This window comes from Dioscorea cayenensis, chromosome 20, assembly GCF_009730915.1.
Source record: "Dioscorea cayenensis subsp. rotundata cultivar TDr96_F1 chromosome 20, TDr96_F1_v2_PseudoChromosome.rev07_lg8_w22 25.fasta, whole genome shotgun sequence".
Lineage (NCBI taxonomy): Eukaryota > Viridiplantae > Streptophyta > Magnoliopsida > Dioscoreales > Dioscoreaceae > Dioscorea > Dioscorea cayenensis.
This window is the reverse complement of record NC_052490.1, coordinates 29208214-29280302: the sequence shown is the minus strand read 5'-3', so window position 1 is coordinate 29280302 and position 72089 is coordinate 29208214. Positions and strand designations below refer to the sequence as shown.

The 72089-nt window shown below is 33.5% G+C and overlaps 3 protein-coding genes and 1 long non-coding RNA gene across 19 annotated transcripts; 2 read left to right on the top strand and 2 right to left on the bottom strand.

Annotated features, from left to right (window-relative positions):
- Window positions 1-5965: 5965 nt before the first annotated feature.
- On the bottom strand, window positions 5966-6966 carry LOC120251261. Of its 2 annotated transcripts, XR_005533418.1 has the most exons (4): window positions 6904-6966; window positions 6509-6611; window positions 6348-6430; window positions 5966-6259 (listed from the first exon to the last, which is right to left on the bottom strand). It is a non-coding gene; the product is annotated as an uncharacterized LOC120251261 (long non-coding RNA). The 2 variants fall into 2 exon arrangements; XR_005533417.1 differs by having other exon boundaries at window positions 6348-6611.
- A 5933-nt stretch (window positions 6967-12899) lies between these two features.
- LOC120251404 (NAC domain-containing protein 90-like) lies at window positions 12900-13739 on the top strand. The gene is made up of 3 exons (XM_039259931.1): window positions 12900-13050; window positions 13126-13394; window positions 13482-13739. Exons 1-3 carry the CDS (start codon window positions 12900-12902, stop codon window positions 13737-13739), a joined length of 678 nt encoding a protein of 225 aa, XP_039115865.1.
- Window positions 13740-34490: 20751 nt separating this feature from the next.
- Window positions 34491-55401, top strand: LOC120251530 (U11/U12 small nuclear ribonucleoprotein 25 kDa protein). 7 transcript variants are annotated; one of them, XM_039260077.1, is made up of 6 exons: window positions 34491-34658; window positions 38310-38544; window positions 39939-40044; window positions 40385-40484; window positions 45498-45645; window positions 54954-55401. In XM_039260077.1, exons 1-6 carry the CDS (start codon window positions 34629-34631, stop codon window positions 54956-54958), a joined length of 624 nt encoding a protein of 207 aa, XP_039116011.1. In that variant the 5' UTR covers window positions 34491-34628; the 3' UTR covers window positions 54959-55401. The 7 variants fall into 7 exon arrangements, 6 of the variants coding, with proteins under 6 accessions (XP_039116011.1, XP_039116012.1, XP_039116013.1 ...); XM_039260078.1 differs by lacking the exon at window positions 54954-55401 and adding an exon at window positions 45749-45768; XR_005533439.1 differs by lacking the exon at window positions 54954-55401 and adding an exon at window positions 45186-45411 and having other exon boundaries at window positions 34492-34658; window positions 45498-45565.
- A 2563-nt stretch (window positions 55402-57964) lies between these two features.
- Window positions 57965-71279, bottom strand: LOC120251629. Of its 9 annotated transcripts, none has more exons than XR_005533464.1 (15): window positions 71151-71279; window positions 70410-70507; window positions 69599-69828; window positions 69222-69389; window positions 68708-69071; window positions 68473-68616; window positions 67183-67335; window positions 66990-67106; window positions 65990-66067; window positions 62069-62218; window positions 59989-61590; window positions 58992-59066; window positions 58597-58690; window positions 58440-58518; window positions 57965-58350 (listed from the first exon to the last, which is right to left on the bottom strand). XR_005533464.1 is itself a non-coding variant. In XM_039260219.1 (14 exons), the coding sequence occupies exons 1-13, from the start codon at window positions 71221-71223 to the stop codon at window positions 58607-58609; spliced, it is 3345 nt and encodes a 1114-aa protein (XP_039116153.1). In that variant the 5' UTR covers window positions 71224-71279; the 3' UTR covers window positions 57966-58366; window positions 58597-58606. The 9 variants fall into 9 exon arrangements, 3 of the variants coding, with proteins under 3 accessions (XP_039116153.1, XP_039116151.1, XP_039116154.1); XR_005533462.1 differs by having other exon boundaries at window positions 57966-58366; window positions 58597-58699; XR_005533459.1 differs by having other exon boundaries at window positions 57966-58350; window positions 58597-58699.
- Between the last annotated feature and the right edge of the window lie 810 nt (window positions 71280-72089).

Sequence of the window (72089 nt, the reverse complement as noted above, 5' to 3'; positions counted from 1 at the left end):
GAATAATATAAGAATCTCATGTGAATAGTGCATGAACAGTACGGGTAACAGTACTGTCGAGGGAGGGGTTTGAACCCATAACTTTCCTTTTTACACTTTGGTATCATACCATTGGACTATCCATGGTCTCTCCTTTTACAATTTGGTACAGTAGAAGAATAATATAAGAATTCTGGGTGAATAGTACATGAACAGTACGGGTTACAATACTGTCGAGGGAGGGATTTGAACCCATGACCGCCCCTTTCATGGGTATAATTAAATATAAAAAATATAATTCATGATATTATAAGTAAATCATGATATTATAAAAAATAAATGGAAATACATTAATTTTTAATGATGATATCATAATATCCTAAATCTAATACATAAGGGATTTTATAGAAATAAAAAGTACGAAACTAAACTAAATTAAACCCAAGTTAAAAGTTAAAACATCAAAAATTATTTCATAATTAAAAAAATAATAATGTTTGAGAAGACTAATGAAGCTTATTTTATAATTAATTAAATATCTCAATTTTTTTAAGGCCACATTACCAGCGAGAATTCAATCCCCTATCACACATAAGGCAGGACCCTGGCATTATCTCTATTCATTAATTTGAATTAATAATTGGATATTTATGATAGAATTTATTCTTTATTTATTTTATTATTTAAATTTTACAATTTAATCCTATGGGAAAAAAAATAAACACAGGAAGTCATTTTAATGGTTCGTGCCTTTGTACCCACCCACCATTCTTCAACTATATTGATATTACTCCCTATGTTCATTTTTACTTGTCATATTTTGAAGTTCTTCTATATTTCTTTTTACTTGTCATATTAGAAATTTTGTGCAGCATTAAATAATTTTTTTTCAAATTTACACTTTAATTTAATATATTTGTATAATTTTGTATTTTCAATAAATCACAATCTAATTAAACAATAAATTATATACTCCACTAGTTGAGTTTTAAATAGGGGTAGTTTTGGAAAGTAATGAATTTTTTTATAAAATACTCCCTTCGTTCCTAAATACATGTGGTTTTTAAGAAAAAAAAATTGTTCCAAAATAGTTGTCGTTTTACAATATCAAGGCAATATTTATTTATTTTTTTTCAAGTTTACCCATCTTCAATTTTCTAAGTAATATAAATAAAGAGAGTAATATTTATAGTCCCAAGAAAAATACATGGTTTCAAGAAAGAGATAATTTAGTAATTTGGTTGTTTTTAATGTTAAAATTTAAATTATTTAATACTATCCTTACTTTTTGTGTAACATCTTTAAACGACAAATATTTAGGAACGAAGGGAGTATAGGTAACCAATTAACTTTAATTAATTTTTTTTAATCGGTGTGAATTAGATAAATGTGATAACTAAAAAGAAACGAAAGAAATAAGTAATAAAGATAGAAAGATACTTACAAACACATACACATATGGAAGCATAGCAAAGGTGGAGACAATTTATCGGTTGTTAGTTATGTTTGTTGGTGGTACAGCTAGAAAATACCATAAATGTTATTTAATCTGTTTTGAGATGGTAGATAAATATTGAATGTATGGATCATGCTTTGTTTCATTATTATTTTAAGATTATTTGTATGTAGTTGTTTCTTGTTTTACTTTGAAAGCTATTTTAAAAGTCTTTGAATCTCATCAAAATGAATAAATAATGAATTATGTGAATTTTGGTGTGATCATATGTATTGTTTTAGGTTTTTATTTCTTCTAGAGATATAAAAATAAAATAAAAATTTGATGCCTCTTCACAAAATAAGTTCAAGTTTAATATTAGAATATTAAAAAAAATTGAATTCAAAACCCCTACATGGAAACTTAAATTTTAATTTTTGTGATCACTATTAAAAGCAACCTTAATTCTTTTTGCATTTCTTAAGAGTCAGTGAGAGCTTCCAAAGTCGAAGACTTATTGAAAATTTTTTATAATCTACATTGACAAAATTTTCATAAATGGATGATCATATTATTTTTAGAAGTCTTGTCATGTTTCACTACCTCTGTTTTTGTCATTGTAGATTTATTTAACCATCTTTGGAAGTTTTGCATGGCCTCAACTCTATTGTACCGCATATATATATATATATATATTTGTCTATAGTTTTTAGTTCTTTATATATGTGTACTGCATGTCATTCTTTCGCCCTATTATTATAATTTTTTTATAAATATATTTTAGATTAATTTATTCATTAAAAAAAAATTGAGCACAAAATGTTTTGTAAATATAGGGCAAAAAATCTGTCTTATCCAATGTCTTCCTTTCCTCATAGTCTTATTCATCTTTCTTATTGTTTATTATATTAAATTTTGCTGAGATATTAAGATTTAGGACATATTAATAGATTTTTTTTACTAATAGGCGACAAGTGCCCCAATTTAAAGAATTGTCAAAAGGACAGACATATATAGAGGTGCATCAATTACGGTGGCTTATAAACCTTCTAAAAAAATCTCCCTGTCCTACAATTTTGGAGTGGTGAAATCACTCTTTCTCCCACAATTAACCTACACCCAGACCGTGGACAGTGCATGAAGAGTACTCGGCCTAGGTGTATAATGTATGAATAATATAAGAACAGTACTACTGGGGGAGGAATTTAAACCAGTGTTATCAAACCCGGACCGGCCCGGCGGTTCGACCGGTCGACCCGGTGACCCGGTGACTAAACCGGTCCGGGTCTCTAATTAGACCGGACATGTAATCAACGCGGTGTGACCCGGCCAAACCCGGTGACCCGGCCGGGTTTCAATGACCCGGGCGGGTTAATGCTTGTTTATAAAATGACATTTTCATCCTTTAATTTTTGTAACTTTTGTTATGTATTGGATTGAGTTGGTTTGATTAAATTTGAAATTTCACTATGGATTCATATGATATTGTGTTGTGTTTTGTTATGTATGGAATATTTGAATGAGTTTGATATTAGGTTGAGTCTCATTATGTCATGTAGAGCTTGAATTTTGAAATTTTATTATGTATCGGTTTTAACTTTTATGCTTGTCATGTATTTTTTTACAATTTATTTTTTTGTCCCTTCAAATTATTTATTTGATAACAAATAATAAATAAATGTTATATATTATTATAGAATTAAAAAAACTAATTTATAATTTTTAAAAAAATAATATTTAAAATAATTTTATTAACCCGGCATTGACCCGAATGACCCGGCGGTTGAACCAGTTGACCCGAGACCCGAAGCCTAGACCGGGTCGATGTCCAGGCCGGTTTTGATAACATTGATTTAAACCCTTGCCCTCCCCCTTGCACCCAAGTGTATTACCATTGTGCTATCCAATGGTTAACCATATTAATAGATTGGTAATTAAATTATAAATAAAATATAAAATGAAATAAAATAAATATTTGAATTTTCTCTTTAAGACCAAAATTATTAGTTAAATAAATTAATGTATATGAAAAGCTTATTACCAAAAAAAGATTCCATATTTAATGATAGGCATTTGATTTTCATTTATACATGTAATTACAAACTTAGAAGAATATATATTAATTAAGATGGACCTATGTATTAATGGAATGAATTTTTGTTTTCAAAAGTGGAAAGAATTAATTGTTTCTTATATGTCTTCATTGATGCATGGGGCTAATCAAATTAATGTTTGATTTTAGCCAATATTAATTAGTTAAGATGAACTTTCTTATTAATGGAATGAATTTATATTCTCAAAAGTGGAACGAATTAATTAATTTTGTCTTACCTGTCTTGATTGATGTATGGCGCTAATAAAAGCAATGTTTGAATTTTGCATATCATTTATGAGTATGACATTAATATATAAAAAATTAGAAACTAATAAGTTCATTTATTAATAATCACCATCAAATTTCTATTATGAAGTAAACTTTTCAGTTTCATTCATTGTATAAATCTAAATATATCCAGTTGTCAATTGTTTTTTTCTTTCTTTTCATTTATTTATTTATTTATTTCTATTACTATTGTTTTCATAATTATATGTTATATATATATATATATAATATTTATTAATTATTTACTTACAAAAATGACCACTTATATAGACATTTACCCAAATTAGCAACTTATGTGTATATACTCTTCTATCCAAAAAAAAACAATTAATTTTTTTTGAAATAATGGCATTATTATTTTTCATTATATTACATTTCATCCTCAAATAAAAAAATGATTTTATTAAAATATAAATGCAATTATAATATTGATGACTAGAAAAATATAATTTTATTAGTAAAACATTTATTTTACTTAAGAAAAAATTCAGTAACCTATAAAAACAAATTCAACCAATCAAAACCTTAGTCCAACATATATATATATATATATACACACACAAATATGTCCTTGTCAAAAGGTTTATAGCCCAATAAATATTGACTTCGATGCAAAAATCATTGGTGAGCTCATTTAAGAGTTTTAAGTTGAGGTACTATTATATCAATGAATAAATTCTCGATTGTAAATGCGAGCTTGAAGCCTGAATCTTTTGCCACCGGTTGAGAATGCACTTACTGGATAATCAATTTCTGACCTGTACGCACACCCTAGCTATATACGCTCATCGCATTTGTAATAAAAAAAAAAAATCCCTTTGTAACCATTAATAAATTAAGATAGATTAGAATATCATATAACCAAATAAAACAGAGACTGCAAATAGCGAATTTCTCGAATTTATTTACCTCATTAAACTTTGTGGTCCATAGTGAGGTTAATGGAAATGTATAATTGAAGATCATGGTCCATTAAAGTAGATGGGTGGAATTGATGAAGAAACAGCCATGGCTGCCAGAGCTTTCAATTCTGAAAAGATCTCTTTCCCTCCATGGAATGGCTCTGAAGGAGGAGAAGAAGAAGAATAGAAACACTTGCACAAAGGACCAGAAAAGAAGGCTACTTTGTCTTATCAATATACATAACAACAACTCAAGATTCATTACACACACACACATAATGTCATTTGGGATTCTTTTTGCTGAAATTTCTTATTTATTTATTTATTTTTGGTTCTTAATGTTTTTTTGGTTTTTTATGTGAAGTGGAATATTATATTTCTTGCATTTATGGTGATGAAATTGGGTTGGTGTTTAATTTATTCAGATGGGTGAATTATTTATTTATTTATTTATTTATTTTGGTGGGTGATTTAAAAAAAATTAAGTTCTATTTATATCTATAGAAAGTTTACTCAGTCTCACTAAAGAAAACCAAAGATTTTATCATGTCTTGTTTATAAAAAACCCTAAAGTTTGGAAAAAAAAATATTATTTTCAAATTTATTTTTTAAGAATTTTTTTTTTCGTCTTTGACAAAAATAAATTTTATAAAATACAAAATATAAATAAAGAATAAACTTATAATATATATATATATATATATTACGCTATATATGTTAATTTAAGTACTTTAGTAAATATGGAAAGCTGTGGATAGTAGTCTTTTTCTGACCTTATACCATAGAGTAAAAGTCACTTTCAATATTTAATTGACAGGTCTTCTACTCTGGCATTCAAATAAGAAAAGTTATATTTGTCTAACTGTACCTACACATTAGATATGGAAATACACCTTACAATGACATAAAAATTTAATTGCAAAAGGAACAATAAATTATATCCTTACATATGTCAATTCATTTTTTTTTTTAATGTAAATTTTTTATTTAATAAATGATCTGATAAAACCCTAATTTTTTCATTGTTATCCCTAAATACTGCTGGAAATATTGTTGAAAGGCATACTAACTCCGTATAATAATCTATTAAAAAAAATAGAGACAAGACAACACTTGCATGGCATTAAGAAAAGCAACACAACATTTCAGATGAAAAAACCTTTCCTTGCAGGTCATTCTTACATTTGCAAATGAAACACAACAGAGAATCACTGCAAGTTTGATTGAGGACAGTGGTTAATTATACCAAAAGAACAACAACATTTTCATGTACATTTTCAAATAATAAAAATTATTGGCATAATAACATGAGCAAGTATGTCTTCACAGTAAACATCCTCAACGTACACCTACAAAAACCCAAGAGATATTTTGCAAACATGACACCAAAAAGAAATTTATACTCTGGGGATCAAAATGTTATGAAGATAGATTGATAAACACTTGCATGATACATGGACCAGTAAGAAACTGCTTCAGACTCTTGCATGATAATGGAGCAGAAGATGCACATTAAGTCTGAGCCCACTGATGTAACTACTTAATCTTCATGTCGAATAACTGAAAATCAAGATTCCTGATCAGCAAGGAAGGCAGAACTTAGGCAAGTTTTGGAACAATTATGGCTTGGCAGTGTTCTACAGTATACCTGTGATATATATGCAGGTTGATGTACCATTTGGATGAATTTTGATCCTAATGGAAAGTTGTCAGTTGGTTTCTGGCTTTTTCCTTCAGTCAAATTGGAAAGAAATAAGATCGAATGAATTAAAGAAACTAATTGAGTTAGATTTTCCATAATATGCAGACCCGGATAGGCTCATTGAGTCGATGGAGTCTGCTGAAGTCTCGAGTCGGAAGGAGAAGCAGATTGCTCAGCATTTGGAGATTTTGAACCTTCACCCTGTGAAGACTGATTAAGAGTTTCATTAGGAAACTAATCTCAAACAAAGTCGACAAAGCAAAAAGAATAGGGAAAAAAAAACTAAGAAGAACTATACATGGATCCTAAGCTTGCAGATATGAATAGTGTTTGCTATGATATTTATTCATCAATATCTATGAATATGAACAAGGACTGCTCCCAACAAAATCCATAAATATTGACAAAAGTCCTCATTAATATCATTGTCCATGAACCATGATCGTTCTGATTAACGTCAATCAATGCTGTAATTCTAGCTGTACTGGAGTAATGAGGTTACCTGGGATGTAACAGCTTGCTGGCCATAGTGCTGCGCAAGTTGATTGGCTGAATAATGCAGTATATATGTGAACAGCATGCTGCTCATGAAATAAACATGAGATCAGAAAATCAATCATTTTCATTAGTAACCAAACATTTGATTAACAATTGCTCCGTGAGTCACCCGAAGCAAGCCATTTAAATGAAAATCAGAACAAATAAATCACTAAAAGACTTTTGCATATAAAGATAATCTGATAATTGAGCAGAATTCACAGTTGGCACATCTCTAAATATAGAATATACAGCTCCTTGCAGCTTTGAATGGAATTCAGAACAAATCATTTTTCACAAAAGAAAAGAAGGGGGGCTGCCAAAGCTCATGGGTATATATTGTCACCAATACACCAATGTAAAAAGAGTTTTGGGAGGAGCTCCAATTGGTGACATCCCAGTTATTACAATAATGCCATCCGTTCCTAAACACTTTAGATTTAGTGCTAAGAATTTTTTCTTGAAGTATATATCCTCATTGTTCTCTTTCCAAAGAAGAAACCCTGGGTCAGTTACTTGCGATTACACTGCTGAGTAATAAGAAATTCGTAAGGGTTGCGAGAGAGCTACACGATAATGGGAATCCACATATGCTAGAGGGCAAGGCACAGATAACAAATCAGAGATTGTTTGACCTCCATCATCCTGCATCCGCTCGAAGCTTTCATCCTAACATTCAGAGTACCAAATCATCTTCCAACATTAAGGCATACATTAAGAAGGAGGGTGATTTCATAGATTGGAGTGAGTTTCAGATAGATGGTAGATCTTCAAGAGGTGGCCTACATAATTTATCAGAGGTTTATGCGGAAGCCCTGAATGCTACGTCCGTGGAAGATTCATTAATGATAATAAAAGAGAAGGATCCTTGGTCATTTTATCTGTAGTATCACAATCTCAAAGCTAATGCTGAACGTATTTTTGAAAGTCCGGTGTCTGTTTTCCAATCTAAATGGGATTACTCAAGGTTCTTTGTTACTACTGGTATTACGCAATGGTTGGCTACTAATTTTGTTGAGAATTGCGCTGCGCGGCCTCTTAAAGATAATAGATTTATTACAAAAGATAATATAGATTAACCAATGAGTCTTATCTTAAAAGGACCAAGTCGAATGGGGAAAATGGCATGGGCTAAGTCTTTGGGACCACATAATTATATTTGTGGTCACATGCATTTCAATACGAAGACAATCTGAAATGATGTAATGTATAATGTCATTGATGACGTCACACCACGATATCTTAGGTTAAAACATTAGAAAGAATTAATTGGTGCCCAGAGAGACTGGCAATCGAACTGTAAATACGGTAAACCGGTTATGATTAAAGGCAGTAAACCTACTATTATTTTATATAATCCTTTTACATTGGTGTATTGGTGACAATATATACCCAGGATGGCCGCCCCTTGGCCCACCGCCACGTGGCCCAATCAGGAGTAAGTATTTAAAATAAAGCATCTCGCCCCACTGTCACATATATGGCCCAATCAGGAGCGAGTATTTGAAATAAATTAAGTATTCCACCCATTGTGGTGTGGTGCGTCGTGGTCCACACCTATCCTCCGGTTACCTGGACACATCCGCCGTCTATCACCGTCCATGTGGCGCCATTTGCATCTCCGTCCTGCTCCCTTGGATGGGTGACCAGTTCTCGCTCCTATGGCCATAGAAATTGTTGGGGGTGACCACATTGTACCCGACGTGAGACGTACCCTTGGAATAAAATAGTAGGAAGGTGTATTATCGCTGCCAACAATTAAATGTCTGGGGTTCTAGGCATGATTCTTATGCGCGTATAGCTGTTCTGATCTACCGTCCTTTGTACGCCCGATTGTACATAAATGATTATTGCGATTGGAAAAATATAAAGAATAATTGAAGAACTAGTAAGTATGAAATTGATAATATAAAAATCTATAGCTTCCGATGTACAACTAATATACAACACTTTTTTCCGATAGTTGCTACGTCAACCACCATTTTCGAATAGTTGCTAAGTCAAACATATCATGTTGGTTGGCTTTAGAATATACACTTAATATTTAGATATATTTTGTGGATTTATGTTTAATATATTATTGTTTACATTAATTTTTTATTTAGGTGTTTTTATTGTTTAGAATGTTTTGTATATAAAATAATATTGTTATTAAAATAATATTCTATGTTGTTTATATTGTTATATTTATATCGTTGTATGAGCGTGAAGGAATATTGTACTTTTTTGGTTTATTTAACATAATATTATATTCTATTTTTTTTTATACGGATGACTCTATATTTTAATTGTAATATGATTATTTATCGTTATTTTATTTCTTAATATGGTATTAAAGTTACAAAAATACTCCTGTAAACAAGCCAAATGTCCCCCACTCGATGGCGCTCATGTAATCTGAGCTCTCCCATTCGAAGTGGTAGCCCTCCTTCGGACCACTACCGTCCTTTCTTCTTGTTCTGTTTTTCTTTTGTTCATGTGGTTTGTTTCTGAAACATTTCACGCCTAATGATCTGTCTTCTTTTCAGTTCTTTTCTGTTGCTATCACTTTGTACTTTGTTCTTCATTTTTTTACAACACATTTATGGTTTATCCATTTAAAAAAGACTACAAAAATACTTGAGTGCTTATTATACTCTTTCTAAATTCCTCTTTTTATAAAATATGTAGTTAGAGATTAATCTATGAAGATGTTGGACAATGAGGTGCAAAAGAAGGTGATGCCAACCTCACAAGGAATTGTGAAACTTGAGAATCAAAGTTGAACCAAATCCTAGATTAACAAAGTTAGGTTTAAACAAAGAGGGTCATTGCCTTGTTGCTTATTAGATAACAAGAATCAATAATATCAAACAAAACAAAAGGATTAGTTCTTTATGAGGAACAATAATTGATAATATCTGGTTGTGTTTTGAGCTGCATTAGATATTACACTTATCATTAAAAAAAAACCAAAAAAGAGTTCAATGAAAAACAATCGGAAAAAATTCTCACAAGAGAATATCATTAAAATTTATAATTGTCTTACAATGTGGGTTTGATTGCCTTTATATAAGCCTAGCTAGGGTTTCAACTTTAATGACTAAACAGCTTATCACTTAATAATAAACAAAGAGCCACTAAAAAGGACATAAGACATTGAAAAATTACTTAAAAAGGTTAAAAGAAAAAGGCAGGCCAATAAACTTGAAAGCCAAACTAATCTTAGTTTTCCATAGCTAAAAAGCATACAAGGAAGAAATTGAATGACAAATGAAGATAATGCTATAAAATGGAAAAGTTCCATAATTTTACTCTTCAAGTAAATTGTTGTCAAAGGTAAATCTTCTTGGACTTGTGCCAACTCTCTCTCTTGAGATGCTCTTTTATGCATCAAGTTTAGCCAAGGCCTTCTAGAAGTTGCTTACACATTGACAAAAGAATGACTTTATTTAGAAGATATTTCTCTAAATGGAATCATGTGATGATCAACTATCTTTGGAAAGTGCATCAAGTCTAAAGGATCTATTCAAGAAAGGCAAGTTTTATTTTAGGTATGATTGTCTATCCTTGGTAAGATCCGGGATGACAATTCATATCTTTAATAGAACTCTTTTTTAGAAAGATCTATTTGGAGGAAGAGAAATATTCTATCATTGGCAAGAATTCAAGATCATAAAGACTGTATGAAGCTATTATAAGACACAAGGTTTAGTTTGGTGTGAAGCTATTTGAAGACACAAAAGGTAAAGACATGCCAAGGAGATTATCATGACCATATTTAGCATCACAAATTGAAGAAAGATCCAAGAGCTATCTATGGGCGGAACTATTCATGGAGACTGATCATGTGTGGAGATTGATTGAAGATTGCAAGAGATATGATTAGAGATTTGGAGATCTAAGCATGGATGATTGAAGATCATGCTTGAAGATATTGAAGGCTAAACTTGGATGAAGATGAGATCAAGTTTAGTAACAATATTTCCATGAGTCAAATGAAGATCATTTGGAAGACCAAACTTGGGCCAAGTTTGGAAAGAAGATCGGGAGATCTTCAGTGGCTATCTTTGGTGAGATGGTAGCGTGTGCCTTGGTGGGCACGTCCCTCGGGAGAGGGAGACCTTCTGAAGTGACTAGAGGAAGGAAGCAGCTGTAGGCAGGAGGAGCTCGGGTCGAGTCAACTGCTACGAGGCAGACTGAAGGAACCGGGAGGTTGACAAAGGTCACAGATTCGGATGCATCTGGCTAGAATTCAGTCATGTTTAGTAAGGTGGGCCATGTTGCAGCTGGGTGTTGCAACATCTAACTTTGGAAGGTGTTCAAGTTAGGAAGCCGCGGAGAATTCTAAAAGAGATAACTGTATTAGACGTCGGTGCGTCTATATAAGAGATCCAGCTCGAAGATTTAGGATGAGCCAACTAGGGAGAGACTCTTCGGTGACAGTTTAGTGAGTGGCCATTGATCAATCTAGATAGGATATTCTTTGTATAGAGAGAGTGAGAGAGTGGTGTACTCCTTGTTCCTATACCTCTTTTAGTGGATTGTTTCTCGGGGCCTGACCCCTCAGAGGTAGGCAAAGTTGTGTCGAATTGGGTTACCAATTTGCTTGTCTTCTTTCTCTTGATGCTTGATTGTGTGTGTGTGTTCAAACCTTGAGTGAGTTTTTTGAGTAACTTAACCACATCACATCCCCACCGGAACCATCACTTCATAATAGTTATATTTAGTTTTGTTGTTAGTGAAAAATAATTTATATTACCAGTTACCTTTTGATCTATCCTTTGTAGAGTGTTCATACTCAGTTAAAAAATAAGTTCAGACATCAAATAAATACAAAGTATGGACATAGGTATGTTGAAGTATCAACTCCCCACCTATGTAGTCTCTGACTCACCGCTTATGCACATTTCGTCAATATATATAATATTCAACAATATTTCAATATATTAAAGATGCAATTTCACTTAAAAGTATTATAACGATATAGGTATATATGAATAGAGTATTATATGGCATGAAAATCCATTATAATATCTTTATCTATTTTTTTATTTTTTTATCTTGGAAAAGTAGCCAAAAGATTAAAAAAAGAGAAAAACAGATGACATTAAAAAAGAGACGCTCATTTTAGAGCAGACGTCATAGAGCCAAAATGGGGGATTTTTATCTATTTAATATAACAAATCAACCCTCTAAAAGAAATTTAGACACATATGCACTTCAATGGAGTCCCTTTCAAAATGGAATAAAACCAAGTAACCAAGCACTCATTATTCTATGTGTTTACAAATTCTTACATTTCATATATAATTCTATATATCTCCAATTAATTACTTTGAACAAATCAAAGAGAAAATTAATTAAGCTGCAAAATTCTATAAAAACGGCCTTGTCATACACGGCATTTGAGAGTGTTAACTCTTGAAACTTCAATCAATCATTTTCCACTTTTTTGAAGTCTTTCTTTCCATCTCTGCTCGTTGACTCCATGACAACACTCATACAAGTTGTAATTAAAATAACCAAGCTTTAGAATATCAAATATTATATTCTGATATCATATTGGAACCTCGTGAGGATCTTGAAAACTTTTTATAATTGCTTAAACTTCAATGCTCAAACGCGTACAAGACTAATACATATAATCATCTTTGCATTAATTAATTGTGTTTTAGTAACTTTCCTTAAAACTTCCAGTCTTTCTATATTAACCCGCCCTTTATAAGGCATAGACTTGATCAAAAACACATTATTTACTTAATTAATCATACTTAATTCTTAAACAGCTTTTATTCTTGCATGCAAGAATAAAAGAAAAGAAGCTAGCTTGACTCATTCTCAATCTCTCTTCTATCTCTATAGCATTCATAAACTCAAACACCTACTCTCTCTCTATATATATATCTATAATCTATGGATAAATATATAATGATCACCAAACTTAGAATTTGAAAAACTAGTAACAAGCTCTAGAAGAAGATGGAGAGACCAGTAGGCTTTCGTTTCTCTCCAACAGAAGAAGAGCTTGTGAGCTTCTATCTTAGAAACATGTTGGACAACAAAAGACAAGACATTCAAAGTGTCATTCCCATCCTTGATGTTTATAGTTTTGATCCTTGGCAACTCCCTAGTAAGTAATTAATGTTAATATTTAAAATAGTTTTATATGCATTAATATTCATGTTTGTTGTTATTTCATGCGCAGAGATGGCAGGAGAACCATGCAATAAAGATGGTGAGCAATGGTTTTTCTTCTCCCCCATGCAAGAGAGGGAAGCCCATGGAGGAAGGAGAACTCGAATGACTCAGGCTGGCTTTTGGAAGGCTACCGGCTCTCCTAGTTTCGTTCATTCAACTGATCGGGCTATCGCCGTGAAAAAGACAATGGTTTTCTACTCAGGAAGAACTCCTTTTGGTAGCAAAACTAAATGGAAAATGAATGAATACAAAGCTCTTGAGGGAACTACTTCGAAGGTAGTAGCTAGCTAGTATTGTTCTTCATTCTCTAGCTCTGATATCATGATAAAATTAATGACACTCATTGTTTAATAATCAATGCAGTTGAGAAATGAATTTAGTCTTTGTCGAATTTACATTAAATCGGGATGTTTGCGAGCTTTTGATCGTCGCCCTGTCGGACCTGGCATTGAGAATCAGAGAATGGGAATAGACGCATCATCGACTTCTTCTTCTCCTCCTTCAATTATCACACCATTGGCAGTTGAAGGAACAAGCTCTCACAAGAGTTCTTCATCTGCTGAACTTGGCATTACAGATAACATGCAAATGCTTGGTGATATTGATTGGAATTGGTTTTGATACCAGAGATTTAAATTTGTCAATTATTTATCATGTGCTTTTGCTTGTTTGTTTCACTGTTGTTGTTATTAAAGATTATGTTTTACTTTTTATTTGTTTGAAATTTATAAATGCTCGTCTTCCATGTATAGTCTACATTGAATGATTTGGAGTCTGGATTTGCATTTACTCTGGTATATATCTTGTTGAGTTAATACGCTGAGCTCTTCATCTATCTATATATTTATAAACTTGATCACAGTTTTGTTATGGTTTCAAATGATTTTATAATCCTTAGAATTGGAACCAAACTGTAGTCTTAAAATTTCGATTATGGTTCTAGTCCAATTTTAAGATGGTCTCAATTTCAAATAATCTAAATATATTTAAAAAAAAATGATATTATATGTTATATAATTTTTCATTTTAAAATAAAAAAAGGTACTGGAACCTATGGTTCGATTAAGGTTTGGTTTCTAATTTGAAGAGATTTTAATGAAACCATAAAGTTATTTTTCAAGTTTCTAGTTTGGAACCATAAAAGTAAAAAAAAAGTTTTAGTTTGAACTGAATTGGGTAAAATTATATTTTTTATATATATACTATTAAAGTGGATGTATAATCTACTCCGAGAGCGTTTCAACGAATAATTTTAATTTTTTTAATAATATTTAAGTTTTTATTTATATTACTTATAATATTAATAATTGAAAAAACATTAATTACACATAAATAATAAATGTCCATAAAACTTTTGAAATTTAAGATATAAAATAGTTTCTATAGTGGAAGTTAATTAATTATATTATTTTATATGTGATATTATTTTATATATGATATTGTTTCAAAATTTCTCACAATTTTAAAAACTTCGATCCGAAACCAGAAAAAATGCCTAGTGTGTTTTATACACACATTATTTCAGGTTTTTTTTTTTCATTTAATTTTAGAAATATCACAAGCCATTGGACCTTTGAGTGGGGAGAGACATAAAAAAACCCTAAGTTTATTTTCCAATATCCTTTATAACCTCAAAATCTTTGTTACACGAGAGAGTTTTCAATGTTAAATATTTTTAAATATTTGCCTCAAGGTGGGACTTGGTGTTAAACTTTTCCATCACTAGTCATTCTCATTTTTTTTATTATCATTTTTTTACTGTAACCATTTAATTACATCTCTTGTGAAGTAGAACTAAAAATGAAATACATAAAAACAAAATTTTTAGATTGTACAAAACATTACACTTTTGCTATGCTCCATTGAATGTCAAAGTCAATTTACTCACTGATTTTTATTTTTTATTTTAGTTTCTTCACTTTATATATATATATATATATATATATGTTACGCAATTATAGAAAAAAGGTAACAAAAGCTAAATCTAGCAATGAAGTAACACTAGCATATATCTTATATAGATTTGGACTTCCTCTATTTTTGGGAAAATGGATCTTGGTATCATTCCTTGGTGATGATTCTATATTAATAAACAAATAATTAGATATAGTACCAGAATAATAATTAGAGTTTTTTGGGCCTACTATCATTGAGATTGCACCCTCAACTAGAAAAAAATAAGCCTCTGTTTGGGTACCACTAAATTCCGTAGAAATAGTGATGATTCCTATAGAATTTAATATTAAGTAGGAAACTATAATAATAGCTGTTTAGACACCAATTTTGCAATATTAGATTACCATGGAATGACATAAATTCCATAGGTATTTGTAAAAGAGAGGAACCCAGATTTTTTTTTTCCTTTGTTTTTCGGACCTTCCCTTCTTCTTCTCCAAACACTCATGTTTTCCCTTTTTCCTCTCCAAACCAAACCTTGGCCCCTCCCTAGCCCTCTTCCCTTCACCAAATCTTTTCCTCCTTCTTCAACGGCTCCGAACCCAACACCTTAGCGCTAAACCCAAGTTCGCTCCCTCCCCTGGCGCACTGCCAGCATCGCCCCTCTCTCTGCCCTGTTGAGCATCACCGGACCCCAGTCTTCGCCGCGCGTTAGGGTTTGCACAGCCGCCACCGTTTAGCGATTGCTAGTGAGATGATGAGTCAATGAAGTGTTAAGTTATGATGAGTTTGGTAGTAATGTCTTGGATTTGGTTGTAGATCTTCTCTACAAGGACTACCAGACTGATCAGAAGTTCACTCTCACAACCTGCACCCTAAATAGAGTTGTAAGCTTCTCTTTTCTAATTTTTCTATTCACTTTTACGGTTTGTTGGTTTATTTTTTTGGCTGTTGACATGCTTTTTTTTCTTGATTTTTGTTTTTGGGGATGAGAGTGGTTTTGTACATTTTGACATGAAAATGGTTTTTATTTTGCATGATTTGAACTAATTTCTTGACGATTATGTTTGTGAAATGGTGTTGTGTTGCATTGTGTGTTCATGGTTGTGATTATGGGGTGTGATTATTATCCAGTTGTCTCAGTATTGTTGTGAAATTAAAGCCACAAATGGTAGCTTGGTGTTTCATCTGAATACATTCTGGGAAGAGTGAAAAGTTTGATGAGTTTTTCGATATTGCTCTGGTTTAATTCAGGTGGAAATATTTGGATGTTGATGATGATTTGGGAATTTAATTGCATGATAAAACTAAAGAAAGATTATGCATGGATTTAGTTAAAGATTGCGTGAAATAAATTTGGGCCCAATAAAACTTTGGAGGTATTTAAGATGATAATTTGATGAAGATTTGGGAATTTAATTGCATTCTGCAGTTGAAGAAAGAGTATGCATGAATTAAGTATTATTGACTTTTGTTGGATATAGATTATTGATTGGTAGACATGAGTTGTTGCGCATCCTCTACCAAGCTCGATGACAACTCTCTTGATAAACATAACAGACCTGAACATGATTGAATGAATGTATGTTTATATATATATATATATACATTATTTATCCTGGTTTCACAATCATTCAGTACAATGCTTCTCCTAATTCCATGTGTGATTTATTTGCCATATCTATTTTTCTTATGTTTTCTATTCATAATGATAAGCTTCTGTATCTATTTTTCTTATGTTTTCTATTCATAATGATAAGCTTCTGTGTTTGTTTAGCTTGCCAGCAACAACCCATTGATCTGCTATTAATTGTGAAATTTTTATAGTTGTATTAAGATGCAATTTTCCCTTCATTTATTTGGATTAGGTTTACTGCAGACCTTGAATATTGTACTTCAAAATGTTTACAAAAAAATGTTGCTGCATTGTTTTCTGCAGTTCTAAAATGTTGTATTCTTACAAATTGTTGCAGAATCAAAAACCTTTTGAACTAGTGCGTTAATTAACAGCTGTTGTTCACTGCAAATCAGTTAATACTAATAGTCGTAGTACTAATCCAAATGTTAGCCAGTGTTGCATTATTTTTATTTTTATTTTTATCTATATTTTTTTTTATTTTTCTATGATTAATCTCAACAATATTTGTGTTTAATCTTATCCTAATTATTACTTTGTATAGATGGCAAATCAAGAGAAGACCGACACAAGGGCCAAATGGAATGAAAATCATAGGGCTGATATAATGAAATTGTTAGGTGATTATGACGTTCCCGCGTATCGCTCATAAAATGGATGGACTAAAGAGACATGGAATAGAATATTGCGTGACATGGTAACGAAATTCCCTACTTTAAAATGCACTGTTATACAAGTTAAAGCATTAGAGCAAGAGATAAAAAAAATTCACAAGCTTTTGAAAGGGTTTACCGAATTAAGTGGCTTTGGATGGGATTATGGGAAAAAAAAATATGGTAGAAGCCACTGAAGAAGTTTGGGCACCACTACTTGAGGTATATATTTTTATTACATAATTTCACAAACTTTATGCAATAATTTCTTCTAAACATTTTGTTCACAATATGCAGAGAAATAAAGAAGCAAGAAGATGGCATCAAAAACCCTTTCCATATTTCACAGCATTGCAGGAGATTTATGTGGGTAAGAAAGTGTTGTTTACTAATGTTTTCTTTAAAGATTTGTAATAAATTTTCCAATCATTTGTACAATTATTTCATAGGGAGATATGCAGAAGGAAGACGCTCTCGTGATGCAGATTATTATGCAAACGTGCCAATGGACACTCCATCTCCAAGCATTCCGGCTCCAAATAATCCTATCTAATCATTGTCTACACCCGAAATAGAGACAGAGGATTGTGATTTTGCACAAACGGAACCTCCATGCAGTCAACCATATATTTCACAGCCACAAAGTTCATGTAGTGCAAGACGACAAAGCTTAGGTGATGATAGGCAAACAAGGAAAAATGACCGAAAGTGAAAAAATATTCAAGAGGCATTCTTCGAACAATATATAGATATGCGTCGAGCTGAGACTGATAGATTTATTGATGCTATGAAAATGAACCAGGTCGAGGAGAAGTACACCATAGGAGAATGCATGACGACATTTAATATGGTGTGTGATCAATTTCCAGATGATGAATTTGTTAAAGCTACAACATTGTTTAAAGATAAGAATAATCGTGAAATCTTCTTGAGTCTCAAGGAAGATCGGAAAAGTGTTGTGGCTTAGACAAATGATTAATTAAAAACAATGTTATGTTATATGTTTTTTATATTTACTTACATGCAATTTATGTTTGAGGATGTTTAATATTGTCACAATGACTTGACTCTTTTGTATTAAGACATTATGTTTATGAGATCTATTTGTTTAAATTTAGATGATGATTTTAGTAAAGCTACAACAAAAAATGAGTTTTACAAATAATAATTGTAGCCCCATTGATATTCTTACATAGCATTGATAATCTTAACACAGGGCGACATTTTAATAAAAAAAAACAAGGCAACATTGATAATCTTACACATCATTTATATTACATTTCTACGATAGTTATGGTAATCACTCCACATTTGCATTGTTATTTCATCTCTTTTGCGAGCACCTGCAGTACGTTCAGAATTCATTACATTAACATCATTTTCATATGTGTCATCTCCATCTGGGACGTTAACTTCATCAACTCCATTACTGATTTCCTCAATTTCATCCGTGCCATTGTGTATCCGTATGAAATTATACAAGACACATGCAGCAACTATTATATCAGTTTGAGAATCTATTGGATGAAAGGTTGCAACTTTAAATATAGGAAATCTCATTTTCAAGACACCAATGATGCGTTCAATATGATTCCTCAATAAAGCATGTCTCAAATTAAATTGTTTTTTGTAATTACTTGGTCTACATCCTGCTCGTCCTTCCTCCTGTAAGTGATAACGCACACCCCGGTATGGAGCAATAAAATTTGGAGTATTTGCATATCCTACATCCACTAGGTAATATTTACTAGGCGGGACATGGAAGCCTTAGTCGATTGAATGCTGAAGTACTCTAGCATCATAAGCAGAACCTTCCCAACTAGCTCGAACATATACAAAACGTAGGTTAAAATCGCATACGATCATAACATTCTAAGATAATGTTTGTTTTCTATTTCTATACGGATCTTGAAAAATAAAAGAAATAGTGATTGGAATATGTGTTCCATCAATAGCACCAATACAATCCTAAAATAAGAAACCAATAATATTTGTTAAGAAAAAAATTAAAAAAACATAAGTAATAAATAAAAATACTGTATAAAGATTTCTAACCTTGAAATATGGGGAAAAAAAGTCTACTATTCTAGATAATGGGTGATGTTGTTGTTGGTGGCAATTTTATATATATACTAGCAAGAGTAGTAATAGCTTTAAACACTTTACCAAAATAACGGCTAACAATTTTTATCGAATATTGAAAGCGTTCTTGCACGTCACGATTAATAGTGTTGTGCGTAATAGTGTACACAAACATTGCTAGTTGTTCCTCGATTGTAATTCTTTTCGAGTTGCGAAGAAAAGATCTTGCCCTCAAACAATTAGCAAGTGCTTCAAATATACAAGGCTCCATACGAAATTCACTCTTACAACATGCCTCATGACATTGAAGAATTTCTTGTACATATGCAGCACCTGTTAATATTGATGTATGATAAGGCCTAGTTTCTGAACTTAAGGGAAATAAACTTGGTAAAATGGTGAACATGAATTCGTCATCATCTTCATTAATCTTTCTCCATTGATCCAGATCCATATTAAAACAAAAGACTTTGAGACGTAAAAATTTAAGCTGAAGAGAGATAAGTTTACAAATGACATAAAAGTGTTGACTTTAAATAGAGAGAAATTGTTAACGGCTAGTTTTTTAAAAACTCCAATGGCTAGTTTTTTTAAAAAAAATCTAACGGCTAGTTTCATTTTCAAAATTAAAAATTCCTATGGAAAAATTCTTGAGCACATCCAAACACTGATTCTGTAGGAAGTTTTCCTGTAGTAAATTCCATAGGAATCATTTATAAATCCTATGGAATAAAATTCCTATAGAGAAATTTACTATGCATCCAACAGGCCCTAAATATATAAAAAGAAAAAAGTGAAAGAAACAATTCAGTCCAATACCAAAATATCATGCTCAAGAATTACAAATCATGAATAAAAAATAGTGTTTTTATTAAAATAGGTGACAAGAGCACCTATTTAGATGATTGCCAATGGATAGACAAGTAAAAAGGTGAAAATCCCTTACCATGTAATCGTAGGTGGTGTTTGGTTTTAAAAACGCAGCGGATTTCATATTATAATGTATTTATAAATCCTGTATTTGAGAATACAGTAAATGTCAAATCCAGTATTTGGTTAGATGTATTTAGAATGCTACATTATAAAATTTTATGTTTGGTTGGAAGGATTTGTAAATTTGGATTTGGTATATAGTTACAAATTTTATTAATTATAAAATACACCATCATATTTTATTAACTATAAAATAAAACAATATAATTAGTTAATTTAATAAATTATAATTTTTTTTTTTGCATTAATTCATTTTATATGTTTAATATTTATATTATACTAGAGCGCGATAACTAGTGCTCCACCGTTCACGGTGACCCGCCGATGTCCCACTCAGTTGGGTGCACTAGGGCCTGCATACGACATTCCCCATCGTTCGGGACATGGCATGTCTGGATGGCTGTGGGCGAGCCATTCGAACCCTGGGCGATGCAACCGCGCTCACGATTAGTGGTGGGCACGGCCGGTTAACCTGGCCCGCCGGGCTTGACCCGGCGGGTCCAGGTTGGTTTTTGACCGACCCATAACCGGTCCGTGCAATAGTATTAACCCTTCGGGCCGGGTTGACCCAGTCGACCCGGCAGGTCACAGGTCGGTCGAAAGCGACCGGACCCGGCCCGGTAGTTACTCAAACCCGCCAGGTTCGGGCCCAACCCGCCAGGCCCGACGGTTTTTCTATTTTTTGATTTTTTAATTATTGTATTAAACTATTATTATATTAAAACTCAAAAGTCATTGAGATGAGAATCGAACCTGGGTCACTTCTAAAAGCTTTTCACCTCCTAGTTATCCTTTCCTTAATTTTTTTAATCATTATTGTTAAAAAAAAAAAAATAAAGCTATATTTCATATTAAGTTTCTTTTTAATAATTTTTAAAAATAAAAAATTAATTCCAATGAATTAGATAAAGTTGAGACAACTTAAAAAGTTTGAAAATAATTTTGGAAAAAAGAAAGTATTGCACTAAATTCATTTATCTATCTGATTAAACGACATGTACAATTTTTTTTATGTGATAAATATTAGTTCTTTAATTTTTTTTATTAGAGCTATCACCCACTTATTTATTTATATCTATTTAGATCTATCTAAGCTTTACTTTTGGTCTTGAATTCTAAGGTGTTATTTTTTATGCTTGTTATGTTTGTCGATGAAGAAAAAAAATAAGTCTTTTGTGTGATGTGCGGAGTGGTGAGGGTTCTAATCCTTGTTGAAGGAAATAATTCACAAGTGATGTTGCAACCCACATTCACGCGCCATAAAGACAGATGCTTGTCGCCCTTTTTTTTTAAAAAATAATACTGAAGCACACTTTTAATTATTTATATAAATTTATATTTCAATAAATACAATTAAGAATTTGTTAAGTCCAACATGTATTTACTTGTATTAAATGTATGTTTATACTTTATTGCAGGCACAAAATACAAATAAGTATGTTTTACAATTAATGATATCTAACAATTATATAGATATACAAATATACAGGGACGGAACCAAGAGGGGGCTAGCAGGGGATGAAGCCCCCCTCGGCGCCGGGGAGACTATCTTTCATGCTACATAAGGTTTATTGATTTCGATTTTTCTATACTTAAATTAATGAAAAGAAGAATATTTGGGCATCTAGAATCAAGGAACATACATGTGCTTGAGTGGTTAGTGGGTTATTTATAAAGTTTGTAATTTTGAAACACCAGGGTTCAAATCCTCTTTAATGCATGTGTTATATTATACATCCCATTTTTTTATTTTAAAAAATATTATGATTTCCAAATTTATATAAAAATTTTAGTAAGTTTAAAAGTCGTGTATATATATAGTGAGCCGGATAGATTTTTTTTTTTTTTACCATATTTTTAAAAAATACAAACTTGAAATATATTCTTATTAGTTGAATTATTGAAAAACTCATATATTTGCTATAGATAACACAATTTTAAATTATACTTTATGTTTTTTTAATATATGTATGTAATTGTTTGTTATATGAGCATATTATTCTTCATTTAAAATAATCATTATGTTGGATTATTTTATTTTTTTTTTATTTTTTTTTGTTTTGCCTTTAGGCTTCAGCCCCCCTACCATCGAGTTCTGGTTCCGTCCCTGCATATATATATATATATATTGGTGGAGTTGGTTAGAATGCTATTTCATTCTTAAATTTTTTTGAAAAAGCATGGCAACCCGCCGGGTTGACTCGACGTGCGAACCGGCGGGTTGACCCGCCGGTTCGCTAGGTTGAGAAAACTGAACCCGTAATCGGACCCGCTACAGTGGGGCCGGTTATGGGTTTGCGGCCCGGCTGGTTGGGCCGGGCTAAATGACCGCCCATGCCCGCCTCTACTCACGATTGCAACACCTGTTCCCCAGCCATTGGTTTTGCTAGACTTGACGAAACTTGACCCAAGGGAATTTTATGTGGTGCTAAATGTCCCATTATAATAATAATATTGTACTAATAATATTAAAAATAATTTTAAATAATTAATACTTCATTAATTGCAACTCTAATAATAATCAAAATATTAATAAAATTTTTTAAATAATTTCTATTTTAATAAATCTCATGTTAATAATAATAATAATTCTAATTTCAAATAATGTTTTCTATTTTAATAACAATTTTAAAAAATAGGTTAAAAAGGCTATAAATAAACTATTTAAATAATTATAAAAGAGATGAGGAGTTACAATGTAAAAAAGCATAATTTTTTTTTTAAAAAATGCCAATCAGTAGCCCAGGTAGCACATGGGTGCTCACTGGGCATTGATGTGATGGTCCTAGGCTATTTTGACAAATAAAATGGCCTTAAGGCCATTTCTACAATATTATTTAAAAAGGGGGTCAGTTTGGGAAAAACCCCCCCAAAAAAAAAAACTTATTTGCAAATCTAGACTATTAACTTTTTTTTTATTTTGCTAACTAAAAAAGTTTAGAAGTTTTCAATTATTTAGAGAATCCCAGTTAATTAATTATTAATCTTCTTAAACAATACTTTTTGTTTTCAAAATACTTTAAATGATACAATCAAAGACGCATATCAAATTTCAAAATTTTAAACTTTGGCTCTTCTCAAAAAATTTTCATTTATTTGTGTACCCCCAAAGAATGTTATTATGTTGGTGTAAAACTAAAATTATTTATAAAATTTTAATAAAAGATAAAAAATAAAATATTTTCTGAGACATGTACATTATGAAGTGTTATTATCAAAAAGTAATTTTTGGGACATTTTTATAAAAAAAGTAATTTGATTTTTTTTAAATTGACAAATTTTAAAAAATTAGGTGAATAACATATTTGATAAATTTTAAAAATATTTCAATCAATTAAATCATATTAAAAAATGATAAGATATTATAATGATTACGCTGCATTGCAGGTTCAAGTTTTCAGGGATACAAAAGCTTCAATGTTCTAAAATAGATATTCTGTTATACATATATTCAAATTTTAGGTGAAGAAAATATTTGATAAATGTTAAAAATATTTCAATCAATCAAATCACATTAAAAAATGATAAGATATTATAATGATTATGCTGCATTGTTGTAGGCTCAAGTTTCCAGGGACACAAAAACTTCAAGCTTCCAAAACATATGTTCTATTATACATATGTGTGTGTTTGTATAGCTCACCCAATGTAGTAAAAAACATTAAAGTGTAAGTGAAATAACATGTAAGTGAAAATGTTGTATTTCAAATTACATCAATGTTGTTTGGTTTGATGTAACTAGAAATGTTGCATTTACTTTTCTATTGTTTGGTTTGATGTAAATTGAGAGATGTGGTTACCATGTATGTGGAATGATAAGATTACCCCTTATATATTATTAGAATTTATAATTTTCATGTATATATTAATTTAAATAAAAACAACTTATTAAGTTGATGGATTATTTATTAAATTTAAATTTAATTAATATTTTCTAAGACATGTACGTTATGAAGTGTTATTATCAAAAAGTAATTTCTAAAAAATTTATATAAAAAAATAATTTGAAATTCTTTTTCTTAATTGGCAAAATTTCAAAATTTAGGTGAAGAACATATTTTATAAATGTTAAAAATATTTTAATCAATCAAATCATATTAAAAAATGATAAGATATTATGATGATTACGCTGCATTGTATGCTCAAGTTTTCAGTGATACAAAAGCTTCAATGTTCCAAAATAGATGTTCTGTTATACAAATATTCAAATTTTAGGTGAAGAAAATCTATGATGAATGTTAAAAATATTTCAATCAATCAAATCATATTAAAAAATGATCGGATATTATAATGATTATGCTGCATTATTGTAGGCTCAAGTTTCCAGGCATACAAAAGCTTCAAGCTTCCAAAATAGATGTTCTATTATACATATGTGTGTGTTTGTATAGCTCACCCAATGTAGTAAAAAACATTAAAGTGTAAGTGAAATAACATGTAAATGAAAATGTTGTATTTCAAATTACATCAATATTGTTTGGTTTGATGTAACTAGAAATATTGCATTTACTTTTCTATTGGTTGGTTTGATGTAAATTGAGAGATGTGGTTACCATGTAAATGGGATGGTGAGATTGCCCCTTATTTATTATTAGAATTTATAATTTTCATATATATTAATTTAAATAAAAACAACTCATTAAGTTGATGGATTATTTATTAAATTTTAATTTAATTAATATTTTCTGAGACATGTATATTATGAAGTGTTATTATCGAAAAGTAAGTTTTGAGACATTTATATAAAAAAGTAATTTGAAGATTTTTTTAATTGACAAAATTTCAAAATTTATGTGAAGAACATATTTGATAAATGTTAAAAATATTTTAATCAATCAAATTATATTAAAAAATGATAAGATATTATAATGATTACGCTGCATTGTAGGCTCAAGTTTTTAGGGATACAAAAGCTTCAAACTTTCAAAATAGATGTTCTATTATACATATATGTGTTTGTATAGCTCACCCAATGTAGTAAAAAACATTAAAGTGTAAGTGAAATAACATGTAAATGAAAATGTTGTATTTCAAATTACATCAATATTGTTTGGTTTGATGTAACTAGAAATATTGCATTTACTTTTCTATTGTTTGGTTTGATGTAAATTGAGAGATGTGGTTACCATGTAAATGGGACGGTGAGATTGCCCCTTATTTATTATTAGAATTTATAATTTTCATATATATTAATTCAAATAAAAACAACTCATTAAGTTGATGGATCATTTATTAAATTTTATTTTAATTAATATTTTCTGAGACATGTACGTTATGAAGTGTTATTATCAAAAAGTAATTTCTGAGACATTTATATAAAAAAAGTAATTTGAAATTCTTTTTTAATTGGCAAATTTTCAATATTTATGTGAAGAACATATTTGATAAATGTTAGAAATATCTCAATCAATCAAATCATATTAAAAAATGATAAGATATTATAATGATTACGCTGTATTGCAAGCTCAAGTTTTAGGGATACAAAAGCTTCAAACTTCCAAAATAGATGTTCTTTTTTACATATATTCAAAATTTAGGTTTAAGAAAATATTTGATAAATGTTAAAAATATTTTAATCAATCAAATCATATTAAATAATGATAAGATATTGAACATACTAAAGCTTTACAACAACATGAACATTTTAAGAACAATTCAACATTAGGGACTACATCAACATACACATTATTTGAACACTCTTATAATTTGCAAACATTAGAGTAAATTGTCGAAGTTTTTAACTACTATTTCCCATAGAAAATGCATTTGCTTCTTGTGCTTTGGAAATTTTCCATCGGAGTTTCTTACTGGTCATGTCTTCAAAGTTTTTTATTCAATCTTCTACTTTCCCTGTGTAATAATTTGCATTAGTTTTGCCATCATTTATGACAAAGTTTAGTATTTTTTTTAATGTTCTCAGACTCTTACCTCCTTTGTTTCTGAGCTGGAGATTCTACTAAAGCTAGATCTGGTGAAAGCCAACTTGTATAAAAGATTCAAGTGTGTCATTTGTGTCATTTTTGGAGCTTGTTTTTGTATTCTCTGATTTATCTTCCATAGGAGATTCTCTAAATGCTAACTGTAGTTTTCACGTTTGGGTAGAACTTTGTCCTTGTAGTTGAATTGCCTTTGTTCTGTAAATTCTATAAGTCAAGATATCATCTTTAATCTCTTTTGGTGGCAATCCAACAGTAAAAGTAAATTTTTTTACTATAGCAGTAATTTTTTTAGGAATTATTGTCTGTGATATTTCTTCGATAGCTTGCATAAAATCTACATTAATATTTGTCATCAATTCAACTTGTTTGTCAAAAGCTGTAATTTCCATGTCGGCAGTTTCATCTTTAATTATCATTCATAATCTCAACTTGTATAAGGAGGGGGAAATATATATGTTAATTAATAAGATAAGAATTGTATATATTAGTGTTTGCAACACTCACGCCAACTTTGGAACTCCTTGGCCATGTTCATAGCAAGCAAAATCACCATAATCTGTTTCATTCATGACTTTTTTTGCATATATTACAAGAATAAAAGAATCAACCATTTGAAGTATTGATTTTCTCTACCCAAGCATCACATGTAAATAGTGTGTTCTATGTGGAAAATAGGTATATTGATAGTTTTATTTCAATTGTATTAATGTCCTATTATGTCTTTTGTTTTGTTTTGTTTTGTTTTGTTTTTTTGTAAATTTGATAAAATTTTGTTTACTTACATCAATTGTAGCAGGTGAAAATTGCAACAGCTGAGCAATTGTAGCATATTTCGCTTCTTGAATTCTTTGTTGCATATTTGGAACTTAATTTGGTAAAGCTAGTAATTGCACTAGTTGTTCTCTAGCTTTTTGCCTGCATTATTATTAATGATAAACATTATTTAACATAATAGAGTAACAATAATGATAATATCGAATAGTTTATATTGTAAATAATTTACTTACTGTTGTATTGCTTTTGTCTCAGGAATATCCAAATTGATATAGATCTTTGTGACTGAAGTTGAAGCTTGATAGATTATTCCTAGTCAACAATTAAAGAATATTACTACTTTGCAATATTCATATGAATTTATGTTATTATTTTTCTTTGGCTTACCTTGGAATGTCTTTATAATTGTTCCAACAAACAGAAGCACAAGACTTGGTCACATTTGAAGGAGTTTGTTTGCATTTAATTGAGGAAAGGTGGATTCCCATACTGTTATCTTCAGCTCATCACCACTACTCGATTTTTTTTTTGTTCAATGACAATACAAACTTGCTAAATTAGTGTGAATTTATTTTCAATATTTATTAGAGCATGTAAATAAGCATAAATTTGTTGAGATGGTTCAATTAATGAGAAGAAATGTTCTTTATTCTTCTTACCTTGCTTCTTTTAGCAAAACATCTCTTTTTTCAACAATTTTTTTTTCATATTTGGTCAATTGAACACTTAATATTGGGTAAATGGGCATTAGAGTTCCCATTGAATCTGCATAATAAATTCATACATTAGTTTATAGTTAAAAAATAATATATTTAAACTTTGTAGTAGTAATTTTACTTATCAAATATTTGTCAAAATTTGCTTGTGGTGCCATTTTTTCCCGATCAAGAAATTGAAAGTGATATTGAGGATAGGGAGTAGGATCATCAGGTATTAATTAATACCAGCTGAGTAATGAAGCCAAATAGAATAGCAAATTCCCTTGTGGTTGATAAATATCGGACATTCGGTCGAACTACTTGGAATTTATCAATCTTGTAGACTGAACCTTTAATAAGTTTTTCTTGAAACTTGGGGTAATCAAAATCTCTAATTTGGATATATATTGCATCTCCCTAGAAATGATGTTTCCATTGTCAATTACAGTGTATATGTACAATGATTTGTGTTATATCAATTAAAGCTATTAAATAAGTATGTATATTTGTGGAAATATCTCTAAGTACCTTACTATCAGTTGCCAATAATGCAATACCAAGAAATCTGTTTGAAGTTGGGACATAACAATCCCATATCCTTGTTACTCTAATCTTCACTAATTGGTTTTGGCTAGGGGGTTTAAGTTGTGAAATATACATGAAGCTCATTGCAGAACTTGTGTGAAGTAAAAAAAAAAATTGATCATGTTAGTTCCTCCGGTGTGGTTTGTGGGTATTAAGTAACACTTAATCACTCATAGAAGTCTCACACAAACCAATAAAGAAAAAGCACACAAACAAACACAAGGAGACACACAACGTTGGTAACCCAGTTCGGCGTCCACTCGCCTACGTCTGGGGGGCCAAGCCCGGAGATAAACAATCCACTAAAAGAGGTAAAAATAGATGAGTACAAACACTTGTCACTCACACTCTCAACAATGAAGATCACTACCCTCTCTAGATTGTTTGGTGCTCACACACTCTCCTTAAAGAGTCACTCAAGAGTCACACCTACAATCTACGAGCAAGGTGGCTTATATAGACGCCTCAACGTCCCAAATATAGCACATACCTCTTTTAGAATCTCCGCGGCTACTAATTTAAAAACCTGCCGAAATTAGTCGTTGAAACTCCCTGTTGTAACATGAATTGCAACATGGCCCTGACTGATCTACGACTTGACCGAGTTCGGTTACGTTGCGGGACGACCTCAAGACCCATCAACCTCCCGGTCATGCTTAGTCTGAGTCGATGCAGCCAAATCTCCCGATCCCGACTGCCGGCAACTAGCCTACCTCCTCAGCTCCTCATCACGCAGTCCCCTCGCAAGGGGTGCACGTCCTTGTGCGTCTTCCATGAAACTTGCCAAATTCTCCTAAATTTGGTCTTCAAAGATTCTCCAAACTTGATCTTCAATTCACCCAAGTTTAGTCCTCAAATCTTGCCGTTAATAGACTTCAATGATTCTCATCAAGGATTCTTCAAATCATATCTTCATTCACACCATGAATAGATCTTTCTTTAATTAAGCTCCACCATATTTAGTCTTCAATCAAATCACCTAAATATGGTCTTGATATGATCTTGTCTTCAAATGTAATGCATTGCCAAAAATAACTCCACCAAGATCTTTAAGATAGCTTCACCATGATCTTCAAGATATTTGGCTCCATGTTAGAGACTTACTAAAAATAGCTCCATCAAGATCTTCAAGATGTTTGCCTTGCACTCCAAGTCTCCTTGCCATGTCACCATGCTTGCCACATCATCAATTATGCTTTGTCACCTTATTTGCCACGTCACTTGGTCTAGGTGTCAAATCATGCCAATAAATAGTGCGGTTGCACTAACAGATCAATTGATATATTATTTATGCAAAATACAATTGTATGAATTAGTGGGGAAAAAAGAGATTTAAGGATGGATTTAGGCTATCATTTTTTTTTCCATCTACAATTCATTTAGTAATCTCATGAAAATAACCACAAATGCCAAACATAATAGAAGAGGCACAGTGACATTGCAAGAAAGATTTGTCTTTATAATGACATGAGTAAATAACATATCTTTTTACATGAATGAATTTATGATTATAAAAACAACACAATCCTTAATCTTATCTTGTTGGTCTTCCTAGTGTCCGTTAAAATTATTAATTAATCTGCTAACATTTGTAGATAACAGTTTTTGATATTAATGCTGACATGAAAGCATCCAAAGTTTTAATATAAAAAGATTCTAGTCACGGTCATGGCTACTTGAATTTCACTATGATCGAGAGACCAAACATCAAAATCAGTGACAATTTGATAGTGTTTTCTTATTGTTATTTAGGTCATTATTAATGTATGTTACTTAGTGACAATATTAGTATATATATATATATGTGAATTTAAATATAGATGATAAATTGTTGTATATTATTGTTTCCATGACAAAAACAAGTAACGCAATATCTCTTTATTAAGTTTTTCAATTATTAGGCATTAATCATACCCCACCATTATATAGCACTCATCCTTCTTCCTTTTAGTATTTAATTATTTGAAACAAAACTATCAACAAAGGTGTTAGTTCCTCCGGTGTGGTTTGTGGGTTTCAAAGAACACTCAAGCACTCATAGAAATCTCACACAAACCAACAAAGAAAGAGACACACGACGTTGGTAACCCAGTTCGGCGTCCACTCGCCTACGCCTGGGGGCCGAGCCCAGAGATAAACAATCCACTAATAGAGGTGAAAATACATAAGTACAAACACTTGTCACTCACTCTCTCAACAATAAAGATCACTACCCTCTCTAGATTGTCTAGTGCTCACACACTCTCCTTCACGAGTCACTTTTACAATCTACGAGCAAGGTAGCTTATATAGATGTCTCAACGTCCCAAATATAGCGCATACCTCTTTTAGAATCTCCGTGACTACTAATTTAAAAACCTTCCGAAATTAGCTGTTGCAACTCCTATTGTAACATAAGTTGCAACATGGCCCTGACTGCTAACTTGACTGAGTTCTAGTTACGTTGCGGATGACCTCAAGACCCATCAACCTCCCGGTCATGCTTAGTCCGAGTCGATGCAGCCAAATCTTCCGATCCCGACTGCCAGCAACTAGCCTACTTCCTCAGTTCCTCATCACGCAGTCCCCTCGCAAGTGGCGCACGTCTTTGTGCGTCTTCCATGAAACTTGCTAAACTTAGTCTTTAACCTTCCAACAAAGATTCTCCAAACTTGATCTTCAATTCACCCAAGTTTGGTCCTCAAATCTTGCCCTCAATAGATTTTAATCAATCTTCATCAAAGATTCTTCAAATCATACCATCAATAGTTCTTCAATTAAGCTCCATCCATATTTAGTCTTCAATTTAATCACCTAAATATGGTCTTGATATGATCTTGTCTTCAAGTTGTAATATATTACCAAGAATAACTCCACCAAGATATTCAAGATATTTTTTTTTCAAGTTATAGACATACTAAAAATAGCTCCACCAAGATCTTCAGGATGTTTTGCTTTGCAAGCCAAGTCTCCTTGCCAAGTCACCATGCTTTCCATGTCATCAATTATGCCTTGTCACCATGGTTGCCACATCATCTTACCTTGGTGTCAAATCATGCCAATTAAATAATGCGGTTGCACTAACAAAAGGTATGCACTTTTGTGTTTAAATTTCTCATGAAATTTAAGCTTTACAAATGAATGACACTATGATTTAGGTCAAGAATATCACAATCAGTACCAATTTGATAGTGTTTCCTTATTGGTCTTTAGGTCCTTCTTGATGTATATTAGCATATAATAATAATATTATTTGTATATATACTTTGATTTTTAACGAATGTTTTTAGGATAAACTTAATTCGAGGAACCAACTTTTTTTTTTTTTGGCACAACTCATAGGAAGTTTCACATCTGACAATGTTTTTCATGGCTATAATCTATATTATGATATTCATGGATTGTTTTATCTGCCTAATATTCTTTATTATATATATATATGCATACACTCAATATTGTTTTGGTATTAAATCATATAACAATAGCATACTGTATTTGTTCAAAAGATATTGGAAAATCTAATTTGTACTATGTTTAGGTATAAGTTTCGTAGTTATTTTATATTATCTAATTGAAACAAAAGTCAGAGAGAGATGATTTCAATTCATATTTGTGTGTGTACATATAACAATTGAAACTTTATAAAAATGTCTTACACATCAAAAGATTACAGCTAAAGACTAAAAATGAATAAATGAAAATCTCAAAGCAATACTAAGACCAAAGTTGTAATTAGGAGCATTCAATGATAACTACTTCTAACATCATTAGAAAGGCTATTTGTAGAAGAGTATTACCAATTTTTTCATGTTTTTTTAGTGAATTGTTGGCTAGCCTCATGATTGACCAATAATTGATTGTTACTAATAAGCTATGGTCATGAGCTTATAGGTATATGTGGCCTATAGGAGTTAATTATCATCACAAAATTGTTCTCGAAAATCTTCTAGAAACAACAATAATCTCTTTATTGTTGTGTTTTTTGGGCCTATTCTGAAATAGCATTGAATAACAATCGACTTATTGTAGAGAAATCCATAATGTATAGCAATCATTTAATTTTATGAAAACATGGATCCAAAGAGTTCCAGAACCACCGACAGTGCATCATCGAGAAAATCAAGTTGCGAGTGTTGTCTCACGCAAAAAAGGGTCTGCTCTCTAGAAACTCACTGAGCGACCTTGGAACATATCAAGAACTCTCTAAAAAAAACAACTCAAATGAAAGAAGAATATAAAGAACATTTATGTACCAAACACTGTGTTCAAAAGGAGGTGAAATTACTTAAAGCCTATCTCAAAGCTCTCGGTCTACGTCTTGGTAAGCATAGTTGCTTTTGTTCCCCCTTTCACAAAAAAAAAACGTAACAGATCGTGTTCCTCCATTCTCATCAAGGCCAAATGTCGCATTTCTGTCAGGGTAGGGTTCGGCATCATTTTGGAAACATTGGCGGGGAGATCGGGCCTATTGGGATCGGAGGCTATTGGTACTGAAGGAGAAGAATGAGGGATGAGATAGGGTTTTCTAGGGTTTCAAAGCAGGATTAGCCGTCATTCTCTAGCGAGGAAGACCACCTCCTCCAAGATTGTCCGATAGTCCAAGATGGGCCACTTGGGATATTTTACTTACAGATGTATCATGGGCCATGGACCATGGCTCAAGCTATTATCTCACCCCCTTGGAAAAAACTGTAATTCAAGGTCTTTGATATTTTGCAAATCCCTATTGCTGAACAAAATTTATGGTTCACCAAATGGCAGCTAGTATAATAATAATATTTTTTTTGAAAAATTACAAAAACACCAATCGGCAAGCACAAAATGGCGGCTAGGTTGGAATGTAAGGGGCTAGGTTAATATTTTTTATATATACAAAAAAAAAAGATAAAGTGACTCTTTTTCCTGTCAACTGTTAAGTAAGAGGGAATGAAAAAAAAAATATTTTTTTAATATTTTTTTAATTTTAAATTAAAATATACAATTAATTTAAATATTTTTTATGAATAATAAAATAAAATTTAGAAATATTAAAATGATAATAAAAATGGATATTTTTATGCTTTACATGCCTCGTGATAAGCATTTTAGACAATCACATGCCTCTGATAAGCATTTTAAATCCTAGATTTTGGAATACGCTCAAATTGGTCGTATTCCGAAATCCATTCAAAAGTGAGTCCACTGGATTTCCATTTACATCAACTTTTTAAATTCCGCCAAACAAACAATGGGTTTTGAGAGAATCTTGTAACTCCAAATACATGGGATTTCAAATCCCCTCAAACAAAGAGGCCAAGGGGAAGAATAGTGTCTCTTACATGAAATTCAAATGTGTATTTAGTAGTTGAAGGATTTGAACTAAGTTTCATCTAAATTGAAAAGCACATAAGAACCAGTGATTATGCCCCGTTCTCACGAATAAAAATAGTTAAATGAAACTTAATTTCATAATTTAACTTAAAAACAATTTCATTTGGTGCTAGTCAAAATAAATATTACAATAATAAAATTATGTTTTTAAATTTTTTTTATTGTTTCCTTGTGTAAACAAATATTTTCATATTTGATAACAAGATATATGTAAAATCTTCAAGATAATATATTTGTCCTTTTATATTAAAATTCACTGAAAAGAAAAAAAAATATTAAACATAATCCATAACAAAATAATTCATTTTAAAACTAATGACTTTTTGGCTTAGTAATATCCGGTCCCTTACTTAGGGTATTCTGTTGTTTTAAAGAGGATATAAGATTAAACCCAAAACCCACACAAAGTAATGACACATGCAGTTGTTGAGTTTGCTTCATATGACACATTGTTAATTTTTTTTTAATTGCAGGTACTTGTCACTTATTTGTAAAAGATAAAACCATTTTTATTTTTTTGATAATTATAATAAAAATTCTGGAAAATATCAAAATTACTTTTAAAAATAAAATCCCCATAGTAGCTACATTTATAAATATACAAACACTTGTTTAAAAGTAGGCCAGGCCAGCAAGGCCCAAGTTCTAAATATCTTTAATGGGCCTAATCACATTAATTTAAATGGGCCCAACCCATTGACTAGCGACAAAAGGAGGTGCACCCATGCGGCTTGGTACCGTGTCGGAGAGAAATAAAAAGAAAAGGGGGAAAAAAAAGCTGTGAAAAAAAAAGTGAGAAAAAAAGGGCCCTTTTTTCTTCTCCTCTTTCTCTCTTTGCTGCACCCCTCGCGCCCAAAACCCTCGTCTCCATCCCACCTCCTCTCGCCCTCCACGCCGGCGCCACCATGGGATCTCCCCCCGGCTCGCTCCCCAATGTGAGCACTCGAATCCCTAGCTTCTCCTTCTCCTCCGCATCTCTGACTTTCTTCTTTTTTGTTGCCTTTTTTTATTTTTTTCCCTTTTTGATTTTTCCTTTAAGAACTCTTGGATGGTAGCTGTGTGTGGATGTGTTATCTTTTTTATCATCTATTTTTTAATAGTTTTTATCTCGTGGTATTGATTCTTGTTTTGTGGGTAGGGGGGGTTTAAGCGTCCGGAATGTGTTCTTGTGATCCGTATTGTGTTTCTTGTTGAATGTTCTGGCAATCTTAGGTTAAAACATTGGAAGGAATTAATTGGGCTTCTTGATTTCATGTTTAGATTTTTTTTAATTTCTTGTTTGAGATAAGGATTTTTTTTTTTTCTGATGGATAGTTGACATTTTTGTACTTATCCTTGTATCTAATGTTAGAACATCATGTCTATATGGTTTTTGCTTTGGTTCATAAGCTATTGACATCATGGGAGGAGGTGAATCAATTGATTTACCATGAAATTTTATAACTTCTTCTGATAGTTTGGCCAATGTAGTTGATGAGAAATTGAATCTATAGATAAATATGATTTACATCAGAGGTGAATCAATTGAATGTAAATTGGTGTGATATATATATATATACATACGGAGCCTCCCTTTTAGGGTAGTGTATTATATATGATTGGGCAAGTGCAACTATAACATATATGCTTTGAGCATTATGTAGATTGAACGCAAGTTGGTGTGATATATATATATATATATATATAATTTTAAATTGTTTTGGCAACAATAACAAGATCTGTTGAGGCTAAGTAATAGAGACATATTTCTTGGGTCTTATTTGTGCTCTTTAAGAACCTTTTTCTGGGTCAATATATTTAGAGTTGGGCATCAAACCACCTCTAAAACATTAAGGGATGACCGTATCAAAGGCGGATTTGGGTGTTAGATATGAAATAACCCCCTTAGTTTTTAGGGCACTTTGGATAGGTTTTAGTGACAAATAGCTGCTCCAAAAGCCATATTTTTTTTTGCAGTGAGAAGTGATGTTCAAGAAGGCGGTGCAGTACAATTTATGAGAAAGTAAGTGATTTTGTAAGAATGAAAATGGAGTTATTGACAATAGACTCCGGATAAGATAAAATTTACTTAGAGCAAGAAGTTGTGTTATAGAGAGAAAAAGTTGTTAGAAAGAGAAAGATTATTGATAGGAAAAATGTCAGAATAAAGTAAAGGAGGGAAATTTTTCTTGTTGAGTGTGAATAGAACCTGAGAGAAATAGTTTTTAAAAGAGACAATGAGCTATTAAGATGAAGTTTAGTTATAGAGAGAATTTTTTAGAGAGAGAGAGTATCATAGACACTGATAATGGAATTGTGGAGAGAGAAATTATGTTAGGGGAACTAACAGGTTTCAAGAGAGGAAGTGGCATTGTATGGAGAGCTATAGTGTTAGGGAGAGATCAAGTAGCAGAAATAGAATGGATGAAAGAAGAGAAAGTTGTAATGAGAGAAATTGTAATTTGTATGAAGTGTTCTTAAATATGGAGAAAATTGAACTAGATGGCATTGGTTATATTTTTTTGAGTCAAACCAAGATAAAGAATGTAATATTTACTGGAGAGAAAATGGAGTTTGTGAGATAAATTGATATTTTAATGGGATAATAGAGATTGAAAGAGAAGTGTTGTAGAGATAAACTTGAGATAATGAGAAGCTATGATGTAGAGAAATAAAATCATGACAGAGAGAAAGTGGTGTTAATGGGAGAAGAAATGGTCTTAAGAGACACGAAGTTATGGTGAAGAGTGTACTTGAAGTCAAACACAGAAAGTGGTAATAGCATGGATAAGATGGAGTGAAATAGAATGTGAGATTTTTCAGTAAAAAAGAAGGAGTTAGAGGGCCAAAAGTGTTTAAAAGTTAATGTTGTTTGAGTAAGAAAAATATGCCTTAAACGATTCCATCTCGGATTTCTTGAGTTGGCAACTGGTGGTTCTTGATTTTCTTAGTTGTTTATCATGTAGATGTATGGTGTAATGCAACGGTTAGTTGAATTGTTTACTAATCATTTCCTAGCCACCATTTGCATTTTCCTTCACTTCTTTATACTGAAACTTAATCTTTTTCCATCTAACATATCATGTTGGAAACTACATTAGATAAGAAGGATGAAGGAAAAATGATATTTTTCAAGAAAAATTTAAGCTGGCTTTTCAGGATAGGTGTGCATTTGCAAATATTGGTGTTTTATGGAGGAATATATGCAAATATGATTTTTCATGAGGCACTAGCTAGATAATTATATCCTTTGGTAAGTTTTTGTGTCTATATACAAATATGCAAATTTCCTTATTTTTATGTTTTGTTTTCAAAAGATTTAGAATATTGAAGAAAAAAAAGTCTGACAGTCGATGCTATAACAACATTATTAAAAAATGAATGAGTGATTTGTGACCTTTTGCAGATGTATATATTGATGTTTTGTAGTCATAAAAACCAATCATGTCATTTTGCAGGACAACATATGCAAATATTCTCTTATATGTCATGACTTGCCTGCGTCAGTCCATTCATTCACCTGGTCCTTTTGTTTTTTCTTGAGTCCGACTTCCTGCTTTCAGATAGGAATAGCTGAATAAAGAGCTTAACAAGTAAATGCTGCAGGATTCTTAGAAAATATATAACAATGAATGAAGGGAAGCTCTTCCAGTTTTCTGTTGCTGTCCTGTATGGTGGATAGCCTCACCAACTAAAGTTGGCTTCTATTCTGCATTATAGACTGCAAGGAAAGCCTGAGTTTTTCTTGATATTTTCTTTGCCTTCAGCTGTTGTTTTCTAGATTTTTCTTTTGATCTCCTGATCAAATTGTATAATCAATTTAGTCTTTCTTCAAGTAGAAATTGATTTATTAATTGCGCTAATCATTTTTCATCTTTTGCATGTGGTGGATGGGCCTTGGAAGCAGTTTTGATGTCTGGTTTCTTCTGTAAATTTAGATTAGAGATTGTTGTTTAGGTGATGATCTATAAAGCTTTTAGTCTTAGGGTTCATGGTCTGGAAATTTATTAATTAACCATGTATATTATCACATTTTGCCCCATAAACACAACTACGTAGTTTCACATTTACGATTTAGCAATTATATGGCATTGTCGTTTTTAATTTCTTTATTATCTTGAAATGCAGATTGATCATCACAAGTATTTTCAATATCTTGTTTATTCCATTAATTTAAATAAGAAATTGTTGAGCAAGTGATGATCTTAAAAGCTTTAAGCTTTTATGGTTTATAAATAATGATCATATTAATTGATCTAATTCATCGCCATCCTTTGCTTCAAATCTTAAATGCACTAAATTTCATGTTTGACATTTGATAATTTTTCTGTATTTCCATTCTATAATATCATGTTCTACAGATTGAACCTTGTATGAATTGTAAATATCCGGTTTGTTCCATTAATTTATATAAGAAATTGTTTGGTAACTGTTGGTCATAGATTTAGTACCAGTCTTTTTCATGTTTCATTTTATTTTATTTTTCCAAATTTGGTCTTTCATTGTTTACATTTTAGGTTCATTTACTTTGTATTCAGTGAAAGACTTTGCTTTTTTTTTTTTCCTTCTCATGTAAATGTACCTTACACTCAAATGATATTTGGTAGTTGTATTTTTCTAAGCAGATGGAAATAGGATCTCAGAATGAAGAAGTTGTTGCTTATAATAGTTCTACTGCCAAAAAGGCCAGATTGCAGGCTACGCTTTCTGCTCTTCTTGATGATCCATTATTGTTCGATGTTCCTAGGAAACCAACCCTTGTGGATGTTGATACCTTGATTAACATGGAGTTAGGAAGTGCGATGAAAGTAACAGTGGTTAAGGTGGACACTACCTCATTTGGTAATCTTTTTGTTTAGCAACATCTGTAATGTTGACTATGTGTTGTTCTTTCTTTGATTTATTTTATTTCTTTTCTATAATTATATTTAATTTAGCTTTCCCTTAAAGATCGATGATATGTTTTGGAATTAGGGCCTTCCCAATTTGCTTCCTTCCCTAAAAACGTAATGGCAACTTCTACTTGGTTCACCATTGCATCTCTAGTTTGCTTTTGGTGTGCTCCATTCATGTCTAGCGTATGTTTTATTGCTATTGCTATTGCTTGGCCACTACCCCTTTTTTATTTGATGTTGTCATCAACTTCCATTATTGCCTTTATGCTATTGTTACCATGGGTCCTTTACCTTGAAGTGGGGGAACCCATATTTTCTTTTTCGAAGCAGTTCTCTTTGAATTTAATAATGTGTTTAAGTTAGCTGGTCTGCAGTAAACTAGATAGATGCATGCTCATTTAGCTAGAGTAATTCCTACTGGAGTGTGGTCATGACTAATTAATGTTACTTGAGCCAACCATGAGTTTGATTATCACTCTGTATTCAACTATGCCTGATTAAATGTGGTGAGTGCTGACTTATGCCTAATTGAGTGTGATACGAACACCGAATCCCCATAATTGAGCATTGAGTGGGTCCATTATTGCTCAAATTGAATAGCTCCTTCGAGCCTATAATGACATTCTATAAATTTGAGGGGCTTAATCATTTCCAGCTAGCATATTGTAAATAGTTGCCTATGCTTTCTAATTTATTCTGAAGTTTTTTACAATTTATCTTATGCTTGCATCACCATGTTTTTAAATTTCCTTTATCAAAATTTTTCTCATAGATTAAATAATTTGAAAGTATAAAGACCGCACCACAAGGCATTACTAAGGTGTGTTCAACGTCTAAAATTATTCAGTTGCTGATGATGCTTTATTGAATCCAAACCTCATTTAATATTGTATTAAAGTTACAATTTTAAGTTTTCTGACTTCATACTATATACCAGGCATTTTTATCTAATTTTTGTTCTGGGAAGAGGCATTTTCATGTTTCTAGCAAAAGCGGTAATAAGTTTTCTAAACTATGCACTCTGGTCAAAGTTCCAGGTCACCTGTTATGTATATATGTTGAGTCTTCTATGCAATTAATACAAAAGGTGCTAATAGTTTTTCCAGCGACTAAACTTGATTGATCTTCATATTAAAATTATAAGCGACATGATTCTTCTGGCAACCATTTCAAGGCATATTGGCCACTGATTTCTAAGATATGATTGTTCTGCTGCGTGTTAAACTATTAATTAGTGTTTGTGTTAAAACGTACTATGACCCAGCTAATTATCCAGCTAATTATCTTCATTAACCAAATCTACAATAAACTCAAATTGGTTTTGCATTTCTCTTTCGGCAGATGTTACTGTTTTCAACTCTGCTACACTCAAAGACTTGAAATCAGCAATCAGTAAGAAAATAAATGAGGTAGAGCAAGCACAGATGGGCCACCGCTTCATTTCCTGGTATTGATCTTCCTCTTTCACCAACTATTATGGAGTTCTTTGTATGAATCTATTCACTTTATCTAAAAAAAAATAGACAGTATGATTTTCACACTAGCAGCATAACTCTGTTGTAGCTGCTGTAGCTGCTGTAGCTACAACAATTGGAAGACCCTTAAGATAGTTAGACATTTATTAGGCCATAGTACTGATATATCTCACAAATTTGCTTTTCTATGATGATGCAAACAAATTCATTTATAAAATCTATGTCTGGCTGATCTAGTTGGATTTCAAATTCCTAATAGTTGAGATGATGTGTTGTATTGTTTGATCTAGCTTTTTCAATTATTATTTGCAGGAGGCATGTCTGGAACAATTTTTGTCTTAGTCATCAAAATGAGAAGCTCATTGATGACAAGTCTTTACTTGCAGCCTTTGGTATCCGTAACAACTCGAAGGTCAACTCTTTGCTTTCTGATGCATATCAACATTGTAGGTTGCATATATATATGTGTGTGTATTTGTTTTATTGATTTCTTAAATTGCTACAATCTAACAATTATGGAGATTCCTTGATATGCATTCCTCAAATAGGTTTGAGTTCCTCTTTTTGGCTTTTTTGTCCACCTTTTCAAATTGTAGATTTATCATTCTCATTTGTTGAAGAAATTTTACTAAAGTCTTTTGAAAAATTTATTTTGGTTATTTTATGCTAAGATAACTAAACATCAATGACAGTTTCTACATATATTGCTAACAATTTTTTGACATTGCAAAGGTGGTTCTGTTCTTTTCTTTTCTTTTTCTGAAATCAAGGTTTGCATTATGTCATGCTATAGTAATTTTGTTAATAATAATTTTAAAATGAACTATCTATTGTGTTTTCACTTTGGTTATTTGTTGATTATTATGTTTGTAAGATTTTAAAAATAAGTGGATGCTGATCTTTTGGGAATGTGTAAGGAGCCTAATCTGAATTCTATGGAGTGCACGTTATGTAAAATAAAACAAACATCAGATCCTTGCTTGAATGATGAATCTTGACATTTTGCAAACCTGGTATTTGATAGGCCAAACAGTCCTAGGTCATTAAAGGTTTATGTTAGGAAAAATATAAGACAGATTGACAAGCTTAATGAACAGTATTAGATAGTTATTATTAGATATGTACCGGGCAGTTATGTATTAGACAGTTATGTTTATGGTGTGGCCAGTTATTGTATGGGAATTTGAGGGGTCTATGAAGAGTCGTAGAGATCCAATTCTGATTATTATAACTGATTAAGAACAATGGGGAATTCTATGGAAGAAATGCGGAGATTTTGATGAGATCAAGAAAAAGATTGATAGTTTGGATGAGTTGTGAACCTTGTTGAAGGAGTTAGCAAACAAAAGAGCCCTGAGGTTATGGAGCTGAAAAATGAAGTTTCAGCTAGTTGAGAATTTCTGGACACCATGAACCAACACCTGTGGATTCACATTCAACCAACTATGAAGACGGGTTATCTGAAGAATTCAAGAAGGTCGAATTGCTCAATTTCAAAGAGGACGATCCAATTGGGTAGCTTGCTAAGGCCAAAAAATTCTTCGAAATTTAAAATACCGAATCAGAATTACAAGTACCATTAGCTTTTGTATATATGGAGGGTTTGTAGTGTATTGGTTTAGGTATTTGAGGAAGAGACTACTGGATCTGAATTGCGAAGTCTTGAAAACTGAATTGCTTAAGAGATTTTCAAGTAATGGTGTAGAAAATCCATGTGAACAATTGGCTGCAATCCGAACAAGTTGGAAGAGGAAGAGACTTCCGGATCTGAATTGGGAAGTCTTGAAAATTGAATTGCTTAAGAGATTTTCAAGCAATGATGTAGAAAATCCATGTGAACAATTGGCTGCAATCCGAACAAGTTCGGTTGAAGCTTATGTGCAGCATTTTGAGATGCTATTGGCACAATTATTGGAAATTACAGAGGAGCAGGCTTTCGGTTATTTCATGAATGGCTTGAGTGATTTATTCAGGAGAAAGGTGATAACTCATGACCCACATAACGTGCCAAAAGTGATCAGCCTTGCCCGTTCAATTGAGAATGAATTATTTCAAGAAAACATGAGTTTTGTTCCAAAATAACTTCTAAGGTTATTTTTCTATATGGAACATCATCTAATTCTGCAGGGCCAGTTACAGATTGTTCAAAAATGGGTGGCTATGGGTGTGATTCTGCAGGGACAGGCCGGATTGCTAGTTTTGGATATAACTCTGAGTTCTGATTTCGCTGGAGTCTAAGACCAACATTCTACCTCGTTTCAAAATTCCAAAATAGGGATATATCTTAAGGAACCATCACCTGCTAATTCAGCGGCAATTAATCAACAATCCAATCAATTCAGGAATAGGGGCATTAAACACTTGCCCTATCAAGAGTATGTTTGGAGAAAAGAGGAAGGATGTTTTCAATGTGGTTAACAACTTGGGCTAATGCATTGGTGTCCAAAGGAAACTTAGGGCACTGATCTTGGTGAAGATGATGCAAGCATGGGAGTTGGAGAATTTAATGCGGTTGAATTAAGTAAAGCTAATGAGGACCAAGAGCCACACAACCCAAGGCCATTCAATGGACACTATTATGGGGCGGTATCTGCATTTCAGCCTTGAAGACAAGGCTGCTTTTGTGCCGAGAGACATTGATAGGCCACACAACCCAAAGCCATTGAAGGTTCATGATAGGAAAAATTAAAGACAAACTTAATGGGCAGGATTAGATAGTTAGACATGTATTAGGTAGTTATGCATTAGATAGTTATGTTTGATGGTGTGGGCTGTTATCGTATGGTGTTTTTAGGGGGTTTGTTAGTGTAGATAAAAAGGGGAAGAATATTGTTTGTTGTTTGTTATAGGAGGAAACTCCATGTTAGGGGGAAACCTGTGAAATTGATAGGCCACACAACCCAAAGCCATTGAAGGTTCATGATAGGAAAAATTAAAGACAAACTTAATGGGTAGGATTAGATAGTTAGACATGTATTAGGTAGTTATGCATTAGATAGTTATGTTTGATGGTGTGGGCTGTTATCGTATGGTGTTTTTAGGGGGTTTGTTAGTGTTGATGAAAAGGGGAAGAATATTGTTTGTTGTTTGTTATCAGAGGAAACTCCTTGTTAGGGGGAAACCTGTGAAATTGGTGTGTTCTTATAATCTAGTTATTGTGTTCTTATGATCGGGTTTATGAACCAGATTATTCCTGTATTATTTCTGCCAGATGCCCTTGATAAGGATGGACTTAAAGATGGAAGGATTGGAGAAGTAAATGGAGCAGATTTATAAGTCAGAATGAAGAGGTGTAGAGATCCAATTCTTATTACCATTATCGCTTAAGAACAGTGGTGAATTATGTGGAAAAACCTCGGAGGGATTTTGATGAGATAAAGAAGTAGATTGATAGTTTGGATGAGATGCAAACCTTGTTGAAGAAGTTAGTGAAAACAAAATGGCTTTGCGGTTGTAGAACCAGATGTAGGGAGTTTTACATATTCTAGAATTCCTGTACACTGTGGACCTAGCACCCGTGGATGCATATTCAGCCAACTTTAATGTTTTATCTAAAGCATTAAAGAAGGTCAAATTACTGGATTTTGAAGGGAATGATCTGATTGGGTGGCTGACTAGGTTGAAAAAATTTTCGAAATTCAAAATACAAAATCAGAATTGAAAGTACGGCTACCTTTTATGTATGTATGGAGGGTTCTGCAGTGCATTGGTTTAGGTATTTGGGGAAGACATTGCTAAATCTGAATTGGGAAGCTTTGAAAACTGAATTGCTTTAAGAGATTTTCAAGTGGGGGCGCGGGAAATCTATATGAATAACTGGCTGCAATTCGTTAAACAAATTGGGTTGAATTTGAGATGTTATTGACGCAATTACCAGAAATTCCAGAAGAGTAGGCTTTTGAGTTATTTCATGAATGGCTTGAGTGATGTAATCAAGAGAAAGGTGAGAACTCATGACCCACGTAATGTGCCAAGAGCAACCAACCTTGTCCGTTCAATTAAGAATGAATTATTTCGAGAATTTATGGACGTTGTTTCTAAAAAAAATTTAGGATGTTATTTTTCCATATGCAAGGATCTAATTATGTATGAACAATAACAGATTGTTCAAAATTGGGTTTTTATGGGCGAGATTCTGCAGGTACAGGCCGGATTGCTATTTCTGGGTATATCCAGGTGAGATCAGGCTCTGTTCGAGTTCAAGACCAAGGCTTTGTTGCAATTTATCAACAGTCCACTCAATTAAGAAATAGAGGTATTAGACACCTGTTTTATCAAGAGTTTGTTAGAAGAAGAGATGAAAGATGTCGTTTTCAATGTGGCTAACAATTTGAGCTAGTGCATCAGTTCCCAAAGCGGAAACTTAAGGTGGATGAAGATGATGAGTGCATGGGAGATGGAAAATTTTAAGTGAATTAATTGAAACTAATGATGATTATGAGCAAGAAAGGAGATGGCACTTAATGCGATTTCCTCAATCTGCCATTTTTCTCATTAAATGGATTTTCTAGACTGAAGACCCTGAAGTTGATGGCAACTATTTGATGTAGTGGATCACAGTTCTATTTTAAGAACTAACACTTAAAACTGAGTAAAAAGAACATAATTTTTCAATAGATTGGTTCCCTTTTCACAAACCGTAAAATAAATATTTATAAAGGCCTAGACTAAGGACAAAATAGTAAATTAAACTTCAGATAATTACAAATACTGGGTAAATAAATAAACTAAAATAATAAATAATTCGAAGATAATTATAAAATATTAAATAAAAAATATTTTGAAGGTTTAAATTTAAATTCCTAAATTCATTTGGATATTTCAGAGCTTTGCACTATTCCAAAATTGTAAACCTATTAATTACAGATACGCCACTCTAGCCCAAAAGATTTCGATTTAATGCCAAAATTTTTTTTCTTACATATCCTCATTGTCCTCTGACAAAGGAAAATGCGCTGCAACAACTGTTGGTTGTATCCTTTCCAAGCAACAGAAAATTCATACGTGTTGTTAGGGAATTACATGAAGATGGTAGTCCTCGCTTACATGTTTTAATACAGCTCGAACGCCGGGCTCAGGTAACTAATACACGATTGTTCGATCTTCGTTCCAGTATTGCTTCTATCGTATTCCATCCAAACATACAATGTGCGAAATCGAGCTCGGATGTAAAAGCTTATATCGAAAAAGAGGGTGATTACATCAACTGGGGTGAGTTTCAGGTTGACGGCAAATCCTCCAGGGATGGAAGACATGATTTATCTTCTGTTTATGCTGATGCTTTGAATTCTGGAACATTTTACAGTGCTTTACAGATAATTAGAGAAAAAGATCCCAGGGTATTTACTTTATATTTGCAAGACCTTTGGATCCATACATTTCTTATTAGGATTATTTAACGTTCACAATTACATCACGTATGCAGCCATGGCTTGAGCATAACTTTCAGATTAATGATGCTGCGCGGCCTGATGAGAATAATATAATACACAAGGTTGTCTGTCAGCGGCCAACAAGTCTAATACTTGAGGGACCAAGCTGTATCGGGAAGACAACTTGGGCAAGATCTCTAGGTACATATAACTACATCTGTGGCCATCTAGACTTTAATTCTGCCACGTTTCAGCAAATTGTATTGTACAACGTAATTGATGATATGACGTCAAATTATCTAAGGATGAAACATTAGCGGGGGTTGATTGGCGCTCAGCGAGATTGACAGACCAATTATAAGTATGGTAAACCAATTCGAATTAAAGGTGGGATCTCATCCATCATTCTTTGTAACCGGGGACATGATTCAAGCTATAAGGAATACCTGGATAGGTCGGAGAATATAGCTTTACGTGACTGGACGTTGAAGAATGCCCAATTTGGAGCCATAGAGAATCCACTCTATAACACGGATAACAACACTGACCGCGATGGTCTTCTCTCTGCCACTTAATTGTCTTTGCAGCATCACAATCTTTCTTTCCCTTCATTGTTCATGGATAATAGGACCGGTGACATTATCACAGAGACCCAAGCTAATACAGCCGTATTTTTCTGAGAGCTGAGTAATCCTTTGTATTTCCGTGTGAAGGATCATATCGACAGACCCTTCCTCCGCAACTGGGACCGCATAACTATGGAGGTATGTTTCAACTACAATCTCCGGTGGGTTTCCGAGTGACAGTTTTCTACATGTATTCTGATGTAATGTTATAAACTTTCTACGTAGTTTCAATGTAATCTTTTTTAATTTTGTCATTAGGTCTGTTGAACGTTATATCCTTGATGTGGAGAATTCGGCCTATGTTCAGTTTGACTTGTGTTAGTTTTGATTAAGGGTGATTCCCTGATGTTTGTCCATTTTCAGAACTTGTATACGAGTCACAGACCATATCTTACACTAATAGATATGTATTTTATTATGGATAAACAGCCTTACTTTACATAAACACACTGCTTAAACACATATTGTTTGCTAACAATGTAACAATAATCCGGTCTACACCTCACCAACCGGTTGATACGGCTCCTTTCAAGGTACCTATATTACCTAATCCTCTAGTTTTATTTTTTTTCTTCAGGCTACCTCTTTCTACGACCGTATACGCTTCTGCGACGCCTTCATCTTTTTTACTTGTTGTTGTCGCTATTGGTAGCATACGGTATACGGCTTCTTTGTGTTTCAGTAACACGTTGACGTACTTTAACAACGACTGCGGGTTTTCTTCAATGGTTTCTGCAATACATATACCATGTATACATTTAATAAAGGTGGTTGGGCTTTATTTGAGAATTAATTGATACATGGTATATGTATTGACAGAATTAATAAAGATTACACTAAAACTACGTAGAAAGTTTATAACATTACATCGGAATACATGTAGAAAACTGTCACTCAGAAGCCCGTCGGAGATTGTAGTTGAAATGTACCTCCATGGTTATGTGGTCCCAGTTGCGGGGAAGGGTCTGTCGATATGATCCTTAACACGGAAATACAAAAGATTACTCAGCTCTCAGAAAAATATGCCTGTATTAGCCTGGGTCTCCGTGATAATGTTACCGGTCCTATTATCCATGAACAGCGAAGGAAAAGAATGATTGTGATGCTGCAAAGACAATTAAGTGGCAGAGGGAAGACCGTCGCGGTCAGTATTGTTATCCGTGTTATAGAGTGGATTCTCTATGAATCCAAATTGGGCATTCTTCAACGTCCAGTCACAAAGATATATTCTCCGATCTATCCAGGTATTCTTTATAGCTTGAATCATGCCCCGGGTTACAAAGAATGATGGATGGGATCCCACCTTTAATTCTAAAGTTTGAATATTTTATCTTGAAATCTTGCCATTTAGTAACTTTCCTTCTCTTTTTCTTCGAAAACAACAGTCTCAGCTTGGATTCTTTGCGGATCCCGAGGATCCTTTTTCTTATTTTCTTCAACGCATTTCCCAATCAGCTTCTTCATCCTCATACTTGATAATGACTTTTTCATCTTTTTGTTCTTTATCCTCATGCAAACCCACTTGATCTTCATCAGTAATAACAATAAAATTATCCTTAATTTATTTATGAGCATTGACAATGGGCCTCTCTGTCTTAACCTCTTCATTAGAAGGTGTAGTTGAAGTCTTTTCTTCTTTGATTATATTTTTATAACTCCCACTATCAACAATCAACAACTGATGGAGCTGAATTTGCTCTTCATGCTTAGGAGTCAATGTTATTCACCTAATAGCATAAGCTTACCTTTCATCTACTCTATACTCTTGTTCCTCATCACCATTTGCCTCGCAAATAATCTCTTCATTCTCTTCAATTTTTTTTTTATAATATTCACAGTCTTCCACAAAGGACATTCATTTACCTTTCATATACTCCATACTTTTGTTTCTCATCACCATTTGCCTCGCAAATAATCTCTTCATTCTCTTCACTTTTCTCTATAATATTCACGGTCTTCCACAAAAGACATTCATTATGTGCCTTGGCTGGTTACATTTTCATTTTCCCATAGTAGATTTAGCATATGGATATTTTGTTCTCATTTTTTTTTATCTTTCCCATATGGTTTTAATACCTCCAAATATCTAGCAACCTGTTGCCCTTTTGACTGAAAGATATTGTTTCTTTTAGTTAGGGGGTGTTCATTTTAATGTAAGTGAGGTGAAGTCAGGAAGTGAGGGAAGTGCCACTTCCCTGAAATAGGGGAAAGTGATATCACTTCCAGGATTTTTATGTTCATTTGTCAGAAAGTGAGAATAGAACCGAAAGATTTAGGTATTGGATGAAGTTCCATGAGTTCAAAAAAGACTTTAGAAATGAAAAGAAGTTAGTTTTTATAAATTGACTCACTTCCCCCCACTTCAGTAAAAAAAAATACTAAAGTGGGCTTAGTTCAAAATCCACTTCAGTCGGAAGTGGGGGAAGTGACACTTCCCCTACTTTAGCACAAATGAACACCAGAAGTGGGGGAAGTCAGACCACTTCCCCTCACTTACCCTGAAATGAACGCCCCCTTAAGTCTCATGCTGCAGTATATTCATGTTTATTCATGGATAGACCGACTACCTTGTTGATAGCGCTAATACAACTAAAACAAGATCTGTTTATAATTTGGTGTTAGAAACTTTCTTTTCAATAAATATTTCATCTATACCAAGTGCGTATAGGACCTTTACCTTCTTGTTATGGACTAAATCTATTCCTATCATATGCTCTCTCTTTCTAATGGCAAGCTACCAAACGGACTCGCTTCTCTAGGGATTTTTCATATATAATCAAATAATCAAATTGGTTCATTTCTCCCATTCAGTCTAAAAATTCTTCTATACCCAGGCTTCCATTGCAAGATGGGATGTCAAATGGAAATCTCCAGCATCCCTTTCAACACCCTTATAATTATTTTTAGCCCGAACCGATTTGGTTCAAAATCGTCTTTGTCCTCTGAATTATCATTATAGACAATCAGTTTATGGATAGGGAAGGAATACGCCTGTTTAATAGGATCATCTGGAGCCAACTCCAACCTTGCCCTTCTATTGTCATTCCGTCTCCTGTGTGCATAATTTCCTAGAGCATCCAGATGTTCTACCATTTTTTCAAAGCGCTCCTCAAAACGTCTGAGATCCATCAATTGCTATGGACGTTGCTCCAATAGTTGCAATGCTTCGTCTCCATGCAAATCCTTCTCTGAAATCACCTTACTGACGCAGCGGATCATAGTTCTAATCCAACAACTAACATTCAAAATTGAGTAAAAGAACATAACTTTTCAATTAATTGGTTCTTCTTTCACAAACCCTAAAATAAATGTTTATAGAGGTCTGTACTAAGGACAAAATAGTAAATAAAACATGGATAATTACAAAATTTTGGATAAATAAATATAATAAATAATAAATAAAGCTAAGACATTTATAAAATACTAAATAAAAGATGCTTTGAAGGTTTAAATTTAAATTCATAAAATCATTAGGAGATATTTCTTCATCATGCTTTGTCACTATTGGCGATAATTACCTGTTTTTGGTGATGGTAGATAGTGGGCCAAATCATTTCAAAAAACAAGGCATGCCAACTTGGTCTCCCAATTACCGAAACAGGTGTTTCTGTCGTTCTCTCTCTTGGGGGCGTGGATGTGATTTTGGATGTATCTTGGTTGGAAACTCTAGGAGAGGCTAAGGTAAATTGGAGAACTATATGTATCTCATTTGTGCAAGATGGAAGGAAAATGAAGCTACAGGAAGATCTCTCATTGTGTAAATCACAAGTCTCCCTGAAATCATTATTTAAAGAGAATGAGGTTGCAACGGAGAAGGTGTTCGTTGAAAATGTAAGTGGCCCAATCAGTGATGATATGATGCAATCAGAATTTTGTTTTCAGATGGCAGAATTTTTGCAGTCCTTTGAGGCTGTTTTCTAGTTCCATAAGGGCTGCCACTGAACCATGAGGGAGATCATGCAATTCCATTATTTCCAGGCACCAGTCCAATTAATGTGAGACCATACAAATATGCTTATTGTCAAAAAAAAAAAAACCCTGAGCACCTGGTGGATGGGATGTTGCAAGCATGAATTTGAATTATTAGGCCTAACACTAGTCCTTATACTAGTTCTGTTTTGTTAGTGAAAAGGAGTGGGAGTTAAGAGGTTTTGTTAGCTTGTCGTGCTCTCAGTAAGGCAACTGTTCCAGTCAAGTATCCTATACCTGTGATAGAGGAGTTGGATGAGTTGCATGGCGCTTGCTATTTCTCTAAGTTTGACTTGAGGTCAGTATACCATCATATCAGAATAAAGACTGAAAACATTCCCAAGACAGCATTCAAAACTCACCTTGGGCACAATGAGGTTTTAGTCATACCATTTGGCTTAAATAATATCCTGATCACTTTTCATGCTATCATGAATGTAGCTTTCAAGCCATATTTAAGGAGGTTTGTTTTGGTTTTCTTTGATGACATACTTATTTATAGCCGAAATTGGCAGGCTCACTTGTTACATGTGAATTGGATATTATTAGGTAGCAACAGTTATTTGCTAACAAGAAGTGCAGCTTTGGGGAGACATCCATTACTTATCTTGGTCACGTTATTTCTTGTGGTGGATCAAGAGAAGATTAAAAGTGTTGTTAAGTGGCCTATTCCTAAGACAGTGGAGGAGGTTCATGATTTTTTGGGACTGACTAGTTATTATAGAAAATTTGTGAAAGATTATGGGAAATTGGTGAGACCACTCACTTATTTATTGAAGAAGAATAGTTTTGTGTAGAGTGAGGCATTTGAGACATTAAAACAAAAGGTGGTGACTGCTCTAATGTTGTAATTGCAAAATTTCTCCAAATTCTTTTGCCATAGAGTGTGATGCCTCAGGATGTGATATCGGTGCTATTCTTATGCAGGAGGCATGGCCTATTGCTTATTTCAGCAATGCTTTATCTGCCCTAATCTTGCTAAAATCCACCTATGAGAAGAAAATGATGGCTTTGGTGTTATCCATTTAGCACTAGTGGCCATATTTGTTGGGAAGGAAGTTTGTGGTTTATACAGAGCAGAAGAGCTTGCGATATTTACTAGAACTATGGGTAACTATCAAAATCAGAAGGATTGGATTGCCGAGTTATTGGGGTACCAGTTTGACATCATTTACAAGCCTGGCAAGGAGAATGGAGCTGCTGATACATTATGTAGAGTGATGGCCAAAGGGGAGTTTGTTGGTATTTACTAGACCCACATGGTTGGATGTGGAAAATTTGAAACAAGAGGTGCAAGCGGATCCAGAATTGAGTAAAATCATTTTAGTTCTTCAGAAGGATCCCAATGCTCAGCAAGGGTATACATTGGAGTGTTCAGGAATTAAAGAGAGTTTCTCTACTCCCTTGATCACGGGAGAAACGGTTTTCCTTTGATGCAAGAACTCAGCACTCACAGAGAACCACACACTCTCAAAAGTCTATCACTTTTCATTCAGCTTTAAGAAAAAAAAAACATAGAAATTACAGTCAAAAGCTTATAAGAGTGCAACCTTAATGTAAAGCAACAAATGTCATCATGACGCATACAAAAAAGTAAAGCAAAAAAGGTACTCCCTCCGTTCCTTTTTACTTGTCACGTTTTGGAGCTTGTATAACATTAAATAATTTTTTTCAAATTTACCTTTTAATTTAATGTATTTATACAATTTTCAATAAATCATAATTAACTAAGCATTAAATCATATACTCCAAATAGGGGTAATTTTGAAAAATAGTGGAATTTTTTATAAAATTTAGATTGTCAACTAACTTTAAACGATTTTCTTAATAGGTGTGAAGTAGGTAAATTTGACAAGTAAAAAGGAACTGAAGGAGTAACTAACATTAACTATTACCATACTAACATAAAGGTCATCATGTACACACCATTAACTAGCATTAACTACAGACGCCATGTCTCCCTAGCTGTGTACATCCACAGTGTCATGCATCCCATGAGCCTCTCCATGCACCCCAGGCTGGCATATCTCAAGCTCACCCTTGCTTCAATCACATCCTGGCATGGAGCACGGGTGGCTGTTTTATAAAGGCAGGTTGGTGATTCTTTCCGCTTCTCCTTAAATTTCATTGTTATTAGAAGAGTTCCATTCTACCCTAGTTGGTGAGCATTCAGGTGCATATACTGAACTTAAAGAAAATTAGTAGCTAATTTGTATTGGCTTGGGATGGGATGATGGCTACAGTGACAAAGTATGTGGCTGCTTGTATTGTTTGTCAACAACACAAGTGCCAAGCGATATCTCCTGCTGGACTACTGCAGCCTCTTCTTATTCCTAAGACCATTTGGGATGACATTTGTATGGATTTTATCACTGGCTTATCGAGATCGAAAGGATTTCATGCTATCCTAATAATGGTTGATCGTTTATCTAAGTATGCCCATTTCATCTCACTGAAACATCCATTTTCTGCTCAGATTGTGGCTGAGTTGTTTGCTAAGGAGGTGGTAAGATTACATAAAGTGCCCAGTTCTATTGCGAGTAAAAGGGACCCAATTTCATTAGCAAGTTTTGGCATGAGTTTTTTAAAATAATGGTATAGCGCTTTGCATGAGTTTTGCATATCACCCGTAGACAGACGAACAAAGGTGCTGAACCTGGGGTTGGAAACCTATTTAAGGTGTGTTTCTAGTGAGCAGCCTAAGCAGTGGGCTCACTGGCGTCATTGGGTAGAATTTTGGATACACCACATACCAAGGTTTTAAAGACTCTACACCTTTTGAATTAGTACATGGTAGGAAACCTCCTACTTTGATTCGCTACTTACTGGGGAAGACTTTAGTGGAAACAGTGACAAATGATCGGATGGACTAGGATGAGGTTATCAAACAGCTCACTTATTGTCTACAGCCAGCACAGAACAAGATGAGATAATTCTGCGAATAAACATAGGAGGAACGTGTCTTTTAACATAGGAGATTGGCAGTTTCTAAAATTGAGGCCACATCGCCACATGGTCAGCAGTCGGTAGATAGGAGAATCAGTCCTAAGCTATCTGCTAGATACTCTACGGGCCATTCCATATATTAAAGAAACTGGAGCAGTAGCCGGCAAGTTACAGCTTACCGAGGGTTCCAAAATTCATCCTGTATTTCATGTTTCATTACCTAAAAAGGTTGTTGGAGAGCATCCTATATATTCAGCTCTTTTTACCTGCTGATTTGGTGGGCCAACCACCAAGCTTGAGGAAGTCAAGATATATCATACAAAATGGTCAGCAAGTTACACAAGTCCTAATCAAGTGAACATCTCAACCAGTAGCTGAAGTAACATGAGAGGATAAGGACACTATCAGGGGGCCGCACCCACATATCAGCCTTTGGGACAAGACTGCTTCTGCACAAGGAAGCATTGATGGCGCAAACAGCTCAAGGCCATTGAAGGTTTATGCTAAGAGAAATATAAGACGGATTAATAGACTTAATGAGCAGTACTAGATGGTGTTATTATTAGATATGTACTAGGACAGTTATGTTTATGATGTGGTTAGTTATTGTATGGGAATTTGAGGGGGTTTGTGATGGTGTGGATGAAGGTAGGGAGAATATTGTTTTGTTGTTTGTTGTACAAGTAGGAGACTCCTTGTTAAGTGGAAACTCTGTGAAATTGGTGTGTTCTTCTAAACGGGCCTATAAATCAGGTAAAATTTTAGTATTGTCAAAGAAATTATGTGTTCTTCCCTTGAGTTCAACGGCATTCAGGCGTGTCTTTTTCTTCTAAAAAATAATTAAAGAGGTCATATATTAGTTTCAAATTTAGATGATAATATGTACTTATGTCAAAATTTTGGTTTATGATTGATAACAAAATTTGAATGCTAATGTGAATTGGTTTAAACAAAGATTAAGTTAGATAAACAATTTTATCTGCTCCAGCAGCCGTGTATAGCCCTAAGATATGTATGATTAACTGAGAATAAAACATGAGGCGCATGTACAAACAATTGACACTAGATTATTATATCACTCTGTTATGAGAAGGTGTTGCCATTCATTGGCACTTGCCTTTATTTCTTCAGCACTTATTGCTAGTGCGCTCATGAGAGAAACATTGTAAATCTTATAAATCTTTAAAGGAAAAGTATTTGATCAAGATTTAGATTTTTAAATGGATCACTCTTATTCAATTATCTCAACTAATTAACCTATTTATTCCATAGTGCTATTGTCTGATAGGAAAAACATTTATGATTTTTTTTTGACAAGAGGAATAGACAACCCACAGGTCCTGCTAAACCGTTAAGGGCGTGCACAAGTTTCGGTGGAGCAAGTGGGAGGTGGGGCCCGTGCACACATGGGCGCTAGGACCACCCACACACAACCACCGTTCACATCTCCCAGAAATGTGTCCTCAGCCGATAATCGAACCCTCACCACTCGGTGAAAAGCTTTATCGGTGACCTGTATACCAATAAACCATTTGATCGTTGGCAAAAAGAAAAAACATTTATGATTTAACTCTCAAAATTATCACATCACTGCCCAATATATCTTGTTGTGAATTTAATTAATAGTATCATTTATAAAGTACATGATTATTAGATCCCACTAAGAACATTAATGAAAAATGTTTCTCCAGAAATGAGAATTCATTGTTTGAATATATTTTTTACGTGTCCTTCAGTATATCAAGCATTATAAATATGTGCTCTTAAAAAAAGAATTTTATGGTTTCTCATCATTTTTTTAAATGACTATATAATTTTAATGAACATTAATTGATAAACCTTTCTTATCATTAATAACCATAGAGTTTCTCTTGTCACATTGTTTACTTATGTTATTGGAACTTCCAATGCTCTTCAATGCTTCATGTTGGTTTAAAAATCATAACCGCCGCTTCCTCTTGGCTGCAGGTTAATTTTACTCCATGTGTGATATCCAGATTATTCCGAAAACATTCAAGGAGAAGAAAGCATAGGTTTTTTCATGGTCTTAGCAAGAAATCATGATTATTGATCAATGCTATCGTTATTTTGAATTAATGCTATGATCCATAAACTTTTGAGCAAAGACTGTTTGGTACTTATAAGTATTTTCTTCAGCCCTGCAAAGTTCCTGGGTGAAAACCAGCAGCAGTCATCATCTTTATCTTTCCAGATAATGGTTGGTCAGATGTGTGCCTTCTTTGCGGCTACATGTTAATTCTACTGCAGGCTTTAGTTAGGATTATATAACTTTGAACGTTTGAATGTTAGGAAGATAATGCATAGGATTCAGTCATTGATTATGCTTATATATATATATATATATATAAATTGGTGACAAACACTTTTTTTTATTTTTTTTGTATTGTACTTGAAAGGTTTTAAATAATAAATCACTAGACTATACTTTGGTTCCTTATTGATTTTACTTTTACTGTTTTACTCTTGTTGTTTTTAAGGAGACATTAACACCTAAATTAAATTAGGTGGTGCACACCATTTTAACTGGAGCCACCCAGGCATAACTATTACTCTAGTTTGGTCAAAGACGATTGATGTGTATTTTAATGAATTATTTGAACTTACTAATTGTAGGTGCAACAATACTAATTTTGTTTCATACTAATTATATTTTCAGTTCTTTCGTTATCACTTTAATACAAACCCTTACTCATGTCACATTGTTAAATTTAAAAAAAAATGATAAGGAAATGAAACCATTGAGATAAAAAGGCAAGAAAAAATTATATATTAATGAAATTAAAAGATTGAAAATTAAAATACATCATAGTAAAGTTTGAGATACAATTGAGGAGCAAAAAGTGTATTTTCACTTTTTAAAACTAATAGTTTGGTATTAATCTCAACAAATATGGGATCTATCACTGTCATAATGATCGAACAATTAAGGTATTTAACTCTACCTCATATACAAGTGGTTGAAAGTACAATTTTCTCTCAATGTATGGTTGAAACATAAATAGTGTGGAAGTATGTAATAGCTTATCCATGTTAATAGTAAAAAAAATGAAAAATTTATGCTGCCGCCCCTCAGGCCCACCGCCACGTGGTCCAATCAGAAGCAAGTATTTGAAATAAAGCATCCCACCCCACTGTCACGTGGCCTAATCAAAAGCCAATATTTGAAATAAAGTATCCCACCCCCACTGTCACGTGGCCTAATCAAGAGCCAATATTTGAAATAAAGTATCCATGTGGTGAGGTGCGTCGTGGTCCCCGCCTGTCCTCTAGTTACCTGGACACATGGCACCATCTACATCCCCGTCTTGCTCTCTTGAATGGGTGACTAGTTCTTACTCCTCTGACCATGGAAATTATTGGGGATGACCCACATTGTACTCGAAATGAGACATGCCCTTGGAATAAAATATTAGGAAAGATGTATTATCACTGTCAACAATTAAATATTTGGGTTTCTAGGCATGGTGCCTATACGTGCATAGCTGTGCTGACCTACCGTCCTTTGTACGCCCGATTGTACATAAACGATTATAGCGATTGAAAAAATATAAAGAATAATTACATAACTAGTAAGTATGAAATTAATTATATAAAAATCTATAGCTTCCGATGTACATTGCTGCCACCATGACCCTCCCATTCATTCGTTACATCATATGTAAATGCCGAACCCGTAAAGACCAGAGTATAAAACATAGTAGTATTTGGAGTATTTGGAACAGACAAACATTTGATAAGATGAATGGAATAAAACATAATAAGACTAATAAATATTGTATTTAATATCCGAAAATTGAGAAACATATATAAGGTGTGCTGCCATTCTATTAAAAAAGTAACGCACAGCTCTAACAACATTGTTAACAGAAACAACACTAATATTGTCCAAGAAATGCAACACACGAAACTTAAATAAACGCAGGAAATCAAAGCCCATGGGAGTCAAAGATGTCCAAAGCTTGAAACTGATCCAGCATTTGTGAATACCCAAGGCCTTTCTTAAATTGTAGTTGAACCTTATCTTCTGCAGAGTGATAATGTCATAAGGGTTACCGAACGGTTGTTCTAGATGTTCTTCCAGTTTGAAATACAGAGGATTATGTATCTCCCAAACATAAACTCCTATCTCCGCCTATTGACTAGATGTGAGCTCTTCGGTCCTGGAATCCATCATTGTTGAAATCTACACAGAAGTATACCGAATGGCAATAATGGATATCATGTCGACGTCAAGGATGAGTCATTAAGGTCGCCTTACTGGTAGTAAAGTGGTGATAAAATGAACTCGAATCTGGCATTCTGACAAGTCCATTAACTTAAAAGAAAGATTAACTTTTTTGAGAAATTCAAAATAGCTGTATTCTGGACCAGGATTACATAGAATAATAGTAGGAATACAGCCTTTAATCATAACCGGTTTGCCATATTTACAGTTTGATTGCCAGTTTCTCTGGGCACCAATTAATTCTTTCCAATGTTTTAACCTGAGATATTGTGGTGCGACATCATCAATGGCATTATACATTACATCATTTCAGAATGTCTTCAAATCCATATGACCACAAATATAATTATGCGGTCCCAAAGGCCTAGCCGAAGCCATTTTCCCCGTTCGGCTCGGTCCTTCTAAGATAAGACTCATTGGTCGACCCATGACATTTTCCCCGTTCAACTCGGTCCTTCTAAGATAAAACTCATTGGTCGATCTATATTATCTTTTGTAATAAATCAATGTCATAAAAATTGAATTACAAAAGGAACAATAAATTATTTCCTTACATATGTCATTTCAATTTTTTATTTATAAAAATAATTTTTATTTTATAAATGATCTGATAGAACCTTAATTTTTCATTGTTATCCCTAAATACCGCTGGAAATCTTGTTGAAAGGCATACTAACTCCATACAAGAATCTATCAAAAGTAGAGAGACATTTTCAGATCAAAAAACCTTTCCTTGCAGGTCATTCTCACATTTGCAAATGAAACACAACAGAAAATCACTTAAGTTTGAATGAGGGCAGTGGATATACCAAAAGAACAACAACATTTTCATATACATTTTCAAAGGACACAAATTATCAGCATAATAACATGAGAAAGTATGTCTTTACAGTAAACATCCTCAACACCTCCAAAACCCCAAGAGATATTTTGTAAACATGACACCAAAAAGAAATTTATATTCTGGGGATCAAAATGTTATGAAGATAGATTGATAAACACATGCATGATACCTGGGCCAGTAAGAAACTGCTTCAGACTCTTGCATGATAATGGAGCAGAAGGTGCACATTAAGGCTGAGGCCACTGATGTAACTACTTAATCTTCGTGTCGAATAACTGAAAATCAAGATTCCTGATCAGCAAGGAAGGCAGAACTTAGGCAAGTTTTGGAACAAATTATGGCTTAGCAGTGTTCTACAGTATACCTGTGATATGCAGGTTGATGTACCATTTGGATGAATTTTGATCCTAATGGAAAGTTGTTAGTTTGGTTCTGGCTTTTTCCTTCAGTCAAATTGGAAAGAAACAAGACCGAATGAATTAAAGAAACTAATTGAATTAGATTTTCCATAATATGCAGACCTGGATAGGCTCATTGAGTCGATGGAGTCTGCCGATGTCTCGAGTCCGAAGGAGAAGCAGATTGCTCAGCATTTGGAGATTTTGAACCTTCACCCTGTGAAGACTGATTACAAGTTTCATTAGGAAACTAATCTCAAACAAAGTCGACAAAGCAAAAAGAATAGAGAAAAAAAAACTTAGAAGAACTATACATGGATCCTAAGCTTGCAGCAATGAATAATGTTTGCTATGATATTTATTCATCAATATCTATGAATATGAACAAGGACTGTTCCCAACAAAATCCATATATATTGACCAAAGACCTCATTAATATCATTGTCCATGAACAATGATTGTTCTGATTAGCGTCGAGCAATGCTGTAATTCTAGCTGTACTGGAGTAATGAGGTTACCTGGGATGTAACAGCTTGCTGGCCATAGTGCTGCGCAAGTTGATTGGCTGAATAATGCTGTATGTGAACAGCATGCTGCTCATGAAATAAACATGAGATCAGAAAATCAATCATATTTCATTAGTAACCAAACATTTGATTAACAATTGCTCCGTGAGTCACCTGAAGCAACCCATTTAAATGAGAACCAGAACAAATAATTCACTAAAAGACTTTTGCATAAAAAGATATCTGATAATTGAGCAGAATTCACAGTTGGCACATCTTTAAATATAGAATATATGGCTCCTTGCAGCTTGGAATGGAATTCAGAACAAATCATTTTTCACAAAAGAAAAGAAGGGGCGCAGTGGAACTCTTAGAAGCTAGCATGTGCACAAGGGAACCTCTACAAGGATACCTGGTTATCTAGTTTGAACTCATCTCACCAAGAGCTTATCGGTCTAAACACCTATAGCTCCCTCGAGCTGCATGGGTTTATAGAAAAGGGGCGGAAAATAACCCTCTAATACTATGTTTAGGAAAATCAACATAGATTTCCTTTAGAATACCTTCAGCAGAAAATTCAAAATAAACGAAATGTTCCACATGACAAAATAGGAACTTGAAAAAAATATCTTGGACTTTAAGGCCCTTGGTGATCTTCCACCCCAAGGTCATAAGAATATCAGAAATTCACAAGTTAACAAAATTCCAACAGCCTGTGAATTGAGCTGATTGGAGAAAACAGATTAGCAAATTCAAAGAGCATTAGTCGTTGTTCTTTTACTGAATGTGGTTTACCCACTTTTGTAAATAAATAAAAAAAAAAACGCATTAGGTGTGTAGCCATATTGTATGTTCAAAATCCCACGCATCCCGAATGAAACAATTTCACAGACAGTGACACCATGGAGCTAAAGCTGCTATCTCATTTTCCTCAAGGAACTTGCTTACTCACAAGCATTAAAATATCAGTCATTTAAAAAAAAAATTGAATTACTTAAAATGAGTGCACCTGTAAATAATGCCTATCTGAGGAACTTGATTGCTGCTGCATCTGGTGCATCTGCTGTTCTTGAAGTGTCTGCTGTTGCTGTGGTGCCTGCTGCTGCTGATTCTGAGGATGTTGTTGCTGCTGAAGTAACTGTTGTTGCTGCTGCTGCTGCAAGAGAAGTTGTTGCTGGTGTATATATAGCTGTTGCTGCTGCAGGTATAGAAGCTGCTGCTCATGTGACATCTGTTGGTTCTGTTGCTGATATGGAGACGTTTGCTGCAGCTGTTCATGTTTTTCCTGCTGTGATGAGTGCTGTGCTTCTTGTTGGCTAACATGATGCTGGTTTTGCTGCTGCATCACAAGTGACTGTTGTTGATTTTGAAGTTGCAGCTGCTGTAGTTGCAGGTTTTGCATCTGTTGCAATTGCTCAATCTGTAGTTGCTGCTGTGTCGAGTTTGCTTGTTGGTTCTGTTGCTGTTGTAGCTGCACCTGTTGCAAATAATAAAGCTGTTGCTGATAATACTGCCATATATGAGGAGGGAATCCTTGTCCATTTTGAAGATATCCATACTGTTCATTGCCTGGTAAAACGTATTGATATACTTGCATAGCGGGAGATAAGGTAGCTGACTGGGTGCTCGGTTGTGCTTGGGCATACACAAAGCCTTGCTGCATCATATTGTGTCCTGGCCAGGCAATGTTACTAACTGGGTAAACTTGAGCAGCAGTCATTTGATATGGAACTTGGACTTGATCAGCTTGTTGTCTTTGTTGAACATTTGCAGTCGGAGACTGACATGGATAACTTTGATTTGTGGCCATTTGTGAGTTTGTAACTGCTGGGGCATATTGTACATGTGCAGCAGCTACCTGCTTTTCTTGAGGCTGTGGAGATTGAACGCTTGAATGAGATCTGTGATGGTAGTCCTCTCGGGCCAGCACACTGTAGTGTGTCCCAGCAGAGTTCTCATCATTACTGGATTTCTGCACAACTGAACCCTTCTGTGATTCAAGGGAACTCTGATCACTGGCTGAATGCATTGGACTAAAATCCTTTTCAAATTTTACTTGAGGTCCAGAGGATCTGGACATGGAATCTTTAAAGGCTCCATTTGATCTGGAATCTACCAGAGGAGCAGTCCGGTCAGGAGAACCAGTCAGCTTGGTTTTCTGAGTTTCAACTTCCAGATAATTTATTGAGAGATTATCGCTTGAAGGTTTAATATTATCGCAGGTCTCTTTTTTCAGTTCAATGTCTTCAACTACAGAATGTGGTTGCATTTCAGAAGCAGTTTCAACATGTGCCAACATTCCTGTTGCATCACTTCTGATTTCTTTTGCCTGTGAAGGCAATGTCAGAACCTCTTCAGGCACTGTGCTGGTAATATTTCCCAGAGATGATCTTTCTGTATGTGTGTCTGGCTCATCATGGCTATTTTCTCCATTCACAAGATGAAATGAAGTAGCCAACATTGCAGCTTTTAGTTCTGCTATATTGTCAAAGGTACCTTTCCCAGTGGTTGTATGGTTAACTGAAGGTCTCATTACATGTGGAAAAAGTTTCCAGTGACGATCCCATGCCTTTCTGATGTCATGAATAGTTCCATATTGGTCAACTAACTGCTAATGACAAAACAAAACCAAGTGGATTTAGAAAAATGCAATCAAGTAAAAGCTGAGAAATTGACAGAATACCAATTCAAATTTACAACACACAGGATCCACTACTATGTTCATAGACATTGCCACCAACTGTGCAACCATATGACAACTTGTCTTAACTGACCACTGGTAATCTTGCTGTTATAAACTGATCAAATGCGACTTTCTGACAAGAATAAAGATGAAAATATAACCTTCAGTTATTCCTTCAAGCATTTATACAAAAACAGGTCATGGACAAATTCAGTGGGCTCTTAGTCAGCAACTAACCTACTATCAAATTCAAAGGCGTTAATAACGACCCAAAATTTTCATCTGAAATTGTTGGAAACAAAGAATAAATTTCGTAAAGGAAGAAAAAAAAACATGTATACAATGGAATTGAAAAGGACCTGCTTACTTATTAAGTCAATTAATGAGTGAAGAGAAGCTATATGACCTTTAAAAACAACCTTGAGATGTCCTCTCGGTCATTAGAGCTCAAAGACCGTGATAAATCTGTTCCAGGAGAAATTAAATTAGCCATAAAACCATCCACTTCAGGTAACTGTCTGGTGTCACCATGCATGGTTAGGAACTGCATCAAGCCCTGCATGGAAGCCAAAAATAAAATTTCCATCCATAGCCCATGTAATACTGCAATCTAAATTTCATTGGATTCACAACTTGCAAAAGCAAGAATAAGAAAAATATAGTATCCCACAACAATAAAATGAAAACTACCTTTACCAAAAACATAGTCTAGCTGATAGCATTCTAAGTAGGATGAAGTTTTCAACATAGTGGCCATTGCAATTTCCATTGAATGCGGAAACAACTTTATATCTTAGTCCATGGCTATCAAAGAAACACAAAAAGATCACTGCAAGTATAGATATCAGATATCATGTGGACCCCATCCTTTGTCTCCATACTCTTGTAAAATAGCTTCAACGTCTGAATTCCCGGCACTTTTCCGGGCTTCCATCTTGTCATTCTCGCCCATGGAACCACGATTTAAGGCTTGCTTTTCTTTTCCCACTTTGATCTCTTAGAGAAGTCGAGAAGCGCAGAGCTTTGCTGGAGCTTCTTGGTGGTGGTGGACGAAGTTGAGAGGAGTTTTATGTCGTGCACTCGTCGGCAAGTTTGGAGGTAGGTAGCATTGCTTTTCCCCATGGTTGCATGCCTGATCGTTGAGTATAACCTCCTAGTGAGTCATGGTTGAAGCTGCGCTAGAGTATCTTCTTGCTTACTAGTAGTTTTGGTTTGAAGTTTACTTGACTATCTTGCTTATGCTATGTTGATGCATGGGTTGCATGTTAAAGCCAGTGCTTACATCTCCCTGGAGATGTTCTGAACTACACTTTTTCATCTTTCCATCCCATTGAGCTTGTTGCAACCCTTGTATATGCACACACACACACATATATATAGTTATGTATGTGCGCATATACTCATATGTCAACCTGCATCCCTATATATATATAGTTATACATATATGTATACATCTCTTATATGTTGATTCTGCAGCCTCTATGTGTAATTATACATATATATGCACTTAAAAGTGGGTTTGCAGCTGACCATTTGTGCCAGAGTAGGTATATCTACATATGTTCTTGGTCTGCAACATTGTATTAGTGCATATATATTATATGTATTCACATATGATCTGCACTCTGCAGTCCCTTTTATATATAGTTATATATATACTCATATATATTGATCTGCAGCCTTTGAATATTGTTGTATATATATATACATCTATATGATTGATCCACAGCTTTTGTCTATAGTTATATATATGTATACATACCCATAGGTTGATTTTGCAGTTATATATATAGTTTTATGGTTTAGTGTTGACCTACATGTTAAGGTCATCAATTACACTCCTTTATCTAGAGCCTAAAGCAATGTTTGCATGCTTTTTTAAGACCCCCAATATGACTGTTTTTTGGCTTGGTAGTTTTCAAAGCTATTTCTGTACTCTGTGCATTCCATTTTTATGCACTTCTTGTTTAGAGTTTTCATGCGAGTCATGCCACACATGGGTGTGAACTTTTAAGGGTGTTTTTTGTTTACCCTACCCGGGGCTAGGCCCTCATGTTGATCATCTTTTAAATTGCTGTATGAAGTGTGTGAGTGTAATTAGCTTGGGTTTAGTTGGTTTCGGTGTCCGTGCTTTACTAATTTTATTTAAGTTGGTAAACTTAGATTTAATTTAATGGCTTAATTATAGGATCCTCCCAGAAAATCGAGTCTTAGTGTCGGGTGGAGTTTTAGAGCTTGGAAAATTTTCAGGTAAATAATCCATCAGAGTCGTTTCCCTTTTAAATATCTAAATTCCAGTTTTACTTATTGATTTATTGTTCTTTATGCAGTTATCTTGTGTATTGTTCCGAAATTTGAAAATGTTAGTTAATATCATTTAGACATTATAATGTGATAACCATTAGTTAATTTGCCATTATTTAAGTAATCTCTATCCTTGTTAGATATTATTTACCTACCCATTATTAAACTTATTTATTTATCTTTTATAGTTTATTATTTTGACTATTCATTTAATGACATTATTTACTAGACACTTGTTTCCTACCTTCTTATTTTGTGATCATCATTTTCCTACATAAATTGCGGCTGGATTTATTTATTCATTTAGTCATTTTGAATATAAGTGGATTATTTTCTTTGAATAGTGAGTTACATTACAATCTAAACTTCTGCTTTCCATCTCTTGTTGTATGAATAATTCTGTACATCGACTCTGAGATCGTTTGAGTATTTTTGGTCTTCAAATGAACAGTACTTAACCTTGTTAGTAGGGGTTAAACATTGACCTTGTTAATAAGAATTTATGGAAAATGAGACTGCAGCTTCACAACGGTCCATTACTGAAATAATGACGGCCTCTGATATTCAGTCTTATGTCATCGAGAATAAATAAATGACCTCTGTTATTCAGTCTCGTGTCATCGACGATAAATAAATGGCCTTTCTTATTCTGGCTCAAGTCACCGAGGATAAATAAATAACCTTTGATATATACACTAAATTTGGAGACCAAGACGTTATTTGACTATTAATTATTAGGATTTTGAATTGCATTTTTTGAATCCTGGCTTTCCTATAATTACAGTATTTTTCTAGATAAAAGGTATAATTTTGGAACTATAGATATGACGGATTACCTTATTTTGTACTTTTGTGTAAGCTCTGTTAAATATGAGTTTAAGCCCTGATTTTTCTCGTTATTGGAATTTGAGTTTCTTAAATTCTGTAAATTTTAATTTTCTTCAGTGGATTACTTACTAAGCTAGTAAGTTCATAAAGATGCTTTAAACTCTTTTTTAGATCAAAAGTAGTAGCTTGGCGAGATACTTAGCAAGCTGGCTGTCCATGGATGCTATTCCGATTTCCGCCTTATTGTAGCATTGAGTTGTTGTGTTGGTTGGACCTTAACAACTTGTATTTTGCATTTCATGTATTTCTAGACCTTATTGTACTCTTGAAGTTGTAACCCTATAACTTTGTTAGTTGTCATATTTTCTGCTCTGAGACGGGTTTAAGGCCTTGCAAACTTATTGGGTTCATATCTTCCCACTACGCCGTTTGTCCTCGTGTTGAGTTCTGCTTGGCCGAGTCCAAGGCGTGACATCAAATAATGTCATAAGTGTTCATATAGGGACTTGAGATTCACAGATAAGATATGTGAGTGGGGAAAGCGTCTTAAAAAGACTACAAACACATTTTTCACTATTTATGTCCCAGAATAGAAAGTATGCAAGCCTTAATTTTGAGAGGGTGTCTACAAGTACGCATAATTAGCTAAATTAAGGTTCTATGATATGCCAAGACATTTAGTGAGGTAACTTTAGCTAAACACTTAAGGCTGGCTAATCAGAGAGGGTTCTGGTTGGATAGGGAAGCTGAGCACCCAATTGAAGGCATCCATGGCATTTAGATGAAACTTTGTACTACTGACTACTTACAGGCAGGAACAATCCTGGATCAGGGTAAATTGTCTCTTTATCAATTGATATTTTCTTTAAAAAACAAGCCCACACTTCAAATTTGGAAAGGATCAGATGCTTAGCACTGCTGCCATCTACACCGATAACAAGGAAGACATCATACAGTTAACATCTAATGCTATTTTAAAACCATCTTCGTTATCATATGACTCAAGGTCAAATTCCTCATTAATCATCTATTTAAGCGAATTTAAGAAAAAACCAAGCATTCTTGTGCAGTGAAAAACAACCGCCTCTGTGATGTCTTCATGAGTAGACAAAACAAAATCAGATTAAAAAAAACTCACTCATATTACAAGAACTTAGTCAATAAACATATAAATTAGTAAAGAGGGAAACGGAACCTCTATCATCGATTTGCAAGGCTTCTGTTGAACTCCTTTGACAAAAGCCTCTCTTGCAGCATCTATTCTACCAGTTACCTGTAGAAAAATTCCAGTAACCATATTAACTTCTAGCTTTAAACAAATTTCTATTGCAAGGGGGAAAAAATTCAATCTATTGTAAAGCAAATGGTATAAAGAAGCACAGAAAACAATTCAACATGTGAATTTGGAGGCCTGGAAGGCAACAAAAAAAAAATTAGATATACTTCTGCATAAAATTTATGATCATTATTAGTATTAGCATATTACAAAACTTACAGGAATTGCAACAAAATACTCTTTTTAACAACTAAAACTATAACGGAATCAAGCCCCTACAAATATGATGATCCACGTTGGAAATCTGCCCCCAACAAAGGTCTTCCCAAAAGGATAATTACTTGGGATGTTTTTGGAGAAATATTTGGACTATTATGTAACATAGCAATTATGCTGTCTCTGGGGGGCAAACACCGTAGTAACTACTAGACCTAAAACAGCCAATGATGGGCTTTGATAGCTAGTAGAACCACAGATAAGCTTCGCCATTATTTTTTTCTCCACCTTTTTCCACTGTGGATCAGGTGCATTCTGCTTTCAGCCAGATGGCTTTATGAAAGATAGGAGAAAAGGTGGTGACATCAGCAGGGCTCTGATTACAACCACAAGTAGATGATATGTTGGGACTTGGGAACTGAAGGAAATACTAGGTTCAACATCAGGGATATCACTCATGACCTGTTTGGGTGTAAACTCAGTAAGCTTTTATGTTTAAGACCCTTTTCAGATTCTCCCAACATAACCACATGCTGTGATCTTCTAGGCTTGAGTCGCTTGACATGCATTCTAACACTTATCTTGAAGGAGAATATCAATCCTTCTGGTGAAACTAGTCAAGCTAAATAATAACATTCATAATCAAACAATCTCATCCAATATTAGAATACCAGATCAGAAGTAAAAGACTCATAAAACATACCACAAGTGTGAACTGAGCAAAATTAGAATATAGTATTGATAAAGCATTGGAATCATCATTCTTCGTTGCCACTTCAATTGCTTTCTCATATATCAGAAAAGCGGCTTCATTGTTTCCCTACAAAGCAAGGAAAAATAGTTGACACAACAGATTCCTTATCTTTTCAAAATAAAGTATACCACAAATCAAGTACCATGCGCTTTTCCATGTTGGCTTGTCTGTTAACATTCTCAGTAAGGTCAATCGTTGAATCACAGGAGCATTGAGGAAAAGAAGCACGTGCACTGGAGATGTCGCCAACTTGCTCTTTATACATAGTATAGTAAATATGGAAGGTTGGATTTTTCTGATAGAAAAATAAGAGTCCAAAAGCCATAATAAGTATGTAAATTGGCAAATGAAGAAAGAAAAACCTACGTGCATAGCTAGTAACCAGTTCTTTTTTACTATTACATACATAATTAGCTCTAAATATTGTCAACAGCCTACTTGATGAATATCATGTCCTTTAGGACAAGCAATTATAAAAAAAACACCTCATTGCAGAAACTACTGAAGTTATGATAGTTAACTTATTGAAGTTTCAATGGCCAGGTGAAGTAATCTGAAAATGGCAAAGTTCGGCAAAAGAGTTCAAGTCATATAAAGGCCATTTGGTGCCTGCCTTTCAAGGTAACCCTTGCTGGATTGGAAAAGTTATGAATGATTTCACATGTACAAGCAGTCACCAACTGCATAGCTTAAAAATGAAAAGGTTCATGAGAAAGGGCTATCAAACATTCCAATATTATTTTTCAAAAGTTGGCCAATCATATTGGTTTTATCTGTGTGAAAACATAAGCCCTTAAATGCATCCTATAGAAAATTCTATGTGATGTGAACTCAGCAGATGCTAAAGACAAGCATAAAGTTAGTAATGTAGATCATGGCACCAGTAGGAAGCTAATCAAATAATGGCAATCACTAATCGTTCACAAGAAGCATATAACCTTCATGTCATCCACTCAACAAACTGTTTAAACATTGTCCTTCAAAAAATGGCTGCATATCTAACATTTACTGAAGTTTTTAATCTGCCAAAATGCGTGTTCTACAACTGAGTAGTCCCAACTCCAAATATCCACTCTTAAATAATATTTCAAAGCATGAAATTGCTATTGAGATTAAGATCCTTTTCGAAGTGGTATCTTCAACAAGCTTCTTTGAGATTTTTCACCTTATTAGTGAGAGTTTTCTGTTCCCTTCGCAGTTGTTGCCCATTATACAGAATAATGATAGGTACCAAAATGAACTCGTATTACAGTAAATATATTTTGCTGGTGACTAAAGCTTGCAAAACAATTTGTTTACCTGCCATAAAATAATAATTGAAATGGAAAAAGTTAAGGAAGTTCACAAATGAAGTACTTACAAGCAGCAAAGAAAGGGATAAAAATATGAACTTCCAAATATTGAAGGAACTCAATGATTTACTTGTTCATACCTTTAGAAAGACAGTTGATGCTCGCTTAAGGGCATTGTTTGCTATTGCTCTACCACCCTTAGCATCTACAAATTCCACGTAACGGATCCAGAACTCTGGGTAATTAGCGCAAGCAATTAAACATCTCTCATACAGTTTTACAGTCTGCCATTGGAAAAGAGAGCTGGTTCAGAAACAGAAACATGCCCAGAAAATTCATATCAAGTGCATGGTCTTTAAACTTCAAAAAATTTACCCAGTCAAAATCTCCTTGATGTTCAACAAAGTCAAGATACTTGTGCCAGTTATCAAGTTGAGAACAATCAAGTGGATTGACATGGAAATAAGGCCTCCTTATGCATGCCTCAAAACATTTGATATCACCGTCTATTTGAGTTGACTTATGATACAATTGCTCCCCGGCTGATAAATATTGTTTCAACGTATTAGAATCAGGATGACCATCTTCTCCATTTATGAGGTTTCCAACTATATCTGATAACTCAGCATATTTGTAAGACTTTACATTTTCAGCTTCACAAGTAGGTACATCCTCTATTGTAACATCGTCACTTTCTAAACATCCCATTTCTTCCCATATAGAACGCAACTTTTTAAAACTGAAATTTTAAAAAAGTGACAAAATTAAAACAAGGACCTTTATCACTAACAACAAACTAAAGAACTAAAATATTATTTTAACAGAAATTCTCACAGACCATATCACAGAATACTATAAGTAGACTAGTAGAGAACTACTAAATATATACCTTTCAAAATAGTTCTTCAAATTTCTTGTTGGAAATCTCAGAATGTTAATGTAGATAGGAGCAAGGTGAGTCCATTGTTTCTGAGAATACTCAAATTCAATATATTTATCCCAAAGACGATCACACAAGTAGTCCTTTCCAACAAAAGATAATGCCCTTTTAAATAATCTGTGAACAATAAATAATATGTAAGACAACCATGAATCTAGTTTATCCAGTCACTTACGACCTGCAAATCAAAAACCAGAAGATTTCTAAAGTTTAAAGAAATGATAAGAAAATTTAAGAGTAAATGTCATTCTTTTAATCTAAACTAAATGTAGCCAGTTCCCAAAGTAAAATGTGTCCTTCCTAGAATACCTATTTATTTATATTACCTTCGAACATCAGCAGGATCTTCATAGCATTTAATAGCAAAGCTACAATAATTGACCCAGTGGTCTACAGAGTATGCCAGTGCTCCGGCAGCCTGCTCATAGATATCTTGCACCTCTTGCAAAGTGCACAATCGTGCCTTGTGACTTGCATATTTTGACCAATACGCATAGCACAAAGGAAATTCTGACAAGAAATGATCATAAACCTGGGTGATTCTTTTTATGCTATTCTGCATAAATATGCACATGTCAGTAAAATGAATTTAAAATGGGTGGAGATAGTAAGAAACTCAACATTGGATAAACAGAGGATAACTTATCAAAATGGAAATTTTATACAAAGAAATGGAATCTCAGGAAAGCAAACAGCAAATTTAAAGGATAGGTAGCATAGCTCAGTATAATCTAAAGGATCATCAGGCTGAGTGGCAATTCAAGCAATTAGAATCTTTTGTTCATCTTGTTTTCTTCTCTTTTTTTTTCCCTTATTCTGTAGGGTTTTCAGAAATTTTAAGAAAGCAAACTTATACAATGGCAATCAAGAAAATAAGTACTGCATTCAACAATTGCATCAGTCTCCCTGGTATCAGTAAAATAGGTTGCAAAAATAAATAAAAATATAAATAAATAAACAAAGGTTTAAAAAGAGCAAGACTATATTTCAACCATGTTGAAATAGTGAAACACATTGCAGAAATAAACTTCTGTTCTTCTCATGATAACCCCATGAATGCATGAAACATTGGTCGAACCCGAAGATATCTATGTTGAAATTTTTAAGGTAAAAGCATATGGGAAGAGGTCAACTCACAGGTTCCATATTCTCAATTTCTGTTATAAGCATTATCCAAGTATCAAAATCAATCGGATTGCTTTCCACCATCTCTCGAAGTTTAGTATCAAAAAGATCTGCTACAAAGAAAAACTTAATTATCATATCAACTCAGATAATCAGAAGTTTTACACTACGTAAATTAATTGCAACTCTTATGAAAGTTCCGTACTTAACTTACATTCTATTTGTTACCATTACTTCACAGTTCACAATTGAACTGCTTTATGATAAAATCCCGCATCAAGCACAAAGACGTTCCACAGACAACCATATAGTCATGAACCATAATAAGTAACTGCAACAAGCAAATCATGCCTTTCTACAGATAAATGGAATCCTTGGGAACACAAAATATCACCAGCATTAAAATGAGTCATAAACGAAGACAAGAACATGAAAAATCCCACTTTTCACCAACGAGTACTTACAAGCATACTCTCAGAATGCCAGAACCCAAGCAATTCCATACATAAACTCAGGACAACAAACACACGTTCCATCAAATTTCTCCTCGAAAATCACATTACTGCTTGCACTTGAGACTACAAGCATCACTACCAAACATCAAAAAGCATCAAAACATCATGCAATCAAATGAAAAACTTAGTCTCCAATTTCACTATTCCTCCTAGCCACGCTTAATCTAAGAATGGATTTGTTGGTCTTCTTTTTTTATGGGAAAAGAGCATGGATAAGATGAGAAACAAAAGCACAAACCGCTTTGTGGGGATTGAGTTCCCAAGGTTGCATCTTGGAGCATTTCATCTGCTTCCTCTTCGGAGTTCCCCATGGAATGCTTGCTCCCTTCTACTACCGTCCCTCGCCTCGCCAGGAGCAAAGGGCCCGTCTTTGTCCCCGCTGGTTTTTTTTTCTCAGAGTTTTTTACATTTATACCCATAACCTGAAATTACAAGTATACCTCCATAATAAATTTCATATATACCTTGAAAAATGATATTTTTATATCTAACCTAAAGTCACACTTATACCCTTTCAAAATGGTGAAATGGGATACAGATTCCCTTTAATTTTTTTTTTTTCAAAATATTTTATTTTATTTTATGTTCTTCTTTTTTTCAATTTTTATTTCGTAGTTTGTGAATTATTTTGAAAAACTACTTTTTGTATTTTTTTTTATTTTAAAAAAATACAGCCTAGTTATTTATTAAAATGAACCAATTAAAAACAGTAAAGAAATTAAAGAAAAAAAAAACATAATTACAAAATAACATTTACTCATATGTCCTTATACATATATCATTTTATATTCTCTCAATTTTTAAATCAAAATAAATGAGATTATACCCACTTAAATGTTTTGATTATATTTTTATATTTTAATAGTTTAATTGTAAAAACAATACTAACAAAAATCATTTGTTGTAATATTAACTTATTAATAAATATTATAGCTTAGCTTATAGGGGGTTTGACAAAAAATTTCTTCACAATTTTAGTTGATTATTTGCAACTTTACATATATAAGTAAAACAAAACAAAAACAAAAACAAAAACAAAAAAATAACAAAACTAGCAAGGCGGGGCATGAAGAAAAAACCATGGCAGCGGTTTGTGGTATTTAGAATATTATTATTTAGGCGGGGGCGCAGCGAGGTGCAGCGTGAGCCCAGGGATGGTAGAAGCCTACCCCCGGCT

What these genes read in the sequence shown, in the direction of transcription:
- LOC120251404 (XM_039259931.1), top strand. Translation starts at nt 12,900, where the DNA reads ATGGAGAGACCAGTAGGCTTTCGTTTCTCTCCAACAGAAGAAGAGCTT. An exon ending in TGATCCTTGGCAACTCCCTA is followed by an intron (nt 13,051 to 13,125) that starts GTAAGTAATTAA and finishes TTTCATGCGCAG; the next exon opens with AGATGGCAGGAGAACCATGC. An exon ending in TTGAGGGAACTACTTCGAAG is followed by an intron (nt 13,395 to 13,481) that starts GTAGTAGCTAGC and finishes TAATCAATGCAG; the next exon opens with TTGAGAAATGAATTTAGTCT.
- LOC120251530 (XM_039260077.1), top strand. Translation starts at nt 34,629, where the DNA reads ATGGGATCTCCCCCCGGCTCGCTCCCCAAT. An exon ending in CCCCCGGCTCGCTCCCCAAT is followed by an intron (nt 34,659 to 38,309) that starts GTGAGCACTCGA and finishes GATATTTGGTAG; the next exon opens with TTGTATTTTTCTAAGCAGAT. An exon ending in GGTGGACACTACCTCATTTG is followed by an intron (nt 38,545 to 39,938) that starts GTAATCTTTTTG and finishes CTCTTTCGGCAG; the next exon opens with ATGTTACTGTTTTCAACTCT.
- LOC120251629 (XM_039260219.1), bottom strand. Translation starts at nt 71,223, where the DNA reads ATGGGGAACTCCGAAGAGGAAGCAGATGAAATGCTCCAAGATGCAACC. An exon ending in AAATTGAGAATATGGAACCT is followed by an intron (nt 69,829 to 70,409) that starts GTGAGTTGACCT and finishes ATATTTATGCAG; the next exon opens with AATAGCATAAAAAGAATCAC. An exon ending in TCTCAAGGTTGTTTTTAAAG is followed by an intron (nt 61,591 to 62,068) that starts GTCATATAGCTT and finishes TTTTGTCATTAG; the next exon opens with CAGTTAGTTGACCAATATGG.